Genomic DNA, 70,763 nt, shown 5'->3' on the forward strand with positions numbered 1-70,763 from the left:
GATCTGCTGGTTTCGTATGCTAGTTTATATTAGATTTGCTTCACGTCCTGTCTTTCCTTTTTACCATTTTCACCGGTTAATCTAATTGGTCTGGAAAGTAGTATATTCTTGCTGTTCCTCTCGGAATTTGTCGCTTGCAGGAATCTTCAGCTGCCTTTCTGCCGTCTGAATCTTTTTTCTTCTGCAAGCTTTGACTCCCATGTCTAATCGAATATGGTTCTTGATTCCATACTAATCGCGCGATGTTTCCGATGCGCTTCTGCCATTTGGTTACTGAACTCTGCTCGGATGGCCGTTACTTTCTGCTATGCTGACATGAACTTTTTCTCATTTGCAGCAGTACCGATATCGCCTGTGAAGATGAGAGTTGTCAGCCTCGAGGGCGTGATAGACGAATTCGAAGCGCTGACCAAGGACGCTAGCCGGACACAGAGGGAGACACTCCAAAAGATTCTCGAGCAAAATGGTGAAGCAGAGTACTTGCACAAGTTTGGCCTCGGAGGAAGAACCGACCCTGAAAGCTTCAAGGCCTGCATCCCTTTGGTCACTCATTGCGATTTGGAGCCTTACATTCAGAGGATTGCGGATGGTGATACTTCTCCCGTTCTCACGGGGAAGCCTATATCTTCGATTTCACTCAGGTGATGATGCCTTTGGACTCGTGCCTCTTTGTGGTGTTGCCTCCGCCCACAGCGTCCGTCCTTGCTAATTCTAGAGAAGCTTTGTTTGCATTGCCACAGTTCTGGTACCACACAGGGGAGGTCCAAGTTTATACCCTTCAACGATGAGCTAGTTCGGACCACCATGCAGATGTATCGGACTTCGTTTGCATTCAGAAACCGGTATGGGTTTCGAACACAATTAAGGACCAATTTTCTCATCGTATTGTTTCGAGGAACTTGCCATCTTCATCACTGCTACTACAAATTTGATGTCTGCAGAGAATATCCAATCGGGAATGGAAAAGCTCTGCAGTTCATCTACGGCAGCAAGCAGGCAAAAACTAAAGGGGGCCTTATTGCGACGACTGCTACGACCAATGTGTACAGGAGCGAACAGTTCAAGCGCACGATGAAGGATATCCGTTCTCAGTGCACCAGTCCTGACGAAGTTATATTTGGTTCGGACTTCCAGCAGTCCTTGTATTGCCACCTCCTGTGTGGGCTGATGTACTCGGATGAGGTGCAGATCATCTCTTCCACCTTTGCTCACAGCATAGTCCATGCTTTTCGAACTTTCGAGCAGGTGTGGGAGGAGCTGTGCACCGATATCAGAGAAGGGGTCCTCTCGAGCAGAATCACCCTGCCATCCGTACGTGAGGCCGTGTCCAAGCTTTTGAGCCCCAATCCGAGCTTGGCGGACTCTATATGCAGCAAGTGCGTGAGATTAAGCAACTGGTATGGTGTGATCCCGGAGCTTTGGCCCAACGCCAAGTATGTTTATGGCATTATGACCGGATCCATGGAGCCATACTCGAAGAAGTTAAGGCATTATGCAGGACGCCTACCCCTCATGAGTGCCGACTATGGGTCTTCGGAAGGATGGATCGGTGCTAATGTCAACCCGAGTGTTCCTCCTGAATTGGCTTCCTTTGCTGTGCTCCCCAACATTGGCTATTTTGAGTTCATCCCTCTGGAGAAACCCAAGGGGCAGCAGCTGGCGAAAACTGCCTCCACCATTCACTATACAGAATCTGAGCCGGTCGGCCTGACCCAAGTTGAAGTCGGCAGAGAGTACGAAATCGTCATCACCAATTTTGCAGGTATTACTGTGCTCCGCTCTCTTCATTTACCTTTTTTTCTCTTTTTCGTTTCTAGTAGTGGCTGCAAATCTTCTTGTGATGAAGTGCTCGTTAACAAAATTGGTAAGGACATTAGAATCGATTTTGCAATCAGCAGTTTGACATGCCTACCTAGTATGCCAGAGTGGTGCAGAGGAAAGATGAAGAACTTAAAAGGGCAGTTTGAAATGGCCTCATGAACTTTACTGATATCTGTTCATGCTAGCTATTTCAGAAATAAGCAGTCTTGATTTTGCTCCGATGGCTAATTTGGATGTCTGTGTGTCCTTTCGGGCTTTGGTAAGAAGACTTAGAACAGTAGCCCTTTCAGAGTAAAGGGTTTGGCATTGATTGAAACAAAACTAGTTTGGTCTTACTGTGGAAGAAAAAGACATTGATCGTGTAGGTATCATCATCAAGCTTAGATTGTGACAAATGCGTGGTTTGGACTTAATTGGCTGTGTTGGCATTGGGTTGTGTCCCACCCACCAAGCACACTGTTTTCTTTGGATTCTACCCTGAAACCATTGGTCGCCGGAGCAATCTCTTCTTTATTTTTCACCAAATCTTCCAAATTATAAGTTGTTAGGGATGGATGCACATGTCCTTCTTCTTATAACAGATGCTATCGGTTAGTTAGGTACTGAAAATTTATGATAAACCCAAGTACTCTTTCACTTGGCTTTGCATCTTTGTTTCGTTCATGATAGTGACTTTCTATGACCGGTGAGTCACCTTGCTCTTTGGTCGTCTGTCTACCTCTTCTCTACTTGGCCATACATTTGAGTGGTCAAAATGGGATGCTGAAACCAAACAGAAACTAAGCTCGCGAGTACTGCGAGGAATGTCAAAGCAAACAGATCATCATCTGAAAGCCTTCATTTCCTAACATAATCTCGACTGATCCACCAGGGAGACTTGTGTCGATTCGGTGTCCTGTCATCTTCGTATCTGGTTAAATGCCACCACTAACAGCATTGGATTTCTTTTTCATCCCACGTTAGCAGTAATCTGTGCATCGCCATGGCAGGTCTGTATCGGTACAGGTTGGGAGACGTGGTAAGGGTAGCCGGCTTCCACAACTCCACCCCGGAGCTTCAGTTCATATGCAGGCGAAGCCTGATGCTGAGCATCAACATCGATAAGAACACCGAGAAAGACCTGCAGATGGTTGTCCAGGAAGCAGCCAAGCTCCTGGCCGCGGAAAAGCTCGAGGTTGTGGATTTTACCAGCCATGTCGACACCTCAACGGAGCCCGGACACTATGTGATCTTTTGGGAGCTAAGCTCTGACACAACCGAGGAAGTTCTCCGTAGCTGCTGCGATATCTTAGACCTGTCCTTCATCGACGCCGGCTACGTCGGATCTAGAAAGACAGGTGCCATTGGAGCTCTGGAGCTTCGGGTGGTACGCAGGGGGACGTTCGAGAAGATATTGGAGCACTACATTGGACTTGGAGCGGCGCTGAGTCAGTTCAAGACGCCACGCTTTGTTGGCCTGTCAAACAGCAAGGTGCTGCAGATCTTGTGTAGGAACGTCACAGGATGTTACTTTAGCACCGCCTATGCCATCTGAAACACCTCTTCTGTGTCTCCATCCTGTTCTGTGATGCGTTTCTTGTCTCTAGTCCTGTAAATATTCATGCTTCTTACTGCAAGAACAGTGGTGCAAATCAATTGCGGTTGAAATTTGAATGTACGATGCGACAAAGTCGATTTCTGGCGCAAGCCTGGTAAATCTACTGCACAACGTATACTCTGATGACATTAAATTCTTGATAGGAGACTCGATGTCGTTCTACGAGTGGCCAATGCATGCGTCAAATGATTTGGAAGATGCATGTTTCGTGGAGACCAGGCTCGTGGATTGATGCATTCATACACGGACAGCAGCAATCTCCTCCGTGCTTTTCGACGTTGCCGACTTCGCACGGGGACAGCCCCCCCCGACACGAAGCGGAGAGCCAGCCAGCTGCCCTCCAGAATGATGTCGAGTACATTCCACTCATGCCTCTCCTTGTCGTCGTGGGGACTTCGATGGCGACAACCGAGTTGGTCCATGCCACCATTTCTACTCCACTAACCAACAGCACTGTGATCACGGCAAGGGGGCCCTGAGATTGACATCGATCTTGTTTTCTTCTGACCAGTTCTTCCTGTTTTAGCCGTGGACAAAACATGCCATGGAAAATTTGTGTGGTGAGCGAGAACAAACAAAAAATGTAGTCGAGATTCAAGCTCACCATAAGTGTGGTACTTACACCAGCCTGGAGTAGACGAGTGTAGCTGCTACACACTCTGTTCTCTCGTTTGTCCGGTGCTGGTTTCTGCACTCACGAGCTGCGTTTCGCAAGCCGGTATACTCGTGTCGGTGGCGGTACGTGTAACCTCTCACTGCGTGTGGGCATCCGCCGCCCACGACATCGTTGACCATCTCTGCAAGGCAAGAAACACGACGAGCTAAAGCCCGATCCTTGAAATATGGAACAAAGCGACCAACTGACTCGTCCAGTTGGGTCCGGCGAGCTCTCTGCACGCGATGCGTCCTCTTCGCGCATCTCGATTCCCAAATACGCGGCCCAATGGGCCCAAAGTTAGGGTTTGATGGGGGTAAGCGGGCCTACCAGTCTAATGCGCCCAATTGCCAATAGCCGATCAATCGATGGAGAAGAAGATATAAGATGGGGTCCGAGATATCATGAGTCGTGGACTGGTGGAAGTTGCGTTAGGAGATTATGGTATCCAAAATTGAGGATGAGTGAGTAGTTAATGGATCTAACGTTTAAGACGAAGAACCGGAGAAGCATGTGAATCGTGACGTATTGTCTTGCAGCGATAGATCCTAGCTATGCATACGCTGATCGAAGCGCATGAAGGGATCCATAAGGGTTCTCGAACAAGAAGATCAATGATAGTATAGGCATGATAAGTTTAGACTTTGCTTTTCGATCTTCCTTAGCTTTAGAATTAATATAATATACTGCAACATCGATCGATCTTATTGATTAGGAGCAGACGAGGGAACTTACAACTGCATGTCGAAGCTACCTAAATCGACAACCGGGAAACTCGGATCCCCTCTGCTCTCTTCCTTCTCCTGACATCGATATGCATTTAAGAGCGAGCAGAAATCTACTCCTTACATAGTGTAAAATAAGTTGGAGCATGAAACTGAGAATTCTCCGAATTGTGTGTCGAACTCCAGCAACCTGATATCTGCATCCACCGCCGAGTTGGGTGGCGTCAACGAATCAGAAACGTAGGAATCCGAAGCGAGAGGTTCAAGTCCGGCCTCGGAGTGACACAACTGGCTAGGTGATCCAGAGATGTCAATCAGCTCGGAGGCGGACGGGGATCTACCAAAGCAGCAGTTGTCCGGTTTGGACGGCTGCGACGAATAACCATTGATGCTCTCAGGCAACGTGGCTTTCGCCGTCACGGATCCCAACCGGAAGGAAAGGGAGCTCTCATGAGTATCCAAGTCCATGCCGGTTTGGAAGTCCATAAGCAGGTCTTTGTTCGGCTGCTGCACGCGCTGATCATTCTGTAGCCGACGATCGGGCTGGTTTTGTCGTCGCTCTTGTGCCGATATGCTCGCTGTCGTTGGCACCGGGAGGCCTCGACAGCACGTGTGGGTTCCCTGATAGATGACGTCGAAGGCTTGTGGATCCTCATCCGATCGTTGCACTTGTTTTGTCGCGAAGCAAGACTTGGTGTTACGATCCCTACACCTGTAGTAACTTCTGCAACGGAAGCGTATCTATTAGCACTACGTGGGAGGCGTTGAACCGTAGGAGCGAGAATTACACGCAGGATTTGACCTTTGAAGGTGAAAAGCAAAGATTGATTAGCACTGACCTTGAATGTTTGGATCCCAGGATATTTTTGTTCCCGTATTTTCTCCAGCTATAGCCATCATCAAGTGCAGCTGCAACTCCTCCTGAACCAACCTTCACCTGGATCTTCTTCTTGGGCAGCGTCTTCCTACAAACCAAAAGCATGGTCACGTAAGCTTTGAAGTTGATAGATGTGTAGCATTAATCCAAACATTCTAATATATGTGTACCTATTCTTGGACAAGTTGTTGCAGTTACGATGGAACACCGAATCGAAATTGCCAGCCGACGCGTCCTTGTTGGCGGACCGCAGAGGGTCTTCGGGGACGGTGTTGGGAAAGGCAAGCTGCTGCTTAGCTTCCGAGGTGCTCGACCCAGCGATGTGGATTAACTTATCTATGGATGACACTATGTTGGATGCGAGAGACTTAAAGGATTCAATAGGAGAATGCTGATCGCGATGAGCCACCAGTTGCAACGCTAGATGTTGCGCTCGAGCAAGCTCAGCAAGTAGCAGGCTTCGGTGCTTGCATCCCGTGCTATTCTCCATGCTAGCTAGCTTTCGATGCCAAGTCGAGAAGAATGATGAGCGGGAAATAATGCAAGAGGATGAAGATGACGAGTTTAACCAAAGTAAAAAAAAAAAAAATGTAGTGCAGCGTAGAAGAAACTAAAGTTCAAATAGCCCAATGGTTCCTACGAGAGATATGAAGAGAATAGCTAGGTCGAGAAGTATGGGTGGAAGTTGCTTCGAGAGTGAATGAGGGTGGATGAAGACCAACCACGATCTTAAAAAGGCATAGAATGGTAGACAGAGAAGCAAGTGTGTAGGACAAAAAGCGACTGTCGCTATTTTTATAACCAATCTTGTCTGTCTCACCAAAAGCATTGGTCTCGAGTCTTATCTCCCAAGGTTTGGCCAGTGGGATACGAGGCAGATAGATAGATGCACTTGGAGTGCATGAACCACAGCCACAAGTGGGTGACAACATCAACCTGTTCGTTCGATTACGATTTACACACCATGGCATCATGTCGTTGGCTCTCCCTGTCAATGTGAGTGTCTTCAACATCAAGTGAGCTGGTCAATTTGACAAGCCTTTTTTGAGGTTCCTCAATAATATTTTTATAGACACGAGAATAAGTGGGATTGCGTGGGGATGCTCGCAGTTGGGACATGCTTCGACCTATCGAAAATTTGTAGAGAGGAAGTGAAGAGAGAGAGAGAGAGAGAGAGAGAGAGAGAGAGAGAGAGAGAGGTGAGATAAGCAGGTGGGCCCTTCGCTAGGCAACCACAAAAAAAAAAAAAAAAAAAAAAATGTTCTTTTGGAATCATCATCGTTGGCACCAACTAAAGACACCAGTCAGTGACTTGGTCTTCGAATTTGTAATAGAATAAATGTTTTGCTGATTCTCCACATCCTACGTTTCAGCGTCACCCAAATCTCAAAAATCTTTGCTTGGTTTTTATAAAGTTGTATGAATTTTATTATCTGATTTGGTTACTTTCTGTGTGCCAAAGTCTGATCACTTCATTTGATACTTGTTGGACTTGCTGAGTTAGTTTCATACCTGTGGCCATTTGCATCTCCAACGTATATAAATCCAACTTTCTATATATATATATATATATATATATATATATAACACAGGTGAGATGAAATAGAAAGTGAGTTAGAACGGTTGTGATGAATAAAAGAAAATGTAGTAAAGTCTATTGTCATTTATTTTCTACAAATTATGGAATCGCATGATGGTACTTAAAAAGTATTTTCCTTCTATAAACCGGGAATGTTCCGAGAAGGTTGCCGACACGCTGGCCGTGTACAACGTTTCGAGTTGAGGTTCCTTATCCTCTGGAGTGACTAAAGAAAGCGTTTAGATTCCATGCCATTACAAAGATCGATCATGACGATGATGCAAGGAGATGAATTAAATATTGGGAACGTAATGTGGAGGAACGAGTGGTGTGATGACCAAATACATTGCCTTGACTATTCCTTGCTAACTCCCTTTGGAAGCTTGATGAGGGAATCTTTGTTTTAATATTAGGAATCTTTTTGTCTAAAACTATCTCGAGCTTTACATTTTTTTTAGGAATCGATTTGTTTTTTTAGGAATCGATAAGATGGATTTTTTTTTGTTTATATATATATATATATATATATATTCTTTGAATGAATGATAAGTGGTAAGGATGAGATTTAACCTCGAACACTAGAGTCGACTAATATCTTCGAACAAAATTTAGCAGACGAGGTATAAAATTTGTTTGTCGGACGAGATTTCAAACGCTCGTATTTTAATATATTGATTTTAATAAAATAGAACAATATATAGGATGTTTACCAATTTTATTTGTTCTAAACATGACCAACTTGAAGAATGGTTCCCAAGTGGATTTCTGGATACCAAACGGACTTCTTCATGTACTAATCTCAACAGTGTTGATTGAGTTTCACTAACATCATCATCTCCATTTGTGATCCTTACATATTCGTGGGGTGACCTCTTTATCTTATTCGAGATAAGGAGATCCACCTCTTTGTCGAGATTATCTGATCAAAAAGACTATGCAAAACAAATAATCTAAAACTATAGGAAAAGTGGGTTGAAAATATTAAAAATCTAAAACTCTCATAAACATTAGATACCAGAAAAGGAATTATTTATATACGTAAAAGAGATCTCGGGCACCCAAATACTTCAGCTAGCAATTGGGAAATTTAGTTCCTTGAAATCTGAGGTAGAATGGCAACCAGAAGCAAGCAACGTAATTGGGGTTGGGGCACAGACCGCTCAGCGAAGAGAAAGAGAAGGAGAAAGGCCGAGGCACAAAAAATGAAAAGAGAAAGCGAGGGATCGTGCGATCAACTGACTGACTCTTCAAATTCTTGCATTAGCTCCTTCCCACCTCAATCCACATGATTCATGATCAAACTACCGTACATTGTATATTATTTTGCTTTTAGTGCAATTTTAAATTCATAACTAATCTACTACACAACATACATCTCCTTTTACCATCGACAATCCAGATAGAGATCCCTTGTGGACTAAAGCTATTTTTCTTTCTAGTGAACCTATCTATTTTTGTTTGTTCCTGGCATGTAGTAGTCAAACATGTGCTCATTCATTGGTGATGTACACAATTCACATTTCATTATTCCTTTGTAAAGACATTCATTTAATCATACATTATATATATATATAAATATATATGATCATCTTGAGTAGGCTTCACCATAGGAGCTTGAGAATGATATCCTTTGATGGACCGTATTTTCTCTAAGATCAAAAGTTTAGCTAATTAGTAGAGTGTGTTAGGTAGTAAGTGATACCCCGTCATGCATGCATGGATGGATGGTCTAAAGTTACGTACTAAAACCATGCAATAATACACTTTTACGTACCGTCGAAGCTGTCCCAATAATTTGTGATGGATAATACTTCCTGTTTAGGTTGGGTGTAGATTAGATATATATCACACTCACCCGATCCACCGTTCCACCACAGTTGGAACAATTCTACTTTAGCATTCTTAAGCCGTAGAAAGCGACTCCTAACCTGACTAATTTCTCAAAAGGTAGAGAGCAAACACTTTGTGCAATCTTATTTTTGTTTTTGCACGAGGCAGCTTTTGTATAGATTTGTTTAGTCAACTTCGCATCGGTGCAGAGGGACCATTCATCCACTGAGCTATAGGTTTAGCCATATCTTCATCCCATACCGCATCCCATTGTGCGTAAAAGACATTTAGACAGCAACTGTTGCCAAACAAACACTCGAAAGGCACTTCCTAGAAAGAGTACATTCCTTTTTGTATTGTGGATTTGTCGCTGAAGAACTAACCCTCCCTTGTTTCCCGGTAAGATGATAACTAGTGATGACCTCATCACATTTTAGTTGCAAGCAAAGATTTTTGTTAGCCTCCAAAGGGAGCAGTAACATTCGGTGAACCTGTGATTGTTCTCTTTAGTTGCAAGTCGAAACCAAGGTGATGTTTTATGCAGAAGGGCAAATTGCTATCTTCCCTTTAGATTTTGGTCTTAGTTTCCGAACCTGTCAACCACTATTATCATGAGATCTCGAAGCACAAATGTTTTATTCTCATTTGTCAACAGGTCAAAACATGTCCCTACAATGAATGAATATTTGACAAACAAATGGGGACATCAGAGGGCATTAGTACAAAATCTAACGCCATTCACACTCGTCAACTCCGCGCAAGGCGATGGCTGCACCTCGAGAGCGCCACCGCTCACATCGGCACATGTCCATGGCACTTCTCGGGACGAATTGACTTTGAGAGTCACATTGGAGAGGCAAATATGAGTGAAGGGAGAGTCCTTGATACCCTGTATCGAACCAGGTTGCCGGACACCGACACCCCACACATTCTTGATCGTCAACCCATCAACAACCGGAAGAGCATTCGGATCGTATCCATCGTCCGGGTGGTCTCCTGCCTTTCCTGAGATCTTTAATGCCTTGCGAACATTGTTCAGATTCACATCTGAAATGGTTATGTTTCTGATGAACCCTCCCCGGCCGGAATTGGTCTTTATATGGATCCCAATGCCGGAGTCGAATATATCCAAGTTCTCCGCAAACACATTCTCTATTCCACCAGAAGTTTCACTCCCTATAGCGATTCCAGCAAATTGGTTAGAGCCTGTTACTCGCCGAACAGTTATTCCAGAGCTAGGACGAGCATAAGCAATGCCGTACTCATCCCAACCACTCTTCACAGCCACCAAGTCATCCCCTGTTGAAATGTAGCAATCCTCGATACAGACATTCATGCTCGAATCTGCAAGATACAATAAACTTAACAATCAAAATGGCTCAAGGATCAGAAAAGCCAATTAGCCCGAAAGAATTTCTACGATGCTTATGAGCTCATAGACCTCGATGACGGATACGAAAATAGAGTCATGAATGGTATCTTAATTATATAACAGCACTTTTCACGAATGAAGGACGAGGCAAGATAACATACCTGGATCAACTCCATCGGTGTTAGGAGAATCATACGGAGCCAAGATGGTCACGTTTTTCACCACCACATTGCTGCAATGATAAGAGGACATGATGTCGTGGAGATAGATCCAACCTTTGTTTCAGATTTTAAATAACAATCACAAAACATCATAGCTCTGTGGCAGTCAATATTTTCATAATCGTCACCATTCAAGATTGTAATCTGAATTATAATATCGACATATCTGCTACCTTGCAAGTCAGTGGGCCTCAGAATTACATCCTCCCATTCCAACAATTTCATCGTAACTATACTACGAGGTAGCTTTGAAATTTCATGCTATACAAAATTTTCACGAAAATTGATCCAAATCTCCAATGGTGTCATGAACCTTACCCGGTGACAGAATGTTCCTAGCATTTAACTAAATCTGACCACTTAGAAAGTTCACCCAAATTGGGTTTTTCATGAGGTTGCGTATCACGACAAAAGTAATATATCTAAAGTCACAGCACCTTTTAACGAGGAGGAGGCTAATCAAAGTGACCAAACATATCAAGTCATGATTGGAGGCTGTGACATGCATCCAAAAGTGTCTTGCCTGGACCCCATCTCCTATCACCCACAGCACAGGATGTGACATGAAGTAGTCTCAAAGACACCTACGTGCCATCGATAGAACTAGAACAATACACCTTTAAAGAAAGAAAGAAAAAATAAGGTTTCTTTTTTCACCTGCAATAGACAGGGTGAATGTTCCAGAAAGGGGAGTCTTGGAAAACCACATTAGATATGATGACATCTGTAGAATGCATAAGCTCCAGGAGATTTGGTCTCGTAAAGCGCAGAGTTTTCTGTCTCCACATATTCCACCACATATCACCTTGCCCATCGATTGTTCCGTTCTCACCTACAGAATTAATAGAATGCTTAAAAGAATTGTTGTTTTATATAAATTTATGGTAAATCCACTGAGCAAGTGCATTTTGAGACAAAACATATTGAAGCAGATAGGAGGGAGGCAGGATTTCACTAAAATAATGTTGCACGTACTAAAGTACTCGAGATATTCAGTCTTGATAATGTAGAAAACCATGAACTCTGAGAAAAAAACTACACAAGAGCTAAACGGGGAAAAAAAGGAAAAGAAACTATTGGTTCGCATCAGTTCCCAAATTTAGAAATCTTTAGCATCATATGATCTACAAACTCTCTTTTTCTGACATCAATCAAGCAAACTGGCAAGATGGTTTTCCTTCCTTCGTTTATCATATATGAAAGCTATTTCAGCTTTATGGTGTCTAAGAAAACTGACTATAGAAAAATTATTATTACTTTGGTAAGTCATTTTGAAAACCAAAACACACAAGGCATTTAGAGATTTGGAAAACATATCTAGTCATTTTTGTTTTGAAAAGATATAGAATAGTCAATATTTAAATATTTTGCAAGCAGCCGACTTGAAGTTCTTTGATGCAAAATATATCGACTCATATTTTGGGTACAGCAGTTTCTTAGATCTTCTGCCGCTGCCTTTGGAAAAAGTTAAAGACTATTTTAATTCTATGGAAGCGCAACTATGGATTTTGATCACAATGAAAAGATGTGTCTTCTTCCAAGCTAGCCTCAACCCAAACAAGAACATATTAACATTAGCAATATACATAAAAACTTTGAATCCACGAGCGTACCTGTGATTATCACGTCCCGAAGCCCATTGCCATGGATCAAACTCATATATCTCCCACCTGGTAGCTCTCGTCCTCTTCCATATGATGGTAAAGGATCAATCAGTGGCCAATTCGAAGTATCCTTCGACAACCAATAACAAATATGAGAAAAGAGAAAACATCAGCATCCAAGCATCGATGCAAATATATCCAGTAAACGAAGTTAAACATATATCAAGTTGAGATGAATGAAATAAATGAACGATTACACGTATTCATGCAGCAAAATTCACAAATCGCATGTCCCTTATCCTGATATTTGCGCCGATGACCGATTCTGTACTTTGTCTTTTACGTATATAAAACAGACATCACGACAAGGAGTAGGTAAAAAGAGGTTTTTTTAATTCTTTTCCTCGGAGAAAAGACCTCAGAGAGGAGATATGATTACAACCTGGGTGGCCTTGATGACGGCATCCTTGGCGAGGAAGAGCGTCATGTGGCTGGTGAGGTTGAAGGCTCCGGTGAGCCATACCCCAGCAGGGATATGGAGATGGGTTCCACCGGGCGCATTCTGCTGCACAATATGGGAGATGGCGCTCTCGAAGGCCGCCGTGTTGAGCGTTTTCCCATCCCCAACCCCTCCGAAGTCAGCGATCGACACCATCTTCTCCCGGCTCTTCATCGGCACTATCCCAGAGCACGTCGCCTCCCCTTCCGCCACCACAAAGGCGCCGCCTTTAAGCACCGCGAGGAGGACAGCTACCAGAGCCGGCACCACCAGCAGCCAGCGCACCATTTTCTATCAGCGAAACGAGAAAAGAGGCAGCGTTAGCGACTCGTGCGATAACATGGAAGGCTCCGAGGCGAGATTATTTAGGGAAATGTTCTAAATCTCAAAGGAAGTAAAAGATAGGGTTCTTATCCCTTTCTTTGTGTGTCATCTCATTTGCACTGCATATTTGAAGCCAAGAGAAAGGTCCCAAGAAAGGTTTCTTTAGAAATTATACGCGAAAAGATGGTGTTCTTGAAGAAGAAGCGACCTCCCAAAATTCAAGATTGAACGGTGTACAGACAGTTGCAACATGCTGCTATCATATATATATATATATATATATATATTAAAGGATTATAACATCTCTCTACGAGTCACTTCAACAACACTTAACAGCATAAATCGTAAATATTCATTATACTGCAATTAAACTGACATTTAATCCTCACTTAATCGATTTGAGACCATTATATACTAATATAATTTGAATATGAATGAATTCAATTTAGATCAAATAAATTTGAACTAGTCAAATCGATTCAAAAACATTTTGAATCGATCTGAACCTGTCAATATTTAGACTCAAATCAAGTATAAAAAATAAAAAATTAGACCAAGCTTGGCCAACCTACATGACTATGGATCTCGATCATGTAAGCTACGTGTGTTTATCCAAGCAGAGGGCAATGAGTTAGACTGAAATAAGCCGCATGAGCTCAGCCATGGTGTTTGGCCTGTAGGTTGGATCTCAGTTAAATTGAGTACAGACCCAATCAACCTTTGTCAATTTAATTTTAAATATTTATTTAGAATTATTAAATCATCGCAACATAACTAATAAATAGCATCAAGATTAAATTATATTTAAAAAGAAGAGAAAAAAATAATATTTTTAATTAATCATCTTTATTTAAAACCTAAGTGTAAAATTAAGTAATACTTCGACAACTAACATAATGCAGGATATATAATTTTTTTAGGAAGCATCAATGATACGAAATAACTACCATGTGATTTAGATCTAAATTTTAATATAAAATTTTCAAACAATTAAAAGAATAAAAACAATTTTACTTTTAAAAAAATATAGAAAAAATTACCTTTCTTTGGCTATTAGGGTTGGTGACAAAATGAATTGAAAGAAATTGTCTACCCTTTAATTTAAATAGCAGAACTTGAGCATTCTTTAAAAGATAATATTTATTTGTATTTATTTTATTTACTAATAAAATTACATCAATAAATTTGGAATATCGAATATTAGTTTCCTAAAATTTATTGGAAAAAATAGAATTAGAAAATCTGCGAATAATTAAGGGTATTAATTACAAAAGATATACCGAAATGGTTCATGGAAGGTGTAGAGAAGATCTTTCCCACTCTGGGATCCTTTTAAAAGGTAGACGCGTCTTGGAACCGAGAAGGCTCCAAAAGCAGCAGTCCATAAACAAAAGGAACGTAGATAGGCTCGAAGAAGAAGATCACAGAAAGGGGAAAGATGCCAACGCAATAGAAGAAGAAGAAGAAGAAGAAGAAGAAGAAGAAGAAGAAGAAGAAGAAGAAGAAGAAGAAGAAGAAGAAGCATACCGGCGATAGAAAGAAGAGGTTCGTCGGAGGCTCGCAGCGTTCTCCCCACCCCGCCTCAGCCTCGCGATGGAGCAATCGGGTCGCGGTCTCACTCCGGCAGGGGTATGCTTATTTCTTGCGATGCGTATTAAGATACCTGATGGCTGTTTTCATCGGAAACACGCCGGTGCAGAGCAATGACCCTTGTCTGAAGCACTCACGCAATCGCAGGATAACATCTGGATCCAAAGACTGCAGTATAGACCATCTTACGGTATCTTATTCGGATTGTTCCAATCTACCTAACAGGAATATTGAAGAATAGTCAACGTGAAAATTGACCGACCGACCACTGACCACTGCACCGGGCACTGTTCCTTCCACTAAATACGAACGGGAACTGCGAGCTGTGGGACTGACACCTCGTATCATAGGCAGCAGTAATCATAAGATTCGGGGATGATAGAAAAGATGGATGAAATCATAAAATTACTCCTTGGTTTATACGGGAAGCACTTGTGTTCTTCCCTGCTCCCAGAAGCATTTTGGATGATATAGTATACATGGATAAAATGCACACAAGACTGTATATCCAATCTCCAGAATAAGAATGTCGAAGCATGATGGAGTCGATGGGAGGCAGAAACAACAGTGCTTATTATTGAACGTGACCAACCACTGACCATCTTAACGCCTCACAAGTAACAATCACGGTCCTCTTCACACCCATGGAAAATGGTAAGACTAAGAACAGGAAATGGGGACGGGCTCGTGGGTCGGACCGATCTGTCACATCCATGCAAACCCAATTGGATGGAATGATATGAGGTTCTTATCGTGACACAGTGTTCTCTGTCTTCACCATCGTATGGACCGGAGAATTGAGGTGGAAAGGAAGATGGGGAGCATTACGGAAATCACGTCAAATGTTTTCTCGATGATAAATGTCTTCTTCTTCTTCTCTCACAGAGTTGATGCAGTCATCTAATTAGCTCATAAGGTTGTATTGTAATGGCGAAGCATGAGCGTTAAGCAACATGAGAACCACATATATAGGGCAACATCCTTTGGGAACGGTTCCCACACGAATCATTAGGTGATGGATTCACTTCTGATCGATCTGTGGTTTGTGGAAGTACTCGTTAGCAGCCACCGACAGTTCAGGGAATGTACTTTGACCGTTTCAGAAGCCTGCTTGTACCAGTAAAAGGAGATGACATGAAGGTCAAACATGTATGTTTCTCTACCGTTCTGTACTACATTGGTCAAACATGTTGTGACAATTGTTCCGGATAGACAGCACTCTCTCTCTCTCTCTCTCTCTCTTCGTTGGAGGAATTGCTCCTTTCGACATCATCACGTCCGGCGGTAATAAGCTGTTGACTGTGAGCAGATCGGGGAAAGCAGTAAATGTAACTCGGAGTCATCTTCCTCGTCTTACGCTTCTTTCGGTTTAAATGGCAACTTTAGCACTCTGATCGTTTCGATGCGAGGTGGTGATCAGACATTCACATCGAACCTTGTTCTGGCGGGATGGCTGAAGTTGCGTTGTAGAGAGCCATTGCCATTGGTGACGTTGGTGTTGCTTCTAACTTGTGTCTCTGGATTCATGCAGACGTCTCTTATACAGTGATCCAAGCTTTAACCAAGCCAGTGAGTGGATTGTGTTTGTGATTCCGGCATACATGCAGTTCTTGCTGGGTGATTACATTTCTAGGAAGAAAACATACCTCGTAAAACTTGCCAGTAAATCCTATTCGACTAAGTTGGTTGGCTTCATGTTTAGATACTTTGGAGATCACAATGGATCTATTGTAAGAAGTAATTTCAAGTTTGTTCTTTGCATGTTTGGTTCAAAATTATAATCCATAAGTTGTGTGTTTATGTTAAAATTCTTATATTAGTTTATTTTTCTTGGGTAATTTACCAAATAAAATATTTACAGTCGATTTTTTTAATCAGATGATGCACATCGTAGTCGTTTTTCACTTTGTGACATTTATTTTTCATAAAAAATTAATTTTATCCTCATAAAAGTTTTGAATCGATGTAACTCAAATCTCTAAACCCCCCTCCCTCCTCCTCTTTCCTTTTTCTCATCCGCCTCTCTCGCTTTTATCTTCACCTCCATCTCCTCCTGCTACGCCACCTTCTCCTCTTTCTTAGTCTTCCATCCGCCTCCTCCCACCCATTTTAGTAAAATTTATTAAAATATTTTAAACTTATATATTTACATATTATGACACTCATATATATATATATAATTTTAAATAATTATAATTTAATTTTTAGAATATTTTTTGAAAGTTAAGAAATAAAAGAGGAAGGAGGAGGAGAACGAGTGAGGGATGGGTTGGATGGGGGAAGGAGGGAGATGAGATGGAGGAGGATGAAGCAGCGGAGAAAGAAGGGAGAGATGGAAAGGGTGGGGGAGGAGGAAGGAGATGAGAAGGTGAGAAGACGGAGATGGAGGAGGAGAAAAAAACTAATTCATGCACTTGGATCGAGTCTCGTTGTCATTCAAGCTAAATATTGACATCATTTTAGTCAAAATTGAAAAACGAATAGAAGCATCATCCGGCAAAAAACAAGTTAAAAATCAATAGTTAGATCTCTTTTCTGTAAATTATCCTATTGATCTATATTTTGATATAGCAAAGGTGTCAACTAATTGAATCACTTAAACGACATTAAAGGTAAAGACGATGTGAGGAGGGATGCGTCGCCAACAGAATAAAGTATCTATTCCCTGCTTTGCGTGCACTACTATTCGCTCCTTAACCGCCTCTTCGCCTCTCTCTCTCTCTCTCTCTCCTTCTCCTTCCCCTCTTCAACTCCGACTCCCGTGGCTTTCGATCGTCATAAAACTCTAACACCAAACTCCCTCAACTCAGGCTGAGGGAGCGGGAGCGAGAGAGAGAGAGAGAGAGAGAGAGAGAGTGCGGCGTCGCCATTTATGATGACCGCCGTCCAGGCCTCCCTCTTCTTCCGGCCCCTGTCTTCGCCCTCCCTCTCCCGTCCCCCCAAGCGCCTCTCCCCAGCCTTCTTGATCCCCTCTCACCTCCATACGTCCCGCTTCCACTGCCGCCTCGCCCTCGGCTCTGTCCCCCGCGCATTGCCTCCCGAGAACTCGGACCCGGCCCTGGAACCCTCCTCCCCTGATAAAGATTCCTCCTTGGATGCCCAACCCTCCCGGGGCTCCCAGCTTTCGCAGGAAACCGGTGGAGAGAGCTCGAGAGGGGAGCCCGATGCGGCCGCCGTGGTTGGCGCGGTCGGAAATGGTGCTTCTTTTGTGGATAAGTCATCGGTGGAGAAGACAAGGACGGAGGGCAGGTTCCGCCTCATGGCGTTCTTGATGGGAGCCCTCGCTTCGGCCAGGAAGGGTTTGGATGCGGTTTTGATGTCGGAATGGCTCAGCTGGTGGCCCTTCTGGAGAAAGGAGCAGAGGCTGGAGTGGCTGATCGCGGATGCCGATGCAAACCCCAGGGATGCTGCCAAGCAAAGCGCTCTCCTTGCGGAGCTCAATAAACACAGGTCCAGCTGCGGCAATCATCATCTCTCCTTTCATCTATTTTGCTATCTTAATTGCTTTTCTTTTTGATTGGCAGTCCTGAAGCAACAATCAGACGCTTTGAACAAAGAAATCATGTAGTTGATAGCAGAGGAGTTGCAGAATATATTCGAGCTCTTGTTTTAACTAATACCCTCGCAGAGTATCTTCCAGATGAGAGTTCAGGAAGACCTTCCAATCTTCCAACACTGGTATTTGTTTGCCTCATTTCATCTTTATATTTCTGCATCCTGTGTATGGATGGTCAACAAGTTGGGCTTACATCATGCCATAATTAATAACCCTCTTTTTTATTCCATTTGTAGAACTTAAACTTTAAGATTCAAATGAATTAAGTAATCACATGTGTAGATATACCTGATTCTACCACCAAAACGAATGACGGGACTCCACGGGTGGTGGATCGGGGTCCTTAATCCTATGTATCTGTATATTAAATATGTTTGTCAGACCTAATCCTGAAATTGATCCCACGACATAGTGTATTGATACACCATATGCCATTGTGTATCAATGTAGTGATGGTCATAGGTTGTTGGTCGTGAATCACATGTATCCGAGGCGGCTCCTAAGGTATGTATTGGTGAATGTTAGAATTTCTACTTTCGCTACTGATCTACTACTTCGTATCATGCTGTTACTCGGAGAAGTATGACCAACTATTACCGTACTACTGTTGGCTATATGGTTCTCCATAATACGATGACCGTGAATACGAAGAGTTTCATTCTGTATCTACATCGTGTAGGCTCTATCACATCTACTCAAAATCATTCACTGGCTTCTCCTTTTTCTTTCGTGCATAAACTTGACCAGTATCTCGTCGAGTTCCATGATCTGAATCTTGGGTGGCATGTGTAAAAGATTGCTCCTCGGTCCATGCACCACCCTTAAATTGTGTAGACGAGACCGACGACTCCTCGGCGTCACTGCCATCATCGGTCGAGGGATTGTTGTCTATGTCGCTAAACCATCCGAGCGAGTTGCTGAATGCAATTGTGTAGGTGTCTCGTTACCCGACGCAATTCTTTCCAACAGTGCAGCTGATGCTATTATTTTTCCCTTTGCCTTTGCCTTTGTACGTTGGGTGGACGATTGTGACGGTTAGGTGTCTCTAGTTCCTAGAGTAGTTTGACTTGATCTTGTTTGGCTCCTTCCACCACGTTCTGATCAAGGGGGATTTTCCTTTTGCTGGGAATGTGCTACCTCTTCTTCTATTTCCTCGGTGATAAAACATGAAGGACGTTGAGGATCTCCTACCTCATTAAGTAGAGGATCCTTTTGGTTCTCCGTCGCTTCGACTCACTCTAATATCGACTCTGAATCTTCGTTGTAGAATTGGAGGTCGATGGGATCAATCTCTAGTTCCTCTAGCTCCTTGTCCAGCTCGAGCCACTGCAACCTTAGCTGCATGTTATAATAGTGGACATTTACTAGTTTGTCCAATTGTCTATACGATAGTTTGTTGCAGACCTTTGTGTGAATCAATATGAAGGGTGACCAATTACGTTCGCAACCATTAGATGTCGCCGTTTGTGACAGTACACGAATGACAACCTTCCATAAATTTGGTGTGTCCCTTCAAAATGTAGCTACCACTCGACTACAAAAAGATATAAATAAGACTTTATTAGCATAATAAATAATTAATATCAAATATAATTAGTAATTAATATGTGTAATTTTTTCTCACCAGGATCCATAGTGTAACTACACGATACAACTACAACATCGGAGAATGAACCAATTGTATTTCGGAATAATCGGCCCTCTATAATAGCATTGGTTGCACCAGCAGTGTTTGACAAGAGTCGATTTATAATATTTCTTAATGCCGTTAGTAAATTATTTTGCATTCCAAGACTATACTGATATTGAATTGTCAGGTTTAGATAATGCATTGCAAGACATAATTTTATTAGTAAAAATTTTTTATGTAATAAAAATTATGAATCAAATTACACTGAATATGAATTTACCTGTATTATGGATATCTTGATCCATATAAACTTCAGTTCTACGATCAATGATCTGTAAGTATTGGTCGGCCTTAAAATCATTTTTGAATGTTTTCCTAACCTCCTTTCTTGCTATAATTATCATATGTTTAAGATAAGACATCTATAGATGCTTGTCCATATCGACCTTTTATAAATTCAATCACAGTCTCCCAAAATCTAAAAGAAAGAATGATCTTTTCCATCTTCTTTCTAGTGCTTAATCTCGAATGCTTGGAATCGGGTCATTCCTGTAAGGTGGTCATTGCCTTGAGACCCTATCTCTTTTGCTGTAATGACTTTAATGCAATGAAATTGGTAGCAAACCGAGTGACACCAGGTCGGAGTATCTTACAATGTATATACTTTTCCATTAAAGAGTGGATTCAATAATGATTATATATAAATTTTGTAATTGATTGTGCTCGAGCTACACACTTACTGACTGCGTCTATCTCGCTAATATCCTTTAGCATTAGATCCATGCAATGAGCTACATATGGAATCCAAAATAATTTTTATTCTTTTTTCCATCAATTTTAAATCAACCTTCTTGAAATTCGATCCATTGTCGGTGACTCTTTGAACAATGTACCGTGGTCCGATCTTCTCCACTACGGTGTCTATCGAGCTCTTAATATAATTTGCATCTTTGATCTTGTCAGAAGCATTAACTGACTTATGAAATATCACCCGTCTGTTGCAATAAATAAGAAAGTTGATACTCATTCTTGTTGGCCCTGTCCAACTATCACACATCAGTGTCACCCCATATTCGTCCTATTGTCTCTTGAAAGATTTAATCTAATCCTTCGGTTCTGCCACCTCATTTAAATGTACGCTGTGAATCTCCCTCAGTGTTGGAGATTCGATCCCTGTGCCAGACTTTTGAATAGAGATCATTCTCTGGTAATATGTACCTTGGGCTGCGTTTGCTGGAACCTTATGGGAGTTGAATCATTTTGAAATTGTCTTTCCAATATCTCGCTTATTTTCTTTTGTATATGCATTGTCAATCTGTGTCTGCCAATGATTTAAAAGGCGCTCGGCCATCTAGTGCTTGAGCTGTGTCGCTCTGCTAGGCCAGTCTTAGTGCCCGAGTAGTGTTGCTCGGCCAGTCATATATAGTCAATTACCGTTGCTCGGCCAAACATGGGCCTGAATAGTGTTGCTCGGCCAAGCCAGTACCCGAGCTACGTTGCTCGACTAAGCCAATCCCCAGTGCCCGAGTAGTGTTGCTCGATCAAGCCAATGCTCGAGTAGTGTTGCTCGGCCAGTCATATACAGTCTGTCGTTGCTTGGCTCAAACATTATTCGAGCAGCTGCTTGGCCAAACATGGGCCCGAGTAGTGTTGCTCGACTAAGCCAGTGTCCGAGCCATGTTGCTCGGCTAGGCTAGTCCCCAGTGCCCGAGTAGTGTTGCTTGGCCAAGACAGTGCCCGAATAGTGTTACTCGACCAGCCATATGCAGTCCATCGTTGCTTGTCTCAATCATTACCCTAGCAGCTGCTCGGCTAAACGTAGGCTCGAGTAGTGCTGCTCGGCCAAGCTAGTGCCCGAGCTACCTTGCTCGGCCAGGCCAGTCCCCAATGCCCGAATAGTGTTGCTTGGCCAATCATATGTAGTCAATTGTCGCTGCTCGGCCAAACATGGGCCCGAATAGTGTTGCTCGGTCGGACCAGTCCTTAGTGACCGAGTAGTGTTGCTCGGCCAGTCATATGCAGTCAATCGTTCCTTGGTTCCATCAACTACCAAGCAATCGCTCGACCAAATGCGGGTCCAAGCGGTGCCGCTCGGACAAGTCCACACCCGAGCAGCGTCCTTCAGCCACCTGGGTGTTCAGATAGAATCATTCAGCCAACCCTATATCCAAGATATGCAGATCGATTGGCCTCGCCCCCGGGTGATGTTCCTCAACCTGTTTGACACCAAGTAGGAAGTCCCCGACCGACCAACGATTGAACCACTAATCCCAGCACAACGGTCGACCCGACCAACTAGAGGCACTGTGCCATGCACCGAGCCCCTCTTAGAGGAACTCGATACATGGCTCTTTGAGGGGGGGAAGAATGATATGGCATGTTTCAGCACCATCCACATGGCAACAGGCGGCGACCACGATAGGGCCAACAAAGGACCTCCTGGCTGATACGATGCAACACCTCTGACCCAAACGAGGCGACTACACGCCCTTGCGTTGTTCGACGCCGTACAAGTCAGTGCCAAACACCATGAAGGCATCCTAGAAAGCTCGGAACGACGTCGCACGACGCTGGTCCGTACAGGTTGGTCGACGCTCGTCTACAGGGTACAAGTCATTTTCCCGAGGAGTTGACAGCCATTAAAGGACCATGTACGACCAACCCTCCTTCGTAGGTATAAAACCCAACCCCCTGACCAATGCCGGGGGGACTTCGAGCATTTAACTCACCCTTACTCCACTCAACACTAACTTAAACTTCGGAGGGGTTGAGTCGGGAAATCCCCCTCCCGACCTCGACTTTTGTGCAGGAGCTAGTGACGGAGAAGCAGGCGACGAGGCCCGAACTCAACTCGACCCAATGCCCATTTCCACCACCCTAATCTCCACATTGTCACACACTTAGCTGGTTTTGCCTAAGTCGTGCGGCTCACCCTTGCGTGTTCGTTCGCAAAGGTTAGCCTCCCCGAAACCTCTTATGGTCCCTTAGGACCTACAAAAAAGAAAACTGGTTAGAGAAAACATTTCACTCGGGATCTACAAGCAATCATTTCAGTGAACACTTCATAGCTAATGCAAATTATAAACAGACTTCACAAGCTCTGAACGGTTGCACAATAAAGGGTCCAAAATGATCCACTACAGATCGAAATCTCCACAAGTGCCCACATGACACAATCTTTGTTTGCAAGCCTAGGATGGTCACCAAAACCAAAGAAAATAGGGCTTCTAAGGCTATACTATCAGCCCTTTACATGCTGTGCAAAGTATGAATAAAACCGAAAGACACGGACATACATGAGCATTACATCAAACATCTTGTTTACAGTTTTGTCTGTGACATTCTCCCCCACTTATTTCTTCGACGTCCTTGTTGAAGCCTTTGTAGATGCTGCATCTCCTCGCCTTTGTTGAGTCTTCAATCTTCTGCTCCAGTTGCAATGCGCCTCTTGGCTCGCAGCTGCACTCCATCGTTATTGTTGAATAGTCGAACTTTGATTCGCTATGCTACTTCAACTCGCCAATGACTCTTGACTCTAGGGTGGGGTCAGTTGAGTTGTGTTGATCCCTATTAATTTCTATAGATCTCTCAGATGAAGGAAAAGACCATCTTTAGTATGTGCTAGTCTCTCAAATGCCTCATGTTGCTTGAACTAGGTGGATGCTTGTTGGAGCTTTAACGAGTATCGCCTCGCAAACTTTAAAGTTTCTGGGTCTTAACTCGGTAAAATTTGCCCATCGATTCTTCTTCCACTTAGTCGTCACTTCCAAGTAGGTTCGCATCACTTTCGCTTTCGATTGACATTCTATTGGGAAATGATGCAGATCATCTACTCTTAGTAGCACTAATCACCATTGGTGAGAATTCGACAACTATTGTCTTCAACTAGGTTTCTTCAAAGGGTCTTTGAACCTATGCAGAGCTCCTCTACTGAATAGATAAGAGAATTAAGATACTCGGTTTCGCCTATTCTCTTAAGAGTTGAGAAGGCAAAGGATACTTTGATTTCGCTCGCCTCCTCGAGGGTTGAACTCTATAATACATCGAGCTACTTACTAGCCTTCACTTGCTCTTTGCTCACACTTTTGAAGGACTCGAAGTGTTTGCACTCCTTGCGTTAAGTTATCTACTATGATTCACCTTCTCAATATCATCGAACTTCTGGAATGCAAGAAGTTTTCACCTTAACTTTGAGCAAGTTTAGTAGTTTTGGTTGCCTTTGGGATTGTACCGTCTTCTCCATCATCTTTGCTGCCTACTCCTCTGAGTTGCTAAGGTGCAACACCACGTATCATCTACTTCGTTTCTTGGTTAAGCACTCTTGCATCGACCCGAAGTCCTTCACTTTCGGCTATCTTGAAGAGAATTCGTTGACACCGGTCTTACGAAGTTCTCTGGCCTCTGCCCTTCAGCTTTGTCTTGGTACGTGGAGTTTGCCTCTGCATTCTCCACCTCCTTGATCGTTTTCACGACCAAACGCTCTCCCTCTATGAGAACAAGGGATTGATGACTTCACGGAAGTCCTACCTCTACGGTACCTTGGCGTTGCCCTGCCAATGGCCCTACTATCCATCGCCTTGCATCTGCGCCCCTTTCTTCGTGATCGGTAGATCTGCCTCTGTGGTATTGTGGCACTCCTTCGAGTCCACCTTTATTCTAAGTGATGCTTGGTTTTGGGTAGCTAAGTCCCTCTGGACTCGTCGTCGCTTCCTCGCCTCTTTCAACCCCTTGCTTCAACACCTTTGTGTTCTCCGAGCAGTTCCCCTTGGTCGATAGAAAGACAGACTGCAACTCCCATGCTTGGCCTCCGCCATCATGTTGCAGGGTTTGCACTGATTCTGTTCTCCTTAGTTTCCTTGATAGCAACGTTCGTTTACTCGACCTTGTCCTCTGACTTGCCAGGCTCTCTTAAGCGAATATGAGCTCTGGAGTAGTCCAACTCTCAAACCGCTTCGATCATACCACTGCATGATTAATTCCCCCCTCCCCCCCGCCCCGCCCCCATGGGACTCACTGGTACTTGCATTCGAAATTCTCCCTCGGTGGTACACAACCCCCATATGCTGATGACCAAGGCTTTTATTCGATGCAAAATTCGATGCATGCACGCAAGACCCATCTCTGCGATATCATGACTTTATTAAATCATCATTAAAACCACTAATCGCAGCATTAAATAACTTTATTAAAACCTAATTAAATCTATTTTACTACTATAAACATGTTAAACATATAAAAGATGCATTAAATACAAGGTTAATTATGATGAAATCATCATTAGATATACTAATTGCTATTAACATAGTTAATTATCCACTAATTACTTTTTTTTCAATACTATAAACATGTCAAACATCCTAATATGTATTAAAGACATTGAATTGACCCAATATCGATAAAATTTCGATTAAATCATCATTAAAACCACTAATCACAGCATTTAATAACTTTATTAAAACCTAATTAAACTTATTTTACCATCATAAACATGTTAAACACATAAAAGATACATTGAATACGTAATTTTGATATAATATATGTTAAATTATGATGAAATCATCATTAGATACATTAATCACACTATTAACATAGTTAATTACTTCGCTTTCAATACTATAAATATGTCAAACACCCTAATAGGTATTAAAGGTATTGAATTGATCTAATATCGATCAAATTTTGATTAAATCATCATTAAAACTATTAATCGTAGTATTAAATAACTTTATTAAAATCATTAATCACAGCATTAAGTCATACATCACATAGAATAGGCTTAATCATCTTATCAATCAATAAAAATCTAGAGAGAGAATACATACCTCTCGATTAAAAAATTCTTCCTCGTAATCCTCCTAAATTTGATTCAATCTACAAATCGTTGCTTTGTTAAGTTTAGGAGAGTGAAAATATAAGAATAAGAGAGAAAATATGAGAATAAATGAGTTTTAAAGAGCTTAAGAGAGTGTGAGAGTGAAATGGATTGAAATAGTGGGGAGGAAAGGGTTTAAAAACCCTTGAGGAGTGCTCCAACGGTCAAATTGATCGTTGGAGCACTGTTACCATTCGGAAATGGTCGGTTTCGAATGGTAACGATTGAAATTGACCGGTATCAGTCGGTACAGGTCGGTAACAGTTGAAATTTCGACCGTTACCACCCTGCACAGCCCGTATTGCCCGATACGGGGCCTAAAGCCTGATACCACCCAGTAGCTGGCGGTTCGTGTACCAGGCGGTACGATACGATTTTGCAATCCTTGGTTGACTGATATTATAGTACAGTCATGTCTTTTTGGAATCATAACCTGGTAACACAGCACATTGACTCATTTTCAGATCACATTTTTTCTACTTATTACATGGATTGCATGATTAAGGTGCTAACATCAGTCTTTCCATTTCTTGGTGTCAAATGTCATGTTGTGGTGATTGCTTAGCTTATATGAAATTTGGAGAATTTGTAAACTTAGGCAATATTGAAAGGAAGGCAGAAAAGAGTTTCCCTTGATGGCATGCTACCTAGAGTTTCCCATTGAACTGTTATTGTTGTGGCATGCTACATCTTTGATCTCTTTGAACTTAAAATAGTTTTATGTCAGTAGTTGCAAGAGTTGAAGCAACGTGCATCTGGAAGCGAGGACAAGTTGCTCTTGAATCCTGGAATATCAGAGAAGCGGCCACTTCATGTTGTTATGGTAAGTGTGTTGCCTTCCGGCTTATTTATTTTTCCTGGACAGTAATACTATAAGAGACACTGTTTCTATATCATGAGACAACATCTGCTCTGATGTAGACTAAATGTTCTAGATTTTGCTTCACAGGTTGATCCTAAAGCATCAAACAAGTCACCACAATTTGCTCAAGAACTCCTTTCAACCATCTTGTTCATCGTTGCTGTCGGCTTGATGTGGTGTGTATTTTGATCTTCCCCAGCTTTATTTCTTCTTGATGTAAAACATGCTCAGATTCCCTGCAGTACGTTATCTGTTTTATCCAAATGATAACCTTAGCAATCCGACTTGTACAAGTTGCATTGAGATCTATTAAAATGTTCCTTTACTGCAAAATGATGACTATAAATTGAGGATTATGAATAGAGGTGGAACCAGCTGTTTATGCAAGCGGGGCTAAATAAGCATGATAGATATGGTGTTAAACTTTATATATTTTGATGAAATAGGTATTGACATTCATGAAAATTTAAATAAGTTTACATGATGATAGGACAACAACAACAATTTGGCACAATGTCCCAATTATTTAAGATATGCAATGTGAACCGCTAGTGTGCTCTAGAGGTAGAAATAGCTTGATGATAAAGCTAAGTTATGCTAGGTGTACATGGCATGGATTTTTTAGTCGTGGAACCCAATCAATAACTCTGGATACCATTGACCTATAAAGCACATAAGAAACACTTGTGGAAAACAAATCAGAGAATCAGCATGAAGCTACTAGGCCAGCTAGTTCATTATATGCCCTAAGCTTGTTTACAAGAGCAGATTTCAGATATTGGATTCTTTGTTCTGCTCTCTGTACTGTTGCCCTTTTTTTTTTTTAAGATCATGAACTTCATGGCTTTTTTTTGCTGTTGTTTCACAAACTGTGGTTACTAACTTTTGAGGCCTTACCCAAAATTTCTTGCGATAGTGTCAAGCTGTCTTTCCTATTTTTTTATTTTCTTGCAGTTGTTGATTTAATTTTCTTGTTATTTCGATTACAAGGGTATTAGGTGCAGCTGCACTGCGAAAGTATGTTGGCAGCTTAGGTGGTATTGGGACTTCTGGTGTTGGTTCGAGTGCCACATATGCACCCAGAGAGTTAAACAAAGAAATTTTACCAGAGAAGGTAGTAATGCTTGTTTCATGCTTACAATGGAGATATGATTTGTATTAATATTTTCCAAAGATCTTAAATATTTTATGTGGCATGTTGATTTTGGTCTGGTAGTTCTTTCTTATAATAAAGAATACGTAAGTTCTTGTTTTTTTTTTCTTGTTGGATGACATTAAAAAAAGTTGATTGTGCTCAATCTGAGGCACCTGTCATTATGGATAAATGCACATTTCCCATCATATTGAAGAACTATTGAGATGTGCACATTGAATCCTGTGGCATAATTTTGATAAATTGCTTCTCGAAAATCCTCTATGCTATCTAAATTGATTATTGTTTTTGAGATCTTTTTGGTAAAAGTAACATATCTGCATGTATAACTTTGTAAAGGTATTGTGTTCTCACATATATGTTTTGGAGGGCCTTATGCTGATCCTTTAATGACAGTGTTCTGAAAATTCTTGCTTCAAGCAACATTTGACAATGATCACTGCCAAAAAATTGACTTGCTTTAATGGTTATGCAACTTTACTTTCTGAATCTCCACAACTTATATAGGGCAAATCACTTTCAAATTATTATACTTGCGCCCGAGGTTTAGACTTTAATTTCATCTTCTGGTATAAGACAAAAGCATGTATGGGCAAATAATTTTTTTTCTTGGTTTGATAGTTGCGGATTAGAAAAAAAAAATTTAGAAAATAAAAAATGATAAATATAAGAGTCACTCTGGCTCTCAAGTACCAACTCCTAGGGACAAAGACATTGTATCTTCGTACATCTTCATATGAATTGTATTTATATATATGGTTGAATGAATGAATGAATATGTGTTTTCCCACAATATATAAAAAAGAGATATATAAGCACAATTCATATACGTGAAAACACATTCATTCATTCATTCATTCAACCATATATATAAATACAATTCTATCTCTTTTTAAATAGACCTCCCAATGAAAAAAAGGCAAAATATATTTAAATAAACATATTCATTTACTGAAGGACAATCAATCATCATTATACTATTTTGATAATATTCAATTTCACTTTTGTTCTAAGCAAGGTATGCAATTTCGAATAATACCGTCTGGTACCGGCGGTACGTACCGGTCCGTCTGCTGATCGATACACGGATCGCCCATTACCAGATGGAACGAAATATATATTAATATATATATATATATTAATATATATAAATATATAAATATTTATATAAAAGGAATATTTATAAAAGGCGACATCGCCTTTTATAAAAAAAATTATATAAATATATATAAATAAATAAATAAATAAATAATATAATATTATATATATATATATATATATATATATATCGAGCGGTATACCGCTCGGTATACAATATCTTACCGTACCGAGCGAACATCGAAACTCCGGTACGGTACGATATTGTATACCTTGGTTCTAAGGATGCCTTCTTTATCAAGATATTTATTTGGTATTAGTTTCCTCTCTTGCGAAGTATCTCCGATTTGGACAATCTTGGAGTGGAATAGAATTACACAAGATGTTGTTATGTGAAAACTTATTGCATTTATGAAAACCCACCAAAATACTAAAACCGGTGTAAAGAAAAATTAACATGATAGGTCTTGGATCATCTTTTTCTACGTTTTATAGGATCTCATCTTCTTTGGGTATCTTTTATTTCACTTATAATACTAATATTTTGTTAGGTCCAAATTCTATCCATGTAGATGAAACCCAACTATTCTCAAATAATATATCTCTTTAACATTGGGCACATATGTTTTAGACTTGACATGCTTTGGGTAGCCTTGATCTTGGGAAGAGAACCGAGATGCTTGAGTGCTCTTGGGCTTAGGAGAATACCATAAAAAAGGGTGGCCCACTGCACAAAATTTGAAGTCATTATGGGATTTAGGGAGGGTCAGTATATGTGGCCTCACCCCTACAGAAAAAGTGATTGCTTTGCCGCAACGTGGGAGTATAACATTATTGACAATATTTTATAGTTTAAAATATTTCATTCAGCCAATTCTATTTATGCAGACTATGTGGTTTCAGTTCAATAAAAGTCTGTCTTCTTTTAACATCTCTTATGTTTGCTGCAGTTGTTGTATCCTCTTTACTAATTTTACTATATTCTGGACTTCGTAATTTTGAAATCAAATTGTAAATGCTAGACTCCTCTGCTTTATCTTGTAGTCAAATGTCATCAGCACTATTATGCTTGCTTGAATTTCAGTTTCAAACTTAATTGGATAAGGGATCAAAAGAATCTCATATTCTTGTTTTACGAATTCTTATGCAGAATGCTAAAACCTTTAAAGATGTTAGAGGTTGTGATGATGCAAAGCAAGAGCTTGAGGAAGTAGTTGATTATCTTAAGAACCCAGGAAAGTTCACTCGCCTTGGTGGGAAATTGCCTAAGGTTTGTGCAAAGTTTTCTTTGGCTTTGGGATTTGCATGGCTCATCTGTATGTTTCTTCTATATATTCTATAACATAATTATATGGGTAGTATATGGTCCAACCCTTTGTATAATATCACTGTGTACTGTACCCCAAAATTTAAGGATCATGTCAGGGACCTATTGTAGGTCTGTCATTCTAATATTGGTTGTAATGTTTGATGGACTTTTAATTTTTTATCCTTCACCTCTTCTGTACAACACCTACTATTTTGTAATGCTCAACTTTGGTGAAGATGCTGACCTTATTTAATTCAAATCGTAAGAATGCCATATATAGCATTGGTTTCAACTTCCAAGCACCTGTAAACAATAATTTGTATTTTTTTGATATTATGTACTTGGAACATGCTCTTTTGCAGGGAATTCTCTTGACTGGTGCTCCTGGCACTGGAAAGACTCTTCTTGCAAAGGTGAGAGTATGCCACTGTATTCAAAATAGTTTATTTGTGTCTTCATAGATAAACAGTTCTTATGTGTTTGCATATGTTTGTACATAAAAATTCATGAAATTATGATATAAAGGGACTTAGGATGGTTTCATGGACAGTTTTCTTTAGCTATATGTTGACAAAGAGGCTCAAACCCAACGTAATTTGAAATTTTACAACCAACACTAGCTGCTGTTTTTTAGTTCAATAGTTTCATATATTTACAGGTCTTTACACTGTAGATTATTTTGGTCGTCAATGCTGCAATATACTTGACCTGTATAACTTGTTTGTACTTGTGAGATGTGTATGCTGGTGATCTTCTATATTTTGGAATGTGCTTAGTCTCACAATTCCCTTTCTTCAACGTAAGAGAAAGTTTTCTTATAAAAAGCCACACAGTCAAGGTAACTAAGGTTTCATGTTTGCTCTATCCTTTCTACATATGTAGAGAAGCGATGTTGAAAATTTCTGTTATTATGTCAGGTATAGTCAAGGATCCTCTTGTCATGTCATGAGGCACATGCCGGTTTTGAGTGGGCATGCTTCAGAATAGTAGTTCTATGAGCTTTTTTGACTATGCACATGTCATACCTCTTGGTCACAAACATAACACTGCCAAGCCTAATTGCGTGTGCAGAACTGACCTGCCAACATTATCATGAGAGAGCCAACACAGCTTGATATGCATATGCGATACTCAGAAATGGCTGGCATTGTCTAAACATCTAACTGTCCCTAGTATGTACTACCTTGTCAGTCTAGATGCTGTTGGTGTGTTATGATGCTAGACTTTCTTGTGGGTGCAATTTTCCTTTATAAATCAAATTAATCTTTGGTTGGTATGTACATGTATTAAATCATTCTATCACTGTGACTAGATCTAGTTTGTGCAGGCTGTTGCTGGTGAAGCTGGTGTGCCTTTCTTCTACAAAGCAGGTTCTGAATTCGAGGAAATGTAAGAGAACTTACACAAATAAGAGATCTCGATATGTTATGATGAAATGATTTAGTTATATCATGGAACTAGACTAGAACATATTCTCAAGTGTACTATTGAAAGATCTTTTTGAGATAAACTGCCAAAGCTATAACATGGGGATCTTTCTATCACAAACTTTAGTTTATCACTCTTTTTTATTGTTGTTAAAGTTGTGCTCGGGAGGGACTAGAGGAACAAGAGAGATGATTAAGAATTAAGAGGAACAAGTTGACAAGGTGAACTAGGTGTTTGAGTTGATTTGCTTTTTAGTTGCACCATCCTATACCCAGAAATTATATTATAAAAGGCGTAACCGAGGAATTTGGCCATCAGTACATTGTGAACTACATTTTATTAGTATCAAAGATATCGTAATCCTGATTTTCTGAATTGAGTAAAGAAGGAATTTATTTTCATAATTTGCTGTCTTTGGTTTTGATTTCATTCGCAGCTGTACTCTAATTTTAATTCTTAAGATTGTTGTTATGTGTCTAGTTTAATTCCATTTTGAAGCATGTTTACTTGTTCCCGAAGCTTAATATTATTACAAAATGGTCCTCGCTTTGAGACACTCTGGCAGTCTTAACTTCATTTTGTAGGGCAAGGAAAAAGTTTTTACTAACTCTACAATTTTATATTAGTTGATATGAATTGTTGCATCTATTTACAATTTGACTATAGTTTACTGTGACCTTAACGTGGCTCCTTCTAGATGTTCATTAGTGGTGCAACATTTCCTTGCTATAGTAGCTTTCAAGTCAACTTTAACAAGCTTGTCATTTTGTTGAGAGTTTTAAAGGCATCAATGATTTTACTATTCCACTGATTACCTTTTCAGTTGGTTTACATTATAGTTTTGCTCAAGAATATCAAGTTAAAAACCCTTTTCAAAGAATCTTTTCTGACTTACCTTCCCTGCCAGGTTTGTTGGAGTTGGAGCTAGTCGTATGAGATCATTATTTCAGGCGGCTAAGAAAAAGGTGAACTTACAGATAACTTCTGTGTTTCAGTTTATTTATTTACTTATGAATTATAAGTTCACTATTTCAAACATGATAGGTAGTGTATTATTATACATCTCTGTTGTTTCATCATTGGAAAGAGATTATCATTTTCGCTAGTTAATTTTTTATTTTATATGTAAAGGAAGTCAAGATACTAGCTAACTTCTGTTTATAAAAACTTATACAGCTTGTTTATATTATTTGAGGCCATCATTTATTGATTATTAAAATACTTATTTTAAAAAGTGGTCAATGTGGCTGTTTATGTGGGCCATATGCATATGCGGTGTCATATGACCACATCATACAAGGCCTATGTAGCTTCAATGTGCAGTGCAGTTGCATATGCGGTGTTTGCAGCTGGATGTGACTGAATAGTTGGTGCATATTTGATCCGCATAAGTATGAACATGTAATCACATATTGGTTTTTATTTGGTTTGGTCGCTACTAATTCTACTGTAATGCTATACTATTATTTATAACAATATTGATGAATATAATTCGTATTACATTTTTCTTGTAGCTTAGTACTGATTTCATATTGGTACCATTCCATAGTTCATGATTTGTTTAGCATATATATATGTGTTTTATTTTATTTTTGTCTGTGTTTGTTCTTTTTCTAAATATTTTGACATGAGTAAGAACCCATATTGCCCATATCTGCTTAATGATATTTTGATCAGTTGCATAAAGTAGCAAAATTATTGTATAAGCCGTACGAGAAATGATGAGATTTGACATTCCCATATCCATCTCTGCTTGAACAAAATATGAGTGTGAAACTGAAAATATAAAAAATTATCAACTATTCACTAAAGAAATGGTAATAACCCCAAGGTTTTATCACAGAAAAAGAGGGAGAAAAGAGATGATCACTTCGAGGGGATCGGCCTCTTTGATCACTTTGAGGGGATTGGTCTCTTAGAGTTTGTCAAAAGACTAGAATAATATTTCATTGATAGATGAAAAGAAACAGATACATCCTTATTTATAGAGTTCCACCTAGAGTCCACTAGGACTTCGACTCTTAATAAATAAATAAATATCAAATAAACCTCTATTCAACTCTTACTGAACTAGACAAACTTAATAAAATATTATTCAAAGCTCATAAAATAAAGGGATCCTAACAATTCCTCCCCCTTCAAATCAGTCTTTTCCTCAAGGCTGAGCAACATCAAACTCGGTGAGCTTCTCTTTCAGTACTTCAGTCACAAGGTATCTGTGGCGCATCATAACCCGTTGATCAAGTAAGTACGGTCTCCACTTCTTGATAGTGTAAACAATAGGTCGGCCTTTGGGTTTAATAGTCATTGCAGTCTTCTGAAGAACTATTTCCATCCGATGGCTAGTGGCAGTTGTGACCTTACTTTCACGTCTTCCCTTTAGGATCACCTATTTTTCATTAATAAAAAACTTCATGATTAGTTTAGAAAAATTCAAGAAACATCACTTAGGGTTGATAGCCATTTAATTCCAAGCACCACTTCAAAGTCTTCCAAGGGTAGCAAAAAGAAGTCCACAAGCAACTCTTGGTCTTGTATAATCAATTTTATCTTCGAACATTTGCTATCACAAGTTAAAATCCGTCCATCAATGACATTTACTTCGAATTTGTCACATTCTTTAATGTGGTAGGCCAATCGGTCAACAAACTTACTGTCCGTAAAATTGTTAGTGCTACTAGTATAAATCAAAATTGTAACATGCCGATGTTCCAAAGTTCCTCCAACTTTTATAGTTTGCGGGTTAGAGTAGCCGGTTAATGCATGCACTGTATGCATGATAGGTCCAACATCTTCATCAGAATCCATACCTTCATGATCGAAGTTCACATTGTTAGCTTTCGGTTCCTCCCCAATTGGTTCAATCATCAGAAGTTGCCCTTGTTTACACTGATGCTCCGTACTCCATTTTTCATCACAATGCCAGCACAAACCCTTCGCTGATCTTTCCTTGACTTTTCTCGGGTTAGTCTTCGGGTGTTAGGGTTTTGGTTGGGAATAGATAGGGCGGGTGGCTTGCTGATCATCTGTTTGTTGTCACTTCTGTTTCGACAATTTTCTCTGCTGATTTTTTCGTCATGCAAACGTGCAAATGAGATTGCAGCTATCATAATGCGGGATTGGCAAGCTTTGACTTCACACCAGATATCTAGATTAAGTCCTTCAATAAATGTTCCCACCAGTTGTCGTTCGGATCAATCTCTGGCTTGATTTGACAATCATTTAAATCTGCTATGATATTCTAGCACTGTAGAAATCTAACGAATTTTAGCGAGCTGCCCATCAACATTCTCATATTCAAATGGTCTAAAGCGAACGAGAAGCCCTCTCTTGAATTGCTCCCACGAGGGGACCCTATGACAGGTTTCGTTCCAATCATACCATTGGATTGCATCTCCATCTAATTGGATTGAAGCTATTTCCACATTGGATTCTTCTGGAGTTCTGTGAAAACGAAAAAAAAATTGTACTCTAGAGATCCAATTGGTCGGATCTTCATCTTCCCATCTTGGGAATTCCACCTTCATGCGTAGGTAGCTTGTGTTCTATTCTTGGTTCCTTTTTTCTGTGTCTCCAGATCGGTTCAATATAAGACTTGAACCTTCATCTTGTTGAAACTTGCTAAAGCTCTCCAATAGATTCTTTTTAAAATCATTAAGGGTTTCTTATATCGTGTTCTCAATTTTGGTTTCCAAGGCTTCTAATTCGGCTTTCACTGAGTTGTCAATAGCCATTGTGTAAGACTGCAGATCTGTAATCTCCAACTCCTGTTTCTGGTGTCAGGTCAAGGGCATCAATACTGCCCTATTCGGTGCGGTTGCTGTGAAGTTTGGTCCGGGGCAGTGTTGAGGGCGTAAGGGAATGCGAAGCTGTCGAGGAAGCATACATCAAAGGTAGCGTAAAGGCTTGTTGTGGTCGCTAAGAGGACACTACTGCCGAGGCTGGGAGGCATCGTGGGATGAGACACTGGGAGCAGCGATGGCCAATGCTCTGTCGAGGCTAGTAGGTTGCCGCTACCGAGGCTGGGAGGGTTGCTGCCCTGTTTCTGTCGCTGCATGGGGTGAGAGCGCTGAGGGATCGCGAGCGGTCAGGGGCTGAGGCTACAAGGGCTAGAAGGCGACGGCGGCGGCGACGTGGGGAGCGACTGAGGGTGGCTACGCGGAGGATGGGATGAGGAACTGCAACGGAAGGTCGGATGAAGTGCGGTTGAGGGCGACTACGACGGAAGGGGTTGCATATGTCGATCACGCATGGTCGTTGTGTGCGCGGGCAATTGTGTCACCGCAAGCGGCTCAGGGCTGGAAGTTGCCCTGTTTTGGTCGTTGTGAGGAGGGAAGGTTGCTGCCCTATTTTTGTCACTGCGTGGGGTGAGAGCGCCGAGGGACCGTGAGCGACCGGGGGCTGGAAGGCGACGGCGTGGGGATCGATCGAGGGCGGTTGTGCGTGTGGTTGCGGTTGCTGCGACTCAAGGGGAGCGATTGCCGAGCGGTCGGGGTTGAGGCTGTGATCCAAGGGGAGGAAGGCGGCGGCGGCGGCGTCGGCGTGGGGAGCGACTGAGGGCAACTGCGCGTGTGGCTGTAGTTGCTATGACCCAAAGAGAGCGATCGTCAAGCAGCCGGGGTTGAGGCGATGGTGCCCTTTCTTGCTCGAGTGGGATGTGGCGTGGCTATCGGCTTCAACCCCTTTTCCTTTTTTTGTTTGAGATGATGATGGCTGATGACATCTGCGACGATGAAGTGACGTGAGAAATTACAACGGGAACGTCGAGGATCATTGCTCCGATACCAAATGATAAGACCCCTAGGGTTTTATCGTAGAAAAAGAGAGAGAAAAGAGATTATCACTTCGAGGGGATCAGCCTCCTAGGGTTTGTCAAAAAACTGGAATAATATTTCATTGATAGATGAAAAGAAACAAATACATCAATATTTATAGAGTTTCATCCAGAGTCCACCAGGACTTCGACTCTTAATAAATAAACATATATCAAATAAACCCCTATCCGACTCTTACTGAACTAGACAAATTTAATAAAACATTATTTAAAGCTCAGAAAATAAATGGATTCTAACAAGAAATTGCCAATGACACATTAGTTGTTCATGTTGCTAAAATTTTTCATGAAATGCTAAGGTGCACCATGAAAAGCATGGTATCCATTTTCTGATGAAACTTATCCACTGTAGATTGGCTATTTGACAGATAAGGGGTGAACAAAGATCAAAACCCATAATTGATGTGTTTTGAAATGATTTTGAGCTTCAGTTAATATGTTCTTAAATTCAAAGCAAAACTGGTAGAACCTCCAAAGGCATGAAAACGAAAAATTCTGAAAGTTTTAAAGAATCTTGAAGTTTTTTTAAAATTGTGAACATTTCTCTCCCCAAATGCAATTTCTTTACTAATGCTTGAGCTATGGTATCTTGAGAATTTTATTTTTTTAAGAATATGGTCTCTCCATGTTTTCTTTTAATGTTCCGAGTTCTAAGAAATTTTCTTTCTTGTTAGTCATTGTTTATTATCATCTCCTAATTTTTAATTACCCATCATTAATTAAGACCTTCTTTCCTGTTCCTTGATATATCCTGATTTTGTTTTTATTCAACCGTTCTGATTTTATCATATCTTTGTTTCTTTTTGTGCACATAACCAAAACGAAAAACTTCAAAAGCTAATTCGGAACTCCAATATCAGTGAATTGTTTTAGTTTAAATTATTGACACTGAAACTGAAATTGAGACTTGAGACCGAGGTTCGCAATACCGTACCGTACCAGTATTTCGACCTGGGCTCGGTACCGGTACGGTACGGTATACCGAGTGGTACACACAGGTGTATCGAGTACTGTAGCATTACTACAGTACTACAGTAACTGCTACAGTACTCGGACCGGTAACAGTCTGTCCGCGTACCGAAAATCTATCGGACCGGTACGTACCGCCCATACCGGGCGGTACGGCTCGGTACGGCAAACCCTGCTTGAGACCATGGTCAGAACAGCTAAATGTATAGTTGCATGCATCTGAACATAAGATGGGGCAGAAATAAATAGAGGATATCTTCTCCTTTCCATTTTTTTTACTTCATCTCCATTCTTTTCACTTTGGTAACTTTCTGATTATTCAAATAGCTCACACTTGTCAACTATTATCATTCACAGGCACCTTGCATTATTTTCATTGATGAAATAGATGCTGTGGGTTCCACTAGAAAGCAGTGGGAGGGACATGCTAAGAAAACGTTGCATCAACTGCTTGTGGAAATGGACGGATTTGAGCAGAATGAGGTACATCGTAAAGAAAAACAGTATTGCTGTTTCAAGTGCCACAACTGTACTTCTCAACATCTGTTATGTTCCTTTTCAGGGGATAATATTGATGGCTGCTACGAACTTGCCAGATATACTTGATCCAGCATTGACAAGACCTGGTAGATTCGATCGGCATGTAAGTTATATCGCTCTTTCTGTATGTAGTACATTTCTTTGGTGCTTTAATATTAATTGCTTCAACAAAGAACAAAAACATATTAGTTAACAAGGTGTAGCACTGCAATGTATAGATTACTTGTTTGACTCATGACTGTACTTTTAGGTTGCCACCTTACTCTCTTATTGCCATATGCTAGTTGAGACCGAAGATTTAGGGAATATCAGATGAAAAGTTTGCTTTAGCTTTGTGAGTTGGTGGTCATGTTACAAACTGGTTCTTCTGGCTCGGCTAAGCAAGTGACGCAGCGGGCTTGTGAAAGAACAAGACGACGACGATAAAAATTGAGAGGAATGGAGATGAAATGAGGGTTAGGTTTCTATTATACAGTGGAAATCTTGTGATTATAGAAAATGTCTTAAGATACTTTGAAAATTTTAAAAAATTTCATTAGCATCCTGCAAATGCTGAAATGCTAATGCTACCATAAGGTAGGACCAGCATTTGAGCATTTGCAATACGCCATCCAGGCCAAATGCGATTTGACAAAAAAAAAGTTTACCAAATACCCATTCACATTTGAAATGTGCATTGGGCCCTTAATGCACATTTCAGATATGTTCTCAAACGACCTTGTGTATCTTATTTAAAGCCATGCCAGAAGTATAAAAAAAAATGAATCCTTGATATTGTGAGGCACAACATTTATTCTAGTCAGTAAAGCAGCATCATACTCACTTCACATTTTGTTGTTACTTTGGCGCAATGCATTTTTTAGTAATATGTGCTCATAGTCATTATAGGTGGAAAGGAACTATTCTGGACATGCACTAAACCATTTTTATTCTTGCAGACTACTATTATGATATTCTTGCTCCTGGATCCATTTCAAAAAAAATCTAATAAAGTCTACTTTCTAGATTGTTGTTCCAAGTCCCGATGTGCAGGGTCGACAGGAGATTCTGAAGCTTTACTTGCAGGACAAACCATTAGCTGATGATATAGACGTAAATGCAATTGCTCGTGGTACTCCTGGCTTCACTGGAGCAGGTTTGTTGTTTTAATTTTATCGTGTAAAGTATATTTTCTGATGCATGTAATCATAGATAAACTTGAACGGCCAGTAATCTGTTTCCATTTAGTTAAACATTGGGGTGTATTATTTTCAGTATGTATGATGAAATTGTGTCAGCGATTTGTTTCTTAGAGAATAAGTGACTCAACTAAAAATATTTCCTGAATTATTTGTTAGATCTTGCAAACTTGGTAAATATCGGTGCCATTAAGGCTGCAGTAGACGGCGTTGACAAGATAACTGCTGCGCATTTGGAATTTGCAAAGGATAGGATGATTATGGGTACAGAAAGGAAGGCCATGTTTATATCTGAAGAATCAAGGAAGGTATCCATGCCATTGTTACTCTTGTTATTTTTGAAATATTCATTTGCCATTCTGGATAAATTCTTTATGCCCATGCTTATCTTATCTTTCAGCTCACTGCTTACCATGAGAGTGGTCATGCCATTGTTGCACTCAATACTGACGGTGCTCATGCTATACACAAGGCAACCATTATCCCCCGAGGTTCTGTGCTAGGGATGGTAACTCAGCTTCCATTTCAAGATGAAACATCTATCAGCAAGAAACAGCTGTTAGCTTGTCTTGATGTCTGCATGGGGGGGAGGGTAGCTGAAGAGCTCATCTTCGGCGAAGAGAGTATTACGACTGGTGCCAGCAGTGATCTCCGGACAGCCACAGAGCTTGCTCACTACATGGTATTGTTTTTCAGTCTAAGCACAATTGTCCTAATTTTTTTATCATTATATGTTGAGTATATCTGCTGCCTGGCAGGTGTCAACCTGTGGAATGAGTGATGCGATTGGCCCAGTGTATGTTAAAGAACGACCAGGTTCTGAGCTGCAGTCACGAATAGATGCAGAAGTATGTTTCCTTTATTAAGGTTATTTGTTAGTTCTAGAGGTCGAACACTTGAATATTTCTCATGATTCCTTCCTTCAAATTTCAGGTGCTCAAGCTCTTGCGAGAAGCTTGTGATCGAGTCAGACGGTTACTGCAGAAGGTTTGTCTTGTGATTTATGATTCGCTTTTGATGTCTTGTAACATGATCCTTGTTGTCAATCTTCATGATATTACTTGCTTTCTCAGTGCATTCTGTAGAGCGCACATGATCTTCTCATCAAATTGATACTCTAATTCTATGGGGCTAACAGGCTGACCTGATGCTTAAGAAATTTATTACCTGCTTACTTCCCTTCATGTTTCTGGTTTTTTTGGGGGGAATTTTATGTATTCTCATGATGTCAATCGGCTTTTCTGTTTCTCACATGATTTTAACTATTCTTTGCAGCATGAAAATGCATTACATGCGCTAGCTAATGCGCTACTTAAATATGAAACTCTCAGTGCGGATGAGATTAAAAGAATCCTAAATCCTTACCAACAGAAAGAGGAGCTTGCTTTGACTTGAGAGAACGCCTTGACTATTTGCAAAAGTCTTTCCTCACTGTAAAGTAGTGTGTACAGTAATGCAATGTAGGTCGATTTTTTGAACAGCTTGTGATAATTCTTGGTATATATATGAAGTGTGGAAAGGAAACTAGGAGTTACTCCTCCCAAGTTCACATCAAACTTTGCTGGGGAATGCAGGAGAACGAAATCCTTTTGCTGGGATATGATTCTTTTAGCTCGGTTGATTAGAGCGGCCATATTGAGTAGAAAAAGGAAGGAAAGGGAACATAATTTTCGAGTTGGGATAAGATCTGCTGAAGATCTATTTCATTTTCACATTTGTATCTACAATGAAAGAGGTGTACAAAAACAGGGCAGGGCAACTTTCCAAGAAATTTATCCGTTCCTGAATGTTATTTGTGTCATGAATACTTATTTGTGAGGGGGTGGCGGTATTACATCAAATCGTGGTAGGAGCCTCGATATTTATATGTTGAGCATTAATTTGGTCACCGGAAATGTTTCGGCTTTTCATGGAATTCTTGTTAGTTTTTGACTCGGCAGGAAAACGTAAAACCATATGAGAAAATTGTATTTACAGATTATTATTATTTTTTTCTTTCTTTCTAACAAAGAACTTGATGTTTTTTTTTTCTTTCTGTGAATCAAATGTCTGTGCCTTTCGGAACACAATTAAAAGCTTATACACAGTCTGAACTCCAGACAGAATAATTGGAGCGACCATAGCGGCACGGCGGTGAGATAGATGTAACATCGCACCGCTTTGCTCCACCAAAGGATAACATTTGCCTCTGCGATACATCCTTGGGTGGTATTAAGATGGTTCGAGGCGAAGGAGGACCGACGAAGCGTCCTTCACCTCCACCCCCTAGCCATTCGATCCACCATGGCAGGACCTCAATAATTGGGGTGGGGTCACATGGACCCCTCTCGCTTACGACGAATCTGCACAGCTCATTGCATTCATTTGGAGGTCATACCAAAGTCAACAAACAACCATAAGGTGGGCAGCGGAGCGTGGCAGAAAACAGTATCACCCACCATCATACCACATATTTCCCGCTGCAACATCAAAATGCCCATAATAATAAATACCATGACCCTAATCCATGTCGATCGAGCCATCTGAGGGTGGTAATATTCTACATGTGAGAAAACAGACAAAATCCCTAAAACATCTCGAGATCCGTCGTCCAAGGAATGCATGTAATCTCATCGCTCCATGGGTTGCGCGTTCTGCACTGCCAATCGCTCCGACACATCAGCTAAAGATTTGAGGTTGCATTTGATCAATGCCTCCACGAAGTAGCACGTCTCATCCTTGGTGTTGCCGTCGGGCACATCGACCACAAAGGATTCGATGACCAGCGTCCCTGGCCTCCCGTCCATGACCTCAGGATGCGCGGTTATGATGGAGGAGTAGTTCTGCAACCCAAGCAAAGATTGGAGTTGGAAGCCTGTGATGGTGAGTTGAGTCCACACTGCATCCAAAGGGTGGTGTGCAAGTTACAAGTCGTCACCGCACAGGAGTTCAAATGAATCCTGGCTGGCAACTCATCGACGTGCGTGGATGGAGCGGAGTCGTCCCCAAAGCTTCGGAAGCAACAATACTAATCCAAGCCAAGCCAAGCCAAGCCAACACAAACAACTGTGGTGAAGGAAGATTACCAACCCTTAGTCTGTGATCACCGCCGACGATCTTGACGCTGAGGACGTGCTCTTGGTCGTCGAGGACTTCCAATCTCTCCGTGCTGGTTGTGGCCGGCAGCCCCGATTTGACGTTAACTTCTCGAACGCTGCCGATCGCCAGATCGCCCTGCACCACGCATCTGCTGATGAAGGGCTTGTACTTGTGTGGCTGGTCGAATCGCCTCACCAATGACCAAACTTGTCATCACAACAAGAGAGCCCGCGCTCAGAGTGCTTCCGTTTGATCCAGGTTTTCCGCTCTACAGCACCACTATCGACATGCTCCACCGACGAGCAAAAAAAGACGACAACTTGGACGCCCAGATCGAGGAGAAATGGGGGAAAGACATGTGCTTCAGAACAGAGAAGTCGATTTCTCGAAAAGAAGCTTCTTTTTCTTCCCCTGCTCCGACTGCTTCTTCTGATTCCTCGAGCATGCAGGGTCCAAGTAAGCAGGGAATCGATCGACCAATCCATTTCTATAGAAAATATTGCATATATCTCAAACCGGAAAAAGAAATCAAATCGCCAGAGCTCGGTTCCGCAAGATCAAGATCGAGAGATGGAGAGACGAAAGGGCGAAAGAAAGAAAAAGAAAGAAAGATAAACAGGGGAAGGAGACGATACGAGATGGACAGGGGCCTTGATGTGCTTGACGAGAGTGGAGCTGCACTGGTCGTCCCTGGCCTCCTGCCTGTGGTGCTTCCTCACGTACTCCTCCTCCATCGGCCAGCATCCGCCGCTCATCTGGTCGCACCACCATCAGTCGACTTCCTCTCTCTCTCTGCAACCAGTAACCGCCTCTATCTCTCGGAGAAGAGGAAGCAGCCTCTTCGCCGAAGCTTATCCACTACATTAGTCCTCTTCTGCAATTCCCGATCGCTATAAGCTTGTTGGGTTACACAGGTCTTGTCTGCGCCACCACCCCACCCCACCCCGTCCTTGGAAGGCAAAAAGCGGAAGCCGGAAGGGTTCGATTCTTAACTGTCCGACACGTCTCGTGTTTCTACTGGTTCTCGCGGGCCCATTCCTTTTATACAATGTCGCGATTCCTACCCGATGAGGTACCTGCTCTCCTAACCATGGATCTCACCGGTGGGTCCCAGATTCGTTAGTGACCGGATACGGACGACAACGTCGTGGCTCGTTCTTCTTGTAAATGGACCAGGGAAAGCTGATGCGTGTTCGCTGCAATTTGCGAATCGCTCCGCTCCGTAAGCCGAAGACGACGGGTGGGGCCCGATATACATAAAAAGATTGGACCACGGGATTGGAAGCCCCGTTCTGTTGATCCCTACGGATCAAGTGAATCACTGTGCTTTATGATCGGCCATAAAGCCCTCACTCACGCTCCAGAGATCTCGCAAGCCTCCATGCACGCACATCTCCACCCATCACACGAATAGTGAAGAAGGATGTGACGAAGGCGTTCCACCATTACGTGGCCGCATCTCTGCGGAAGTAGGGACCCGGGGACTTGCCAGGGTCCGCAAACCCACTCACTTCGTCCCGTGGTCCCCTTCTAAAGCACGTGTCGTCACTATCCTTTATACGATGGATCGCAAAACTTTTCCGGCTTCGGTTGTGGGACAAACTTATCTCCAACACGTCACCCGGGAATACCGTAACCCCGATGTTCGTTGATCATCTCCGTGCAATCTAGAAAAAAATAGAATACTATGATACGAGTAAAAAGAATCATTTTGACTTAAGAAAATTGATAGTATTAAAAAGAAAAGAATTGATAAGAATATTTACAAGATACCAAATACACACAGATTCTCTATCTTTCTCTATCTCTATATACCTTACTACATGAACTACGATCCTATTTATAGGACCTAGTGACAACCACCCCAAATCTCAACACTCCTCCTTGATTTATAGTTACATACACCAATTTACGACATAAAATAAACATGCTTTCGAACTGGAAGTGATTTGGTGAGGATATCCGCAACTTGTTCATCCGTTCCACGATACTTCATTGTTATGGCTCCACTTGCTACAAGATCTCGGATGAAATGATAGCGTATCTCTATATGCTTCGTTCTTCCATGAAACGTTGGATTCTTCGTCATTGCAATTGTGGCTTTATTGTCACAAAATATTTCCGTTGCTTCTTTTTGTTCTTGATGAAGATCTTCAAGAAGTCTTCTAAGCCATATTACTTGATAAGCTGCTGATGTTGCGGCTACATATTCTGCTTCCGATGTCGACAATGCAATTGTTGCTTGCTTTTTAGAACTCCAAGATATAGCTCCCGATCCGAGGCTAAAAACATTGCCTGAAGTACTCTCTCGATCATCTAAATCTCCTGCTCAATCACTATCAGTGAAACCAGATAACTTATAATTAAAATTATGAGAATACCAAATACCATAATATGTAGTTCTAACAATATAACGTAGAATTCTTTTAACAGCTCCGAGATGATGTTTGCTTGGGCTATGCATAAACCTGGATACTACACCAATAGGAAATGCAATATCTGGTCGAGTATGAGTTAGATAAATTAAACCTCCAACCAAACTTCTGTAGTATCTTGTATTTGTCAGACTTGTACCATATTAAAATTTCAATTTCTCATTTACATTCATGGGTGTTGCTGCAGCTTTACAATTAATCATGTTAGATTTTTTGAGTAGATCCATTGCATACTTTCTTTATGAAATAAAAATTTCATCTGATCCTTGCTTCACTTCTAACCCAAGAAAATAGTGCAGTAGACCTAGATCTGACATTTCAAACTTATTCATCATGCATTTTTTAAATTCTGTCACCAAAGAGTTAGATGAACCCATATATATAATATCATCAACATAGAGGCAAACCATTAGAATGTTATGTTCACCTTCTTTCTTTAGATAAAGAGTAGGTTCATTATTGCTCCTCTTAAATCCATTTTGAAGATAATAATGATCAATTTTACTGCATCTTGCCCTTGGAGCTTGTTTAAGCCCATAAAGAGCTTTCCTTAGCTTATACACTTTTTCTTCATGTCCTTTAACCAAAAAACCTTCAGGTTGAGCAACAAAAACCTCTTCATGTAAATCTTCATTTAAAAATACAGATTTTACATCAAATTGATAAATAGGCCAACTTAAGTGAGCAGCTAAAGCCAAGAAAGTTCTCACAGTTTCGAATCTAGCAACTGGAGAAAAAGTTTCATCATAATCAATACCTTGTTGCTGTGAATATCCTTTTGCTACAAGCCGAGCTTTATGCTTTTGGATACTTCCATCTGCATTAAATTTTGTTTTGAACACCCATTTTAACTCAATCGCTTTCTTTTCTTTCGGTAGATCCATTAGCTCCCAAGTTTCATTCTTCTTAATTGACTTGATTTCCTCCTTCATTGTTTCTCTCCATTCCTCTTTTTTAACTGCTTCCTCAAAAGTTGTTGGATCTGAAATAAACAAAGCAAATGTTGAGTTATAAATTTCTATCAGTGATCTAAAATTTCTTGGAGGGGTTTCATTTGAGGAATCCGAATTTGAGGTGAGGTTGACGATGAACTTATTGGAGTAGGATCTGTCACTTGATTCTGCGGAGTGTCTAGTTCTGTTGGAATCTACATTTGTGTTTCACCTTTATTGATCTCCCAATTCCAACTTGCCCTTTCATCAAACATAACATTTCTATTAATAATAACTTTGTCACTAACAGGGTTATATAATCGATATGCTTTCGATTGTAAAGAATAACCAATTAAAATGTAGTTTTTAGATTTTTCATCAAGCTTGTGATGATTTTATGAATTCACCAAAGCATAAGCAATACAACCAAAAATTCTTAGATGTCTAACACTTGGTTTCATACCATACTAAGCCTCAAAAGGAGTTCGATTCATAACAGCCTTTGTTGGTGAAATATTCAACAAATAAACTGTTGTTGCAACTGCTTTTGCCCAAAACTGATTTGGAATATGTTTTCCTTTAAGCAAACTTCTTGCTATTTCAACGACAGTCCGATTCTTATGTTTAGCTACACCATTTTGCTCCGGTGTATATGGTGCTGTCAATTCTCTATGAATACCATTTTCTTCACAAAAAGAATTAAACTCATCAGATAAAAATTCACCACCTCTATCTATCCGAAGTGTTTTTATATATTTACCACTTTGTCTTTCTACAAGTGCCTTAAACTTTCAAAAATTATCAAATGTTTCAGATTTCAATTTCAAAAAATATACCCAACTCATGCGACTATAATCATTCGTAAACAATAAAAAATATTAACTTTCACCAAATAATTTTGTATTCATAGGTCCACATAAGTCAGCATGAATTAATTCAAGACAATTAGATGCTCTCCATGCTTTTCCAATAGGAAATAGTTTTTTACTTTGTTTCCCATAAATACATCCTTCACATACATCAAGTGTATTAATCTTGGGCAATCCGAAAACCATTCCTTTTTGACTTAACAACCTTAAACCTTTAATGTTAAGGTGTATCTTAAATGCCATAAACTAGACTCATTCTTTTGAGTTGTGATAAGTGCATGCCTTTCAATATTTGACACATCAAGCAGAAACATCTTGTTTTGTGTTATGCAAACATTTACTATAATCAAACCAGATTTTTTATCTCTAATAGTGCATGAACCATCATCAAATATTACTGAATATCTATCATCTACTAATTGTCCAACACTCAATAAATTATGTGATAAAGTAGGAACAAAGAAAATATTATCAAGGTATTTTACCTTCCCTTGATTTGTCTTCACCTCAATTGTTCCTTTCCCTTCCACTTGGATTTGCTTGCCATCTCCAAATCTAACTTTCAACTTATGAGTTTCATCAATATTTCTAAATATTGATTTTATGCTTGAATTAGAACATCCACTATCCAGAAACCAAATATCATTTGAGATATTATGAACATGTGAATGAGTCATAAACAACTTACTATTTTCTTCATTTTTCTCCATATAGCTTGCTTGCTTTTCTCTTTTCTAACAATTTACCTTCATGTGACCAAACTTTTTACAATAGTGACATTGAATTCCACTTTTGTAATTTTTTTGATCATAATTTAATTGCCCTTATTCATCATGCCCATCAAAGTGTCCTCTTCCTCTTCCATTTCCTCTACCACGAAATCCTCCTCTGCCACGTCCTCTTCCTGCTGATTTTTTGTCTTCTTTTGAAGTAGAAGACTCTCCCTTAACCTGAAATGCCTTTTCTTCACTTTTTTCAAGTGATCTGTTCAACCTTACTTCATGTGCTTGCAAGGAACCCATTAGTTCATCAAATGAATAAGTAGATAAATATTTTGATTCCTCAATTGCGGCAACAACATGATCAAATTTCAGAGTTAAACTTCTTAAAACTTTTGCAACAATTATATGATCAGGAAAATGTTCATCATAAGATTTCATTTGACTAACAATTTCAGTCACTCGAGAAAGAAAATCTTGTACCGATTCATTGCTTTTCATGAACAAAATTTCAAACTCACGACGGAGGGTTTGAAGTTTTATCATAATCACCCTTGATGAGCCTTGATATTCATTTTGAAGTATCAACCAAGCTTACTTTGAGGTTGTCGCTGTTGCAATTCTTGAGAAGATCGTCTCATGTACAGCTTGTTGAATGAAGAATAATGCCTTTGAGTCCTTCTTTCTATTCTCCCTCAGCCTGATTTCATCATCTGGATCTGCATATCCATTCTCTATTAAGTCCCAAAGATCTTGAGACTTGAATAGAGTCTTCATCTTGATACTCCAAAATTCATAGCTTTTGCCCGAGAAAATTGGGATAAGGGGTTGAGACATGGAATTGCCGTTAAAAGCCATAATGTCCAGTTCAGATTGAAACTAGTCTCTGATACCACAAATGTTGATGGAAGAGCAAGGAAAAAATAGAATACTACGATACGAGTAAAAAGAATCATTTTGACTCAAGAAAACTGATGTAGTATTAAAAACAAGAGAATTGATAAGAACACTTACAAGATATCAAATGCACACAGACTCTCTATCTTTCTCTATCTCTATATACCTTGCTACATGAACTACGGTCCTATTTATAAGAGCTAGTGACAACCACCCTATAACTACTAGATCATGAGGTAGTTATTGAAACTACCTTATAACTACCGTTAGAATACAGAAATGCACGCCTATGGATGGAGATATCATACGACGAGGACGAGCAGAAACAAAACGATATAGTAAAGAAACTAGAATAGGAACTCTCAGTACTATATTGACAAACAGTTGAAGCGCAGATAATTGTATATTGCCTTTCTGCATCGACTCCAAATCGTGGATGCCTGCCCGAGGTGGATCGAATCGACTTTCTTTCTTTCGTGGCACGGGCGAAGGCAGTCTACGTCGACTTCCGAGCTGCAGCAGCATCGGGTTCGATCCTCCTCCGCTCTCACGGGATTAGCAGTCGTTTAAGACAACCTGTTCCAACCATCGATTTCGTTTTGATGGAGCAGCGTGTCCAAGTATGATGGATGTGTAAGCTTGAAAGGAAAGGGAAGAACTGCAATAGCAGGAGAACCCACCAGCCCACATGACAGCTCCGCCGCCATCCTCGATTCCCCTGCACTCATCAAAGAAGGAGTATGTTATTTACACGGCGTGTCAATTCTTAGAATCCACTATAATTTAATTTATGTGCAGTGTCGGCCAGTCTTTACCTACCATCGCTATCGAGCAGAAGGCAACTGTGACTCCGGCAGTGGTGACTGACAAATCGTCGAAAGACAGAAAAGGGGCTTAGATCACAACGGTGGAGAGTTGGAGGAGGAAGGTGTGAAGGGATACGTAGGTGTTCTGGGTGATGTGTGTTCGTCATTATTAATCATGCATTCTGATTGATATACACGAAGCAGTTGGGTGAACCAATCACCTTCTGAGTCATGCATTTCCTCGGTCTAACGTTGTCATCGCCCACTGGGGCCTTCAAATATGGTCCGATCGGAGGATGCCGACCTGTTTCCGGAACTTGCTGGATGCAGCTCGATTACGGTGGATGAAGCATTGATTTGGCGTCGCGTAGACTACACATGGTGCCCGTTATGTGACATACACATTGTCTTACCCTTAATCTATATATATATATATATATATATATATATTCGTTGAGATGCTCACTTAACATCTCAAATATTTTTAGACACTCACCCCCTGATATCGTTGAAATGCTTATCCCTCGAGGATGACATATCGAGCATCTTCGAACATTGACCCACATAGAAGTGCATCGGTACCATTGAGATGCTCACTCTCTAAGGGGGACTGTATTGAGCATCTGCTAGTCATAGGTGCCCTGTAAATCAATCACATGAGTAATGACACATGTGACATGATAAGCAATCTTTTTGCTTATTATTATTACTGTATTTTCTCACTTTATATTGCTTATTGCATGAATATATTGTGATGTCCATGGATCTGTGTAATGGGAATCAGATCATAATGAGATCACGATAATGAGACCGATTCACCTTTAAACACAGACCCTAAATAATCCTAGTTATAAGTTACTCGAGTGGAACATCGAGATAACCGGATAGACTAGTGTGTTGTATACTCGTTCATATGATGGAGGCAGCTAGTCTCATAGTTGCTCGTATGGGGATACTATGGCTACAGTACAAGTGCTCATTTGAGATTGAGTTCACTGATTGATCCGCTCAATGAATGTTGGATGGTTAATGATATCTCATTATCATACAGTGATTCCGTTATCCCAGTGGTGTACTGTTGGGAAATCTTGGGGGCGACGTCACCTGCGTAGTGGAAGAACAGAAAATAAAATCCTCAATTTCCCAAAGATATGTTCGTCATCGTGCGAAGATTGATGCACAAAAATCTGCGAAAGTTAAAACTGCGCATAAGATAGATTATGTTACCTAGGGAGGTCGTATATCCCTGAATCCCTGTAGATCTCTAGAAGAGGGTGAAGGAGGTCAAGTGCCCTCCTCTCTAGCGGTGATCCACACAGCAAGACTGTGACGATGCTCCTCAAAACTCGAAGCCTACTTTGAGGAGGAGAAGGAGAGGAGAATAGGAGAGGCAAACCAAAAAGGCTCTAGCCTATCAATCACTAATTCCCTCCTATTTATAGAGATCCCCTATTAACTTAACCCTAATGAATCTTGCCCTATTGGGTATTGGATCTCCATCCAACTACTCAATCCTCTTAGATTAGTAGGGATCTCTATCTAATAATCTCTCATGGGCTCTTATTAGATCTCATCCATAAGATCCAATAATTCATGAACTTATTAGATATCCAATAATTTATAGACTTATTGGATATCCAATAAGATAGGGGCTCCGACGGATATCTCATATCCGAACCTCTACTCATCGCAATGCCTACAATATGTGCGTGACCCTCTTTGCCCAATATCGAGCTGGTCGTGAGTCATACATGTTAGAACTCCTTCTGGATCAGTGAATTATTATCTCCATAATAATTTACTCGACTCATCGACTACGGACGTACTAGGCCACTACGTCGCAGTCCCCAAATGATACAGGGGAATCCAATCCATTGGACATGTCTATCCTCAGTTACCGTATACCTATAGTCCCTCATCCATCTAATATCTTAAAGATCATATACCGGGCATAGTGCTGTCAGACCTATACGATTTTTATTTGAGCCTTGCTTTAATTAGATTCTCTCGGAGAACTCTTTCTCTTCAATCTGAATGACCCTGGCTAGAGATTTATTTGAGCAAGAACACATGAGATATTCCTCTCATGACAGCGAGAGTGGATAATCCTTTATCGACACTCAATAGTCCTCGTAAGGTTGGTTATCACTCCCGATGACCGATTATGCTAGATTTGGAACCTCCAGACCTATAAGTCTGGTATCAAAGAGTGAAGTACTCATACAAGACATCTTTGGTGTCTCAAGTCTAAAGACCAGGTACACCACTAGGACTACGAAATCGCTGTCTAATAATAAGGCATCATCAACCATCCAGCATTATGTAAGCGGATCAATCAGTGAACTCATTCTCCAATGAGCACCTGTACTGTATCCCTAGTGTCTCCAAACGAGTAGCTATGAGACCAGTTGCATCCATCATATGGACGGGTATACAAAACATAAGTCAGTCCGATTATCTCGATATCCCTCTTGAGTAACCTATGACCGAGATTATTTATGGTATGTGTTTAAAGGTTAATCGACCTCATTATCGTGATCTCATCACGATTTGATTCTCATTATACATATCTAAGAACATATATATATATATATATATATATATATATATATATATATATATATATATATATATATATATATATATATAAGCACTATAAAATGATAAATGTCAAAATATAATAAGCAAAAAGACTGCATATGAAGTCACACGTGTCATCACTCACATGATTGGCTTATAAGACATCTATGACTAGTATATACCTAGTCCTTAGACTTGAAACACCAAGAATGTCCTATATTAGTACGCCACTCTTGGATACTAGACTTATATGTTTAAAAGTTTCAGATCTAGTACAACCAGCCATCGAGAGTGATAGCCAACCTTACGAGGGCTATGGAGTGTCGATAGAGGATAATCTACTCTCGATATCATGAGAGAAATATCTCATGTGTTTTTACTTAAATAAATTCTTAGCCAAGGTCATTGAGATTGAGAGAGAGAGAGTTCACCAAGAGAATCTGATTAGAGCAAAACTTATGGATAAACCGTTTGGGCCTGACAGCATCATGCCCGGTATACAATTTCAGGGATATTAGATGGATGAGACTATATGTATATGATAACTGAGGATAAATAGATTTAAATGATTGGATTCTCTTGTATCGTCTAGAGATTGTGGCGTAGTGGCCTAGTACGTTCGCAGTCGATGAGTCGAGTGAATCATTATGAGGATAATAATTCACTGAGTTAAAAAGAGTTTTGACAGGTATGACTCACGGCTAGCTCTATATTGGGCCTAGAGGGTTACATACATATGATAGGCGTTGCGATGAATAGAGGTTCAAATATGAGATATCCACCGGAGCCCCTATCTTATTGGATATCCAATAAGCTCCTGAATTATTGGATCCTATAAATGAGATCCAATAAGAGCTAATGAGAGATTATTGGATAGAGATCCACTAATCTAAGAGGCTTGGGCAATTAGATGGAGATCCAATACCTAATAGGGCAGGATCCATCAGGGTTAAGTTGATAGGGAACCTCTATAAATAGGAGAGAACCAAATGCTCATAGGTTAGAGGCTTCTTAGTTGCCACCTCTTATTCTCCTCTTCCCTTCTCATTCTCAGACAGTAAGTTTGGAGATTTGGGCAGCGATTCGAGGAGCGTCTTCATAGCTCCTACCGTATAGATCACCACTAGAGAGGAGGACGCTTGACCTCCTTCATCCTCTCCCACAGATCTATAGGATTTTAGGGATATACGATCTTCTTTGGTAACACAACTATCTCATACATGGTTTTTAGCTTCGTGGATTTTGTACACTAATATTTGCACGATGATGAACACCTTTTTAGAAAATATGATATTTTATTTTATGTTCTTTCGCTGCAATGTGATGTAGCCCTTAGATTTCTCAACAGTATCTTCGGATGCTCACCCTCACAGGGGGTGTCGGTGCTATTGAGATGCTCAACCCCAAGGAGGATGTATCAAGCATTTTTGGACGCTCGCCCTTAAGGGGGCATGTCGAGTGATGTTGAGATGCTCACCCTCGATGCATGTCTTAATGAGATCGATATAATCAACGCACATCCATCAATTTTAATTGGATCTTTTAGCTATTGAATCTCGGATTTTGATGATGAAATTAATTAGTAAATTATTGATCTAATCTATATGTTGATATAAGTATTGCAGGATTAACTACGATAGCAATGAAGGCATAAAGCAAGATGTTGGGCCGGAGTTAAATATCAAACGATACGTCGAAGATTCGGACTATGTGCCGGTGGTTCATTGGAAGCTCTTCAAGAGTTCGTCCGGAGCTCGCCGAGAAGTTTACCGGAAGATCACTAAGAAGTTTATCGGAAGCTCATCGAAAGTTTACCGAGAAGTTCGTCGGAAGAACAATTAACATACTGGACCAAGATTGCTTAGTTAATGTCTTAAATTATCATACTTAGACCATAAGTTGAGTTAGGATTGGGATAAAATCTCACTAACTCAATTAGGGGCCAACTAGGCCCTTAACAGGGCTGAATTGGGCTAGTTGAACAGCCCATTCAACACCTGAAGTCATGGTTGATGGTGGCACCGCCTGGGACTAGGGGTGGTACCGTCAATAATTAATATTGCCAGGCAATGGTACCGCCCTGTCAAGTAGTGATATAGCCAGAGCTCGGTCTCCGAGCTTTGTTAAGCAATCGTACCACCCAGACTGAGCAGTGGTACTACCCAATGTCAGTCTGCAAGTGGTGGTACCACCCAATAATGGCAGTGATACCGCTAGTACCCCGAAAATCCAAGATAATATACTTTTTGGCTCCAATTTTGAATTCATTGGGGCCTATAAATATCCCACAATTTTCTACATAATAGGGCATGAAAGTATGAACAATATCATGAAGTCTTGGGGTGTTAAAAGTGTTGTGAAAGAGCTAAGAGTTCTCCTCCTCCCTTTCTAAATCTTGTGATGATTCAAAAGAGGTGTGAGGCTTGTAAGAGTTGTCTCCTAAATCCGTGAAAATGAGAAAGTGCTATAAAAAGGGTAGTTGATCTTCGCCCATTGAAGGAAGACAATTAGTGGATGCCGGTGACCTCGACGAAGGAGGAATCAGAAGTGGATGTAGGTCACAACGATCGAACCACTATAAATTCGATATGCTCATTTCTATTCTGCTTTTTATTATTGTTATTACTTTTTAAGTTAATTTCTACTTTATTTACTCTAAAGTCAATCACTTTTCGAGATTGGTTTTCAATGAATGAATATCTTACAAAACCAACGATTTTTTCGCTGCACTAATTCACCTCCCCTTAGTGTCACTCTTGATCTTAACAATTGGTATCAGAGCAAGGTCACTTTCATTTTGGTTTGAAACCTAAGAGAGATGACATTTGCTGGTAACCAAGAGGGTTACTCAATTACATGTCCACCCATGTTCAATGGGACGGATTACACATATTGGAAGACTAGAATAAGGATTTTTCTAATTTCTATGGATTTTGAGTTATGGAACATCTGGAAAATGGCTTTCAAAAGTCTTTTATTCTAATAAACGATTGAAATGAGTTGGAGAAGAAGACTTTCGTTTTAAACGCCAAGGCTATGAATGCCTTATTTTACGCTTTAGATAAAAACGAGTTCAATCGAGTGTCTATTTGTGAAACGACTTTCGATATTTGGCACACACTCGAAATCACTCACAAAGGCACTATTAGAGTAAAGGAGTCTAAGATAAATCTTTTAGTTCATACTTATGAATTATTTTGGATGAAGCCAAGAGAAACTATTGTTGATATGTACAACTGTTTTACGGATGTCATCAATAGTTTAAAAGCTCTTAGCAAATATTTTTCGAACTTTGAACTTGTTAATAAAATATTGAGATCCCTTCCAAAGAGTTGGGACCCTAAAGTAACGATCATTCAAGAGGCCACGGATTTGAATTATTTTCCTCTCGAAGAACTTATCGGATCATTAATGACCTATGAAATAACTTACAATGCTCATGAAGAGCTTGAGAACAACCTTCTAAAGAACAGGAAGGATATGATACTAAGAATTCATGAAGACCACTTGAAAGAAAATTTAAAATGATAAGGACTATGATGATGACTTAGCACTCTTGACAAGAAAGTTCAAAAAATTCATAAAAAGAAATAAATCTAAGAATGACACTAAAACAAAATTGAACCCAAGAAAGAACAAGTTATATGCTACGAATGCAAGAAGCTAGGATATTTCAAAAGCGAATATCTCTAAGTAAAGAAGAAGCAATCAAAGAAGAAGACTCGAGCGATTCCGAAGGCGAAGAACAAAGCAATAAGGAGATCGCCAACTATGCACTAATGGCTATTAGAGATGAGGTAAGTAGTTCATTAAATACAAATTTATCTTTCGATAAGCTTTTAAGTACTTTTTATGAATTATTTGATAAATATATAATGTTAAGTAAAAAGTATAATTCTTTAAAAAAGGAGCATGCCCTTTTAAATATTAATTTTAAAAATTTTAAGCGTGATAATCCTTCTTTGCCTCTATGCACTAAGTGTGAACACTTAGAGGCACTTGAGAAGGAAAACTTACCACTTAAAGAAACTTTAGAAAAGTTTGAGGTTGATAGCAAGTCCTTGAATATGATCCTTGCCAATTAGGGTCATGTTTATAAAAGAGGTGGAATCAGATTTGTGAGTAGCTCTCATCAAAATCCAACCACCTTTGTAAAAGGCCTTACCTTGCATGTTTCACCCAACATCAAACGTAACTTTTAATCACTAAAGATATGATAAAAAAAAAACATGATTGAACTATCAACAAAAGATATGATGCTTCCTTATGGTGGTTTAATCACTAGACTAATGTGTGCATATAATATAGTTATTTCATTTAATGAAGAAACCTTAAAACTTGATTCAATATCATCAATGGAAATTTATTAAAGAGATTAAGATGCGTAGTAAGAAATGAAATTTGGACTAGATTACCTAGGAGGACTGAACCTCTCCCACCTGATCCAGAACCAAAAACACCTATCTATAGGGAATCATCCGCCGATCCAATAGTGACTCGATTGGATCGAATTAAACTGCATCAAGATCGAATTGAGCTGCGTCAAAATCGAATCTTAACCGAGATGCAACAAATTTGTCGGCAACTGAATACTCTGTTTAGGCATTTTGATTTACCACTACCTTAATATATGATGTATTTTCTTTTGCTAATAAAAGGGAGTAGAGAACTAAAAAAGTACCATGATGAGTTATACTCTTTGATATACTATACTTCTTACATTCTATGACGTACCCTTTGACGTCATGTGCTTTTCAATATTATGATGTGCTCCTTGATGATGGTTTAATGCTTGTATCACTCTAAGAACTAGACTTGATAAATCTTTTGAATACATAAATTCCTTGATACATTCTTTAAATTTCTCGGTTGTCTTTTGAAATCAAGAACGTTTTTCTTTCTCGTATATTTACAAAAGAAAATATTCAACTTTTGGTATTTATAACTTAATGTATTGTTATTTACAAAGTTAGAAATGTTAAACTGTCTAAATGTATAAGTTTGTTGTATTTCTTTTCCGGACTATTTACCTCTTAATTTATTTCATGAATGGAGCTTTTATGAATTTATTTTGTTTTTATCTTCCTCTTAACTTGGTATCAAATTTATTTCATGCCCTTGCTCCATCACTTAGTGATTTTTGATATACTCAATCACTTCACTCATGGAATTCATTGACAAATACATATCTCACGGATTTCACTCTTGTGAATTTTTAATAAGAAACATATTTGATTTTTGAAGTTTTATTCGTGAATTTTTTCCCCTTCATATGATGCTCCTTAAGAAAGAAGAATTTTATGAATTTTTAATATGTGATGATCACTTGCAAGAATGAGGATTTGATTTTGTATGAATATCTTGATCCTTTTCATGAATCCCTTCTCCTTGTTGAACTAAAAGCTTGATTCAATGAAACTCAATTTATTTTCATTTGACTTGGTTCAAATCCTTTTGTGAATTTGGTTATTGATGAATTCCTTCCCTACCCTTCTTCCTCTTCATCTTATTTTTATAAAAAAAAAAAGAAAGAAACTTGCATGTCTCAAGAAGAACCAAAAAGCTTTTGTACATCCAAAGTAAAAATGTTATCATGCAAAATTTCTGCTTGACTTCTCATTTTTGCTAACTTGGATAACTTGGTGTTTACTTACTTGATGATAAAGGGAGAGAAATATGGCAAATTGATGACAATGTGAAAACTGAATCGTAAATGCTTGAATTTATTGCGAATGCTTAAAATATGGCTAGTTTTGTTAAATACATAAAAAAATATCAAAATGTATGATTGATTTCTATCGTAATGTGGCATGGATACTTGAAATTATTTATTCTTAAAATCATGCTTGATTTTATGATAAATGTCCATCATTATGATGAGATATCAAATTTATCATGCTATTTACAATTAATATCATGCCTCGGAATGATGAATTCTCATCTTTTATCGAGAATTATTATCTTGTTAAATTTCATATTTGAAATTCATATCATATTTGAAAATGATGATTGTCTTTCATCATTGGACTTAAAAATGGATGTCATGCCTTGACATTATTTTTATTGATAAATACATGGTATTATATTTTAAATTAGTAAATCATGATAAGTATCATGATGTGCATGTAGATAAGTTTAAATGAATATAACTTATCAGTTTGATGGTTGAATTTAAAGGCCTTGAATTCAAGAGTGTCTTTTCTCAGGTATGACATATAGATAGGGGGAGTTAAGGTTAACTCCGTTATTATAAAAAAAGGAGAGATTGTTGAATCTCGGATTTTGATGATGAAATCAATCAGTAAATTATTAATCTAATCTATATGTTGAGATAAGTGTTGCAGGAATAACTACGATAGCAATGAAGACATAAAGCAAGATGTTGGGTCAGAGTCAAATATCAGACGATACGTCGAAGATTCTGTAGCATCCCATTAGTCCCATATCGGAAGTGGGCAATGTGTATGATTAGCTTATATGGGCCTGATGAGTGTACTACGTTAACTCCCGCTTAAGCATTTTGGTCCGTGGTTGAAGGACCAAAATGGAGTTATTGGCTAGTTGGCTCATCAGACTCGGGTCGTGACATTTGGTATCGGAGCCGACCTAGCATTTGGGTAGGGTGAGAGGGCTCGAGTAGGAAAGGGCTACCCGTGGATGGAGTCGAGAACTCATCACGACGTGGAGCCACCACATGCAGTTAATACTGCCTATAAATACCCTACCCTTTTCTGCAGTCTTGGGGTGTTAAAAGTGTTGTAAAAGAGCTAAGAGCCCTCCTCCCTTTCTAAATCTTTCGATTATTCAAGAGAGGTATGAGGCTTGTAAGGGTTGTCTCCTAAACCCGTGAAAAGGAGAAAATGCTTTAAAGAGGGTGGTTAGTTTTCGCATATTGAAGGAAGACCATTAGTGGACGTCGGTGACCTCGACGGAGGAGGAATTAGATCACAACGACCGAACCACTATAAATTCCGGTGTGCTCATTTCTATTCTGCTTTTCATTACTACTATTACTTTCTAAGTTAATTGCTAGTTCATTTACTCTAAAGTCAAGCACTTTCCGAGATTAGTTTTCAATGAATGAATATATTACAAAACCGATGATTTTTTCACTGTACTAATTCACCCCTCCTCTTAGTGTCGTTATTGATCTTAACATTAACGAGTGTAATATTAGCAAGCCATTAGAGATATTGCATTTCAAGAAAAACTTCAGCACCTAACTACTTATCTACCTTATCACCAATGATTTGCTGGCAATCAAAGGCAAACTTTTAAGAACTCTACTTCACTAGGCACACCTTAGGTGAAATATTAAGATGGTAGTGGCTTTTGCTTCAGTTTTTAACATGACTCTTTATGCTTGCTCTATACCATTATCTCAATGACGATATATTAGTTGGCTTTCTAGAGTGTTTTGGGTATTATTATCGTTGGCCTCTCTATCAATAACTAGAAGAGTTAGAAGGACCTATATCCCATCATAAAAGTTTGTACAAGGACCGACGGATAACCATCGGTTATGCCTCATGTATTATTTATGAATCGGGTGATGAAATCCAGGAGTGTCTCTTCATTACTATTATCGAATTCGGAGGGCGTATATTTATGAAGAAATGTTATCCAAACCCTTTTGCTAATTATCCTAAATGAGATAATCGAGAGTGAATTCAAGTAGGCATACTACTCTTGCATTAGGCCTCGTAGCATAGTACAAAATGTGTGACACATTAGAACATCTATCATGTCGTATAAATACATATGAGCATACAAGGCTATGATATATTAGGTTGGGTTAACACAGCCAACAAATTCCTTAAAGGTTAGGAGGAGATCTATTGAACTCTATGGTTGAGGATTGGGGTACCCCCTCTACTAAGGACTCGATGGGCCTCATGCATTCTTAAGAGGTCGAGGCCATGTTAGGTTAGGGAATCTTGATGGGCATAAGTAGTATTATGTACAATTATAGAATTGGAGGCACTATTGATTGGACTAATTGAGATAGGAGTGGGGTGATGATTTATAGTATTTTCGTTAGTATCTAAACTTATTGAGTGAGGTTCAAGAAGACCTTAACATGGATGAGCATGTGGGTCAGGATCATCATTGTGGGAGAGAGGCCTGTGACATTAAATATATGAAAATACATCATTAGAGTCTACGTCGAGGTTCCAAAATGCTAGCTACTACCCCCCATGAATAAAGTACTTTAAGTTAGGGGTGAAGTCTCCACACTCGAATGCTCATTGAGTGGGTGAACGAGCTTACGTTTCTACGGCATGACCCTTTTACTAGCACCAAAATATTAGAAAAAAATATTTTTGATGTTCAGGTTAGCCCATCATGGTTTGACTATACATGCATAGAAATAAAAAAATGCTATTGAGGTGATGTTGAAGGTCTCGTGGAAGTTAATCTGGGTGCGCTAGGGTGCTCCGATGAGAATGTATATGAAGACCGATGTCGAGAGTGAGTTTCTTGACTCGATCATTTTGATGCCTAAGTTAGTCCTAAGGTGAAGTAAAGTGGAAGTGGTACAAAGGTGATTGATCTTGATTCCTATGCTTTCGTGAGAGGATAACTCTCAATAACCCATATTGGGCTATTGTTTATGTAAATGACAGTAAGAGAGAGACAATAAGTAATCGTTTACTTTCGATTTATGTTCACACAAATTAAGGGGTAAGTCTTATCTCTCTTAGGTCAACTTATTGTCACATGTAGATCACATGATAATTGATCGATAATATTTATTTATTAAAATTTATTTTAAATATAATTAATAATTACGTCGGCCTCTATACTCCACGCCCCTCCCCTCCCTCTTTAAAATTTTTTTAATTATTATTATCATTTAATGGTTGTAAATGTAGTTTTCATGAAGGCGAACCTGTTATTTTCTTTGGTAGTCCACACTAGAGGACGTCTAAATCTGATTTAAATGGACCAATAAACCTGATAATAAATCTCTTTCGCTCTCACGTCTCCACCGACCACCATCGTGGAACGCTCTCCGAGACACGAACACATGGGTGCACAAACTATGTCTCGCGCATCTGTCAACGAGTCAGAGTTACAACTTACAGCTGCCCGTCGATGCGTTTGCAATTGAACTGCTCCAAAAAGAGATTCCTTTGGCAATATCTAAAAGCGACTGCCGACGCTCAAAAATCACACGATGAACAACAAGAATCAATCAACCCCAAAGTAAAAGGATTCGAGAGTGACACCATTAGGGGGGTGGGGGGGGGGGGGGGGGAGGGATCTTTAACCTTTAGAGAATTCAAGGACCCGTTAAAGTACCTTTGGATGGCACCCAAGGCGATGGACACGAACCCGATTCACGTCATTAAGTGGATCGAAGAAGCCTTTTAGAAAGATCACTGACCTCACTGCATTAGTTTTGGAGTCGAATTTAAATGGAAAATATTGGGAGGATTCGGGTACTCACGAAACGGCTCGGTTGGTCACGCGTCACCGTCCGTCCCCGAGCATCTTGAAACGTACAGCATGGAGCCAAACAAAAAAAGAAGAAGCGGTAATTAAACCGGGATAATGCGCCGATTCCGATATATTGTTAGTGTTAAGAACAACAACTGTAAAGGGCAAAAACAGACTTTTGCAGCGGAGCGCCTCGTTGGGGAATCCTTTTCCTTGCCCTCCTCTCACCTTCTCCGAGAAGCCATCGTCACCTTCCCCAAAACCCCAGCCAAGCCCGGCCCCCTTTTAAATCCCCTCTTCTTTCTCTCGTAGCCCCATCAGTCCGAAGCACTCGGGAGGTATGAATAAACCCTAGGCGACGATCCCCTCCATCTCCTCCATCTGTTTTTTGTTGATTCGCGGTAGGGTTGTTGGAGGTGTTTGATTGTTGATTCTCTTTCTTCTTACTTGGATCAGAGGCTGGAAACCCCAAGGAGGAGGAACAGGATCCATGGCGGGAGATGGCGCAGGAAATGGCTCAGATGCTCGCAGGACCCCGGAGGAGGAATTTCCTCCCTGCTGCAGGAAGGCCAGGGCTTCGGCTCCCGAATCCGAAGCTAAGTGCCATGAGACCGTGGTGTCCGGGTGGTTCTCCAATTCGTCGCTCTCTGGTCCGTATCTTATGGCCCTGTTGTCGAGAATCTTTTCCTTGTCTAACGATTGTCTGTCAACGATGCTCCGCATGTGTTGTGATGATTAGATTGGGTGAATCCGTCTTTTAATGGATGTTTCTGCATGTGTTGGTTGATGCTTGTCGCTTATTTTTCTTCCTCTTGCGATGACTGTTTGGATTTCAAGTTGTTCATCATTTCTTCCGTCTCCTGGGCAGATAAAGACGGCAAGTTCATGTACTTCAACAACCCTATGTGGCCAGGTATCCTCTTGCTCCCTTCTTTATTAGCAGTAGCTTTAAATCATGCAGGATGCAGATACAGCCTTGATATGTGCATTCTCCTTATAGTAGGCGAGCGTTTGACATATTTGAGAAAGGAGCAACTTTTTCATGTTGATATAACACTTCGTATCTTCTTTGGTTTGCTGGTGTAAAACCTTTAGCTGTTGTTTGTTCGTGCATTAACTCTTTTATGCCTTTCGTATTTGTGGGACATACGTATGTCATGAGGTTTTAGATATTGTGGGTATCTTTTCAAGTTGCGTTTGCCTACTGTTAATGTGCAATTTACATTCTATGACAGTCTGCCTATTCGCATTTCTTGAAACCAAAATCGCAGCTACCGGAATATCTCTTCAGTTGGACGATTCATCTTCAGGATTTACCCACTTGCTCTCCTTCATCTTTTATGATTCATTATAAATTCCATACTTGATATAGTGATGGCATTTTAAGGATTGCTGTCCATTTTGGAACTCACTTTGTGTAGACTGTAGAGTATCTTTTGTTTGATGGAGGCGTCTTGGCAATTTCCTTAAGATGATTCTTCTTCATCATCCTCTCTCTCTCTCTCTCTCTCTCTCTCTCTCTCTCTCTATATATATATATATATATATATATATATATATATATATATATATATATATATATATATATATATATATATATATATGTTCTTATGAATATAAATGTATCTATGCATATGCATAAGCTGATGCATTTATATTTGCAGGAGAGGCTCATTCTTTGAAGGTTGAAAAGATTCTATATCAGGGGAAATCAGAGTTCCAAGAAATTCTGGTCTTTCAGGTTCTAATAATTTTTAGATACAGATGCATATACTTTTTAAAAAAAGCTATTTCTAGTTTTGCAGCTTTATACAGCTAAGGAGTTATATATCTGTATATCTTTCTGCAGTCCTCAATGTATGGAAAGGTTCTTGTGCTTGATGGCATTGTCCAGTTAACTGAAAGAGACGAATGTGCCTACCAAGAGATGATTGCCCACCTTCCTCTTTGTTCAATTCCATCACCCAAAACTGTAATTTACTAACCCAAACTTTTCACTATTTTTTGTTTTTGACATAAAAAAAATTGTTGGGTTATAATTCCAGTTTAATTTGTAGTTATAGCACTGACTACTCATCGATGGCTTTTGTTCGGACATAGCATTTGAAGAAGTCCCCACAACTAGCAAAAGAAAAACAATAGTGTATTCAGTGATTTAAAAAGGCGCTCGGGCGCTCGCCTAGGCGCTCGGGCGAGGTGAGGCGAGGCCCGAGCACCTCACTTCATTTCTAGGCGGCACACTTCAAAGAGATGCCGCTTGGGCGCTCGCCCGAGTATAGGCGCCGGGCGCTTCGGGCGAGCGCCTGGGTTAAACTAGGCGACCGAACCAGCGTTTTAGGTCTGGTTCGGTCTCCGGTGTTTTAGTTGGTTCAATCGAACTAACTAAAGCACCGATATCAGCGTGACTTCCCCAACCCTAACCCTGCTCGTCGTTCAAGCTACCGCTGTCGCTGCTCGTTGTCGTTGTCGTCGCTCGCTGCTCCCGTTGCTCGTTGCTATCGCTGCCACTGTTGCAGCTCGCCACTCTTGTTGCCGCTGCTCACTTTTACTGCTACCGCTGCCACTGTCGTCGTTCGCCGCTCTCGCTGCCGCTGCTCGCTGCTGTCGCTGCCACTGTCATCGCTCGCCGCTCCCGCTCCCGCTGCTCGCTACTACCGTTGCCGCTACCACTGTCATCGCTCGCCGTTGCCGCTACCGCTGCCACTCCCGCTTTTCTCAGCACCCGCGGTCTTCCCTTACACTCTTCTCTTCTCTTTTGCTTCTCCTCTTTCTAAAGTATATTGTTAATAGTATACACTGTACAGTATACTGTTAACAATATACACTGTATAGTATACTGTTAACTGTATACAGTATAACACTATTATTTTGATTTTAATACTAGTAAATTTTATTTATTTGAAATTATTGTTAGGTTTCAGGATAAATGACAAGTGTACAGAGCAACTCAATAGAGTTTCCAATGGCATCAAGAAAAGATCCTGCATGGAAGTATAGTTATCTAAAGGATCCGAAAGGTCCTAATGCAGTGACTTGTATGTTCTGCGATAAGGCTACTAGAGGTGGTATTTTTCGTGCAAAACAACATCTGGTAGGAAATTTCAAGAATGCAGCAGCTTGCAAAAAGTGTCCACCTGAGGTAAAAGAAGAGTTGCTGAGTTATATGAATGAAAAGAAGACGCAAAAGAATGAATCTTACGGGAATTTATCAGAAGACAATGTTGAACATCTCAGGGATGAAGAAGAAGATTATTCTATGAGTATTAACTCAAGTGGGAAAAAAGTATACGACAAAAAAGGAAAAGAAGTTATGAGTACTAAGAAGGGTAAAAAAAGACCGATGGATCTATATATGTTTCAAGGATCATAGAAGCAACAAGGGCAAATAGGAGGCTCAAAATTTAGACAAACAAATATAAGTGATTCTTGTGATAAAGAAATAAGAGGAAGAGCAATTCAGCACATTGCTTGCTTCTTCTATCAGGCTGGTCTTCCCCTTAGTACAACTCGTTTAGACAGTTTTAAGGAAATGATTGAAGCTATTGGAAGATATGGTGCGGGATTAAAACCTCCAAGTTATTATGAGATGCGAGTTCCATTGTTGCAAAAAGAGTTGAATTATACAAATGACTTACTAAAGGGTCATAAAGAATCATGGGCAATACATGGTTGCTCTATTATGTTAGATGTTTGGACTGACAGGAGGTGTAGGAGTATAATTAATTTTATGGTTAACTATTCTTTAGGGACTATGTTTGTGAAGTCAATAGATGCTTCATCTTTTATAAAATCTGGAGACAAGATATATGATTTACTTGACAAGTTCGTGGAAGAAATTGGAGAATAAAATGTCATTCAAATCATAACCGATAATGGAAGCAACTATGTATTAGCCGGTAATATTCATCTTTTGAATTTTTTTATTATTTTATCTTCAATTAAATGTGTTAAACTCCTAAGTCTTATTATTTTTGTTATCCTCTATCTCAGGTAAATTGCTTGAATAAAAAAGGCAACACTTATATTGGACTCAATGTGCGGCACATTGTATTGATTTAATGTTGGAGGATATTAGAAAGATCTTAGATATCAAGAAAACCTTAGAAAGGGCAATTTTTGTTTTTGGATTTCTTTATAATCATATTGGGGCTTTGAATATGATGAGAGAATTCACAGGGAACAAAGAATTAGTGAGATATGGTGTCACCCGATTTGCTACTTCATTCTTGACATTATAAAGCGTGCATCGTCAAAAACATAATCTGAGAAACATGTTTACCTCTGAGAAATGAGTGACAAGCAAATGGGCAAAAGAAGCAAAAGGCAAGAGGGCTATTGATATCATCTTAATGCCATCCTTTTGGAATCATGTAGTTTATATATTAAAGGTAATGGGCCCTCTTGTTCGAGTCCATCGGTTGGTGGATAATGAAAATAAGCCTGCAATGAGATATATTTATGAGGCTATGGATAGAGCAAAGGAGACGATAAAAAGGTCTTTTAATGAAAATGAAGAAAAATATGAGTAAATTTTTACAATCATTGACGAAAGATGGAATTGTCAACTTCATCGTCCCTTACATGCAACAGGATATTATTTGAACCCTGAATTCTTTTATAAGATTAAATCTGTTGGGTTTGATGCAGAAGTTTTAGATGAGTTATATCAATGCGTTGCAAAATTAGTTTCAAATCTTGAGGTGCAAGATAAAATTATTCGTGAATTATCTTTATATAAAAATGCCGAAGGTCTTTTTGGAATTCCAATAGTCGTTCGATCCAGGACAACTACGTCTCCAGGTATTAATAATTTGATATAATTAATTTCATCTATAGTATGTTACTATGTTATTGCTAATAATAACATAAATTTTGTAGCTGAATGGTGGAGTCTATTTGGAAATTCCACCCTGAACTTATAGCAATTTGTTATCAAAGTACTTAGTTTGACATGTAGTGCTTCGGGTTGTGAGCGAAACTGGAGTGTCTTTGAGCATATAAGGATCACTAAATATTTTTGTTTTAATTAATTTATTTATTTAGATATATGTATTAATATATTTTTAAATTATATGACATGACAGATTCACTCAAAGAGAAGAAATCGGTTGGAACATCAACGATTACACGATCTTGTTTACATAAAGTATAATGAAGCTTTGAAGGCTCGTCATGATTTGTAAAATAGAATTGATTCAATCTCATTACAAGATATTGATGATTCAAATGAGTGGTTGGTGGGAGAAATGTGTGCTAACTTGCAAGATGCCGAAGACGAGCTTGTAGTTGAAGATGATAGATTGACATGGGGAGATATGGTAAGAGCTTCAGGTGCTGGAGAATTATAAACATATATAAGACAGATGACAAAGAGAAAAATGAGTGCAAAAGCATCAAGCTCGGCTCCTGCTATTGTTGAAGACATAGAGAATGAAACATATTTTGATGAAAGAGTCGAAGGACAAGAGGAAGATGACGAATTCAATGAAGATGATTTGTGTGAAAATGACGATAATATTGATTCTGATGAATGACTTTGATGTAAAATTTTATTGTTTTGAATTTTGAAACTTTTTGTTAATGAGACATTGTGATTTTGTATCTTAGATTTTCTTAATTTAATAGCATATTTTTATTTAAAATTTTAAATAATTATATTTATTAATTATATTATATATTTTTATATTTTAGCGTTTCACTTCGCTCGGGCGAGCGCCTAGCACCTCGGGCGGTTTTGGACCGTGGCACCTTTTGGCACATAGCGCTTTTTAAATCACTGAGTGTATTATTGTAGTGTCGCATAATACAATTAAGGTTTATTTCAATTGAGGGTGTTTCATAACTATAGAAGCTGGTAAGTTCTTTGTTGTTAAACTATGGTTTTGAAAGTTTATTTGTCATGGAAAACTGTTGTCATATCAAATGCCTATATGTTCTTAAAGAATCAACATGTTATTTTAAAACATATTATGCAAGTTGTAAATGTTGCCCCCTTAAGAACAGAGATGCTAGTTTTGTATCATGATTAAATGTAACTTGTTAACATTGAAAATCATGAACTTTTAGTTTATTACTGATGATATGACCAAATCTAATTATGTCTGTGCTTAGCTCAACATTACAATTGAAGGTTTTACTTTGGAATGTAGATATGTGTGATTGAAGGAACCCTACTGGAGACCAACGAATTGTCTCTTAATTATAAAAAAGATTGTTGCTATATATGTTTTCTAGTTAATGAATGTTTCATGTTCTTGCTGCTTTTAGCTGTCTCAATCGTCATCAGCATCAAGAATAATCTTGATTCTTTGATTTCTACACTAAGATGACAATTTTAAAGGAAATATACTTTTTATTCGGCTGATAAGTCATAAGAATATATGAAGTCTTTTTAGTCCTATTTGACCATATCTGATGGTCATGTAGGTGGAATGTAGCCAAAACAGAAGGCATCCCTTAAGTACATTGTCACAAGTCATGTAGTTTGGATTATATGTTAATGAATTTGAAGAAACAAACGATCGTTACGCACCCCCAACATTTTCGCTCAACGAACCGTTCGCCGCTTTTGCATGCTTGTACAGATGTTTAGTAGTATGATTTGCCTTGGTTTTGCATATTTTTACTTGAAAAATGTAAGTAAGAACAGTTTGTAGCGTTGCAGTGCGATCGCTCACCATGCCAGGCAAAATTGGCCCAAATGGCTCTGTTTTCATGTGCTATGGCCTATTTTCTGCAAACCGCATACGCATGCGAAACGTCAGCCATCTTAGACCCCTGGAACCCCCCGGGTGGCACAGGGGTGGATGGGGCTTTGGGGTATTATCGGCGTTGATTGGTTTATACAAGTTCGCACGTTAAAGTTGACGAGAACTTGTCATCACGCTTGACACCCGATGAGGAGTCATTTATGGACTTACGACTGTTCGTTTTGTCTTTTAAAGTCCTTGTTTTCTCTTTCCCCTTTTTTCTCTCTTGCACTCAGAAGTGTTAGTTGCTTGTAAAGTTGCCCTCTTCGTGAGACGTCGGAACTTATCCGTCGCTCGCTTTCGAACTAATCAACTTGCTCTTTTACAGGTCCTACGGGACCTGAGTGAGGTTACAACTTGCCTAACCCTTTACGGGCGAATAACGCAAGGGCGTTTCTTGACTTAGGTAATCCCGGCTAAGTTCGAGAAGTTGGCGCAAGGGTGCTTCATAACTTAGGCAACTTTTGCTAAGTCCGTGACTTTGTCGTAAGGGTGCCTCATGACTTAGGTAATTCCAACTAAGTCCGTTGCATTGTGGTCTCAGAGTGGACAACCAATTCGAGTAAACAGCGAAGAAGTTTCGCAATCTTTCCATAGTCAAGCATCGTGGCGAATTAAGCAAGATGGGCCAAGCTGGACCATTGCCCCAAGCAGTCACAGGTGCGTTACAAGTGCAAACTCGCTCTCATGTTGTTGGAGCCGCTCAGGAGCGCAATAACGAACATGATGAGTGGGAAGTTGGCTACTCTCCGCGAGCGGAGGAGGCGTAATTTGGAGTGTCAACCGGGAAAAAGAGCCACAAGGAGAGACTTACAGTGACAGAAACCCGCATTGATGTTCTTGAAACGAGTTTGGAGGAACTTTACTAAGGCTAATGAAGGCTTCTTAGGGTAAAGAGCTTGCAAGAAGAACCTGAATCTCGAATGACAAGGTTGAGTCCCTAGTTGATCGACCGACGGAAGACACCAAAGACTCCATGCGACATCTACACAAAGTCATGGCGGAGCTCACTTCCAGGGTGACATTGCTCACAAGGGCTCCTAATGTGGGAGGGAGCAACACCCGCTGTAATCGTCGATAATTTCTCTCTTAACATCAATTAATTACTATAAATAATGTATTACCTTATTATTAACTTCTATATTTGTGTACTATAGTTAAGAAAATAATTAAATTTGGTTTCCTTAATCATGTGAATAAGTTAGGAATTCTACTAATCAATTAAATTATTAATTGATTTGTTTCCTAATGAGTGATTTGATATTTAGGAAGTAAATAGTTTACATTCCATTTTTGTGTGTGAACTATAAGAAATGATTATTATATTACTCTATTTGTGTGAAAGCAAAATGAAAATAAATTAAAAATAAAAATTAAATTATTACTTATATTTTTGGGAGATTTCTTCTCCTCTTGTATAAAGGGGGCCACTTCTCCCTCATTCCTCACCAAACCTAACAATGGGAGGATTGAGAAGAGGACTTCCTGAAGAGATGATATTGAGGAAAGGATAGTCGAGGAGAGGTAGGATCCTTTCTTTTTTTAACTAGCTTTGATTTATATTTTGAAATCTTGATGTTGAGATTGTTATAATTTTTTATGCATAATGATGCTTTAATTTCAAAATTCATGATTAGTAAATAATGATAATTATTTTGTGATGCTAGAATGATTATTTGATTTATATTGATCTCTTAAGCTTAAGTGAATTTTAATATTGATTTAATTATTAAAATTTTTATTTTTAGATTAGCATAATAGTTCTAATTTATTTAATTAGATATATCTATGTTTCAAGAATTATGTGTGAATTTCTCTAATGTAATTAGGTTTAAATTTAAGATCATGTATTTAAAGTTTTAATTAATGGATTTGAGTCATTCTTTAATTATTTTAAATATTAAAATTTAATTTGATAAGAGGAGTCTAATTGAGGTTTGACTTGAGTCAAGTTGATCGATCAGATCGAATCGACTCGGCCCATGTGGCCATGTACGACCTAGCTCATGTGACCAAGTACAACCTAGCTCATGTGACTCGGCATGACCTAACATATGTGTCCAGGTAGGAGCTAGCCCATATGGTAAGGTACAATCCAACCCATGTGGCCAGGCATGACCTAACCCATATGGCTAGGTATGATCCAGTTCATGTGACCATGTATGACCCAACCCATGTGGTAAGGTACGACCCAACCATGTGGCTAGGCATGGGTCAGCTCATGCGGCTAGATATGATCCAGTCCATGTGGCCATGTATGACCCAACTCATATGGTAAGGTACGACCTAACCATGTGGCCAGGCATGGGCCAGCTCATGTGGCTAGGTATGACCCAGTCCATATGGTCATATACAACTCCAACTCATGTGTCTAGGTACGACCAACTCGCAAGCCAAGCATGACTTAGTTCAATGGTAATGCTCAGCCCAACTTATAAGTAAGGCTTAGCCTAGTCCATGAAGTTAAGCATGCCTAGCTATGCGATTGACATTAGACATATCGTCGCTTCTTTTATATAATCCGTCGTACCTCAACTCAACCTATTACTTGGAACATGCATATGCAGCGTATGTGACCGGTCCAAGACTCAGGTGGGTTGGTTCGGTTTGGGTTAGCACTATACGACATAGTTCGATTTCCTCTCTCTCTATTGGTTTGAGCTTGTTAATTGACTAAATTAGACATATTTGATCAATTAAAGCCGGTTTAGGGTGATTCCAGACTAACTTGACTAGTTCAAACGTATTTGACCTAATCGAGATCAATCAAATCTAAATTAGACCAATTTAGGGTGATTCTAGACCAGTTCTATAAGGATTTAAGGTTGGTTCCATTAGATCACATTCGAATTGAGTTTGGTTTAAGTTAATTGAGCTATTCCAATTAGAGTTTTGGTTGATTGTGGACTATTGAGAGATTGATGTTTCATGCATTTATAATTTGATGAATTTAAAGATTTTATCTGAAGATGTCATTTGAAAATGATTATTGGTTTTCTACTTTCTTAAGTTTATGATATTGATATGATTATTATCATATAGTAGATATGACTAGGCTAGTAGGTCGCATTGGAAGTGTAACCTATGAAAGGAGCTACGGGCCCATCACAGTGCAGAGCCACCAATGAACA

General features: G+C 39.8%; 6 protein-coding genes and 1 long non-coding RNA gene across 11 annotated transcripts in view; 3 read left to right on the forward strand and 4 right to left on the reverse strand.

Moving 5' to 3' along the window:
- The window catches only part of LOC103981532 (jasmonoyl--L-amino acid synthetase GH3.5), a 4,079-nt gene extending 572 nt beyond the window's left edge, over positions 1-3,507 (forward strand). For 2 of the 3 annotated variants that reach the window (XM_065168158.1, XM_065168146.1), the window contains exons 2-5: positions 341-641; positions 741-842; positions 942-1,762; positions 2,811-3,507. In XM_065168158.1, coding sequence (XP_065024230.1) covers positions 361-641; positions 741-842; positions 942-1,762; positions 2,811-3,355 — 1,749 coding nt within the window. In that variant the 5' untranslated portion in view covers positions 341-360 and the 3' untranslated portion in view covers positions 3,356-3,507. Of the gene's footprint in view, positions 1-337; positions 642-740; positions 843-941; positions 1,763-2,810 lie in introns of all 3 variants that reach the window. The other variant, XM_009398285.3, reaches the window with a different exon arrangement.
- Positions 3,508-4,810: 1,303 nt separating this feature from the next.
- Positions 4,811-6,280, reverse strand: LOC135649623 (probable WRKY transcription factor 41). The gene is made up of 3 exons (XM_065168180.1): positions 5,846-6,280; positions 5,638-5,763; positions 4,811-5,522 (listed from the first exon to the last, which is right to left on the reverse strand). Exons 1-3 carry the CDS (start codon positions 6,163-6,165, stop codon positions 4,919-4,921), a joined length of 1,050 nt encoding a protein of 349 aa, XP_065024252.1. The 5' UTR covers positions 6,166-6,280; the 3' UTR covers positions 4,811-4,918.
- A 3,416-nt stretch (positions 6,281-9,696) lies between these two features.
- Positions 9,697-14,863, reverse strand: LOC135649617 (probable polygalacturonase). The gene is made up of 6 exons (XM_065168171.1): positions 14,632-14,863; positions 12,724-13,071; positions 12,291-12,411; positions 11,335-11,509; positions 10,618-10,688; positions 9,697-10,428 (listed from the first exon to the last, which is right to left on the reverse strand). Exons 2-6 carry the CDS (start codon positions 13,066-13,068, stop codon positions 9,791-9,793), a joined length of 1,350 nt encoding a protein of 449 aa, XP_065024243.1. The 5' UTR covers positions 13,069-13,071; positions 14,632-14,863; the 3' UTR covers positions 9,697-9,790.
- A 2,517-nt stretch (positions 14,864-17,380) lies between these two features.
- On the forward strand, positions 17,381-41,154 carry LOC103981535 (ATP-dependent zinc metalloprotease FTSH 9, chloroplastic/mitochondrial). Its single transcript, XM_009398289.3, has 17 exons — positions 17,381-18,144; positions 18,219-18,372; positions 26,483-26,575; positions 26,702-26,790; positions 27,605-27,728; positions 30,016-30,135; positions 30,537-30,587; positions 31,502-31,563; positions 32,510-32,567; positions 37,763-37,888; positions 37,968-38,048; positions 38,951-39,080; positions 39,283-39,431; positions 39,524-39,805; positions 39,882-39,971; positions 40,057-40,110; positions 40,399-41,154. The coding sequence occupies exons 1-17, from the start codon at positions 17,567-17,569 to the stop codon at positions 40,516-40,518; spliced, it is 2,361 nt and encodes a 786-aa protein (XP_009396564.1). The 5' UTR covers positions 17,381-17,566; the 3' UTR covers positions 40,519-41,154.
- Positions 41,155-41,575: 421 nt separating this feature from the next.
- Positions 41,576-42,935, reverse strand: LOC103981536 (abscisic acid receptor PYL8-like). The gene is made up of 3 exons (XM_065180537.1): positions 42,837-42,935; positions 42,193-42,411; positions 41,576-41,945 (listed from the first exon to the last, which is right to left on the reverse strand). The coding sequence occupies exons 1-3, from the start codon at positions 42,933-42,935 to the stop codon at positions 41,733-41,735; spliced, it is 531 nt and encodes a 176-aa protein (XP_065036609.1). The 3' UTR covers positions 41,576-41,732.
- A 5,227-nt stretch (positions 42,936-48,162) lies between these two features.
- LOC135672446 (uncharacterized) lies at positions 48,163-49,059 on the reverse strand. Its single transcript, XR_010512986.1, has 3 exons — positions 48,873-49,059; positions 48,734-48,771; positions 48,163-48,629 (listed from the first exon to the last, which is right to left on the reverse strand). It is a non-coding gene; the product is annotated as an uncharacterized LOC135672446 (long non-coding RNA).
- An 11,981-nt stretch (positions 49,060-61,040) lies between these two features.
- The window catches only part of LOC103981537 (spermine synthase), a 20,002-nt gene continuing 10,279 nt past the window's right edge, over positions 61,041-70,763 (forward strand). For 2 of the 3 annotated variants that reach the window (XR_010501350.1, XM_009398291.3), the window contains exons 1-5: positions 61,043-61,221; positions 61,340-61,533; positions 61,752-61,796; positions 62,548-62,624; positions 62,733-62,855. Coding sequence is in view for 2 of the 3 variants with exons in the window: in XM_009398291.3 (XP_009396566.1) it covers positions 61,374-61,533; positions 61,752-61,796; positions 62,548-62,624; positions 62,733-62,855 (405 nt within the window). In the remaining variant the exon portion in view is untranslated. Of the gene's footprint in view, positions 61,222-61,339; positions 61,534-61,751; positions 61,797-62,547; positions 62,625-62,732; positions 62,856-70,763 lie in introns of all 3 variants that reach the window. The other variant, XM_018825285.2, reaches the window with a different exon arrangement.

Source organism: Musa acuminata, chromosome BXJ1-4 (genome assembly GCF_036884655.1).
Source record: "Musa acuminata AAA Group cultivar baxijiao chromosome BXJ1-4, Cavendish_Baxijiao_AAA, whole genome shotgun sequence".
NCBI lineage: Eukaryota > Viridiplantae > Streptophyta > Magnoliopsida > Zingiberales > Musaceae > Musa > Musa acuminata.

What these genes read in the sequence shown, in the direction of transcription:
- LOC103981536 (XM_065180537.1), bottom strand. Translation starts at nt 42,935, where the DNA reads ATGGAGGAGGAGTACGTGAGGAAGCACCACAGGCAGGAGGCCAGGGAC. An exon ending in TCAAGGCCCCTGTCCATCTC is followed by an intron (nt 42,412 to 42,836) that starts GTATCGTCTCCT and finishes TTGTTGTGATGA; the next exon opens with CAAGTTTGGTCATTGGTGAG. An exon ending in GCGGTGATCACAGACTAAGG is followed by an intron (nt 41,946 to 42,192) that starts GTTGGTAATCTT and finishes CTTGGGTTGCAG; the next exon opens with AACTACTCCTCCATCATAAC.
- LOC135649623 (XM_065168180.1), bottom strand. Translation starts at nt 6,165, where the DNA reads ATGGAGAATAGCACGGGATGCAAGCACCGAAGCCTGCTACTTGCTGAG. An exon ending in AACAACTTGTCCAAGAATAG is followed by an intron (nt 5,764 to 5,845) that starts GTACACATATAT and finishes TTTGGTTTGTAG; the next exon opens with GAAGACGCTGCCCAAGAAGA. An exon ending in CTGGGATCCAAACATTCAAG is followed by an intron (nt 5,523 to 5,637) that starts GTCAGTGCTAAT and finishes CTTCCGTTGCAG; the next exon opens with AAGTTACTACAGGTGTAGGG.
- LOC103981535 (XM_009398289.3), top strand. Translation starts at nt 17,567, where the DNA reads ATGATGACCGCCGTCCAGGCCTCCCTCTTCTTCCGGCCCCTGTCTTCG. An exon ending in GAAAGACTCTTCTTGCAAAG is followed by an intron (nt 30,588 to 31,501) that starts GTGAGAGTATGC and finishes TAGTTTGTGCAG; the next exon opens with GCTGTTGCTGGTGAAGCTGG. An exon ending in AGTCACGAATAGATGCAGAA is followed by an intron (nt 39,972 to 40,056) that starts GTATGTTTCCTT and finishes TTCAAATTTCAG; the next exon opens with GTGCTCAAGCTCTTGCGAGA.
- LOC135649617 (XM_065168171.1), bottom strand. Translation starts at nt 13,068, where the DNA reads ATGGTGCGCTGGCTGCTGGTGGTGCCGGCTCTGGTAGCTGTCCTCCTC. An exon ending in TCGGGACGTGATAATCACAG is followed by an intron (nt 11,510 to 12,290) that starts GTACGCTCGTGG and finishes TTAATTCTGTAG; the next exon opens with GTGAGAACGGAACAATCGAT. An exon ending in CACCGATGGAGTTGATCCAG is followed by an intron (nt 10,429 to 10,617) that starts GTATGTTATCTT and finishes TGTATCTTGCAG; the next exon opens with ATTCGAGCATGAATGTCTGT.